We start from the raw sequence: 72,089 nt of genomic DNA, 5'->3' as shown, positions 1-72,089 counted from the left end.
GGGGGGAATCAAAGATAATACTTGAAGAATATACAGGTCAGTGAAACTTCCCAGTCTTTGGGTGATATCAGACATAATACCTGGACAATACACAGGGCAGTGAAACTTCCCAGTGTATAAATATACAGGTCAGAGAAACTTCCCAGTGTATGGGGTGTCAGATAATATACTGGGAGAATATACAGGTGAGTCAAACTTTCCCAGTGTATAAATATACAGGTGAGTGAAACTTCCCAGTGGATGGGGATATCAGACATACTACATTGTGCCAATGAAGGTGAATGAAACTTCCCAGTGTATGTGGGGATCAGACAAAATACTTGGAGAATATACACGTGAGTGAAACTTCCCAGTGTATAGGGGAACCAGACATAATACTTGGAGAATATACAGGACAGTGAAACTACCCGGTGTATGGGAGTATCAGACATAGTACATGGAGAATTCACAGGTCAGTTAAACTTACCAGTATATAAATATAGAGGTCAGTGAAGCTTCCCAGTCTATGGGGGAATCAGACATAATCCTTGGAGAATATACAGGTCAGTGAAACTTCCCAGTGTATGGGGGAATCAGGAATAATACTGGGAGAATATACAGGTCAGTGAAACTTCCCAGTGTATAAATATACAGGACAGTGAACATTCTCAATCTATGGGGATATCAGACATACTAAATCGAGATTATACCGGTCAGTAAAACATCGAATTGTATGGGGGGAATCTAACATATTACATGGACAATATACAGGTCAGTGAAACTTCCCCGTGCATGCGGGGTATCAGACATAATACTTGAAGAATATACAGGTCAGTGAAACTTCCATCTGGATGGGGGTATCAGACATCATACATATAGAATACAGAGGTCAGTGAAACTTTCTAGTGTATAAAGATACAGGTCAGTGAAACATCCCAGTGTAACGCTGAGTATCGGACAAACTACATGGAGAATATACAGTTCAGTGAAACTTCCCAGTGTATGGAGAATATACAGGTCAGAGAAACAACCCAGTTTATCGGGAGATCAAAATGAATCCTTGGAGAATATACAGGTAATTGAAACTTTCCAGTGTATAAACATACATGTCAGCGTACCATCCCAGTGTATGGGGGATCATACATAATATTTGGAGAATATACAGGTCAGTGAAACTTCCAAATGTACAGGGAGATCAGACATAATACTTGGAGAATATACAGGTCAGTGAAACTTCCCAGTGTATAAATATACAGTTCAGCGAAACTTCCCACTGTATGGAGGATATAGCACATGCTACATGCAGAATATAATGATCAGTGAAACTTCCCTGTGTATAAATATACAAGTTAGTGTCAGATCTCAGTGTATGGCGGGATCAAACATAATATTTGGAGAATATACAGGGCAGTAAAACGTTCCTGTGTATGCGGGGTATCAGACATAATACTTGGAGAATATACAGGTCAGTGAAACTTCCCATTGTATAAATATTCAGGTCAGTGAAACATCCCTGTGTATGGGATGTACCAGACATAATACGTAGAAATATACAGTTCAGTGAACCTTCCCATTGTATAATAAACATTTCAGTGAAACGTCCCAGTGTTTGGGGGTATCAGACATAATACCTGGAGTTTATACAGTTAAGTGAAACTTCCCAGTATATAAATATACAGGTCAGTGAAATTTCACATTGTATTGGTGTTATCAGACATACTCCATGGAAAATATACAGGATAGTGAATGTTCCCAGTGTATAAATATACAGGTCAGTGTAACATCCAAGTGTATGGGGGGGATCATCCATAATCTTTGGAGAATATACCGGTCAGAGAAACTTCCCATTGAATGGGGGTATCATACATACATCATGGAGAATATACAGGTCACTGAAATTTCTCAGTGTATAAATATACAGGTCAGTGAAACTTCCCTCTGTATGGGTCGTATCAGACATAATACTTGGAGAATTTCCAGGTCAGTAAAACTTCCCAGTGTATAAATATACAGGTCAGTGAAATTTCCCTGAGTATGGTGGGTATCAGACATAATACTTGGAGAATATACAGGTCAGTGAAATTTCCCAGTGTATAATATGTAGGTCATTGAAACATCCCAATGTATGGGGGTATCAGACATCATGCTTGGAGAATATAGACGTTATTGTAACTTCCCTGTGTAAGTGGGGTATCAGATATAATGCTTGGACAACTTGAAGGTCAGTGAATCTTCCCAGTGTATAAATATACAGGTCAGTGAAATTTCCATTAGTATGGGGGGTATCAGACAAAATACTTGCAGAATACACAGGTATGTGAAACATCCCAGTGTATAATATGCAGGTCAGTGAAACATCCCAGTGTATGGGGAGTATCAGACATAATACTTGGAGAATATACAGGTCAGTGAAACTTTCCAGTGCAATGGGGGTTTATCAAACATAATACTTGGACAATATACAGGTCAATGAAACTTTCCTGTGTATAAATATACAGGTCAATGCAACTTCCCTGTGTATGGGGGGTATCAGACATTATACTTGGAGAATATACAGGTCAGTGAAACTTCCCAGTGTCTGGGGGCTATTGGAAAATGCTTGTAGAATATACAGTTCAGTGCATCTTCCCAGTACGTGGGGGATATCAAACATAATACTTGGAGTATATACAGTTCAATGAAACTTCCCAGTGTATAAACATACATGTCAGTGAATCTTCCCTGTCTATGTGGGTTATCAGACATACTGCATGGACAATATAAATGTCAATAAAACTTCGCAGTGTATGGGGGTATCAGACATAATACTTGGGGAATATACAGGTCTGTGAATCTTCACACTGTATTGGGGGTATCAGACATAACACTTGGTGAATATACAGGTCAGTGAACCTTCCCAGTGTATTGCGGGATCAAACATCATACTTGGAGAATATACAGGTCAGTGAAACTTCCCAGTGTATGTAAGATATAGGACATACTACTTGGAGAATATAAAGGTCAGAGAAACTTCCCTGTCTATAAAAATACAGGTCAGTGTCACATCCCAGTCTATGGCGGGATCAAACATAATACTTATCAGACATACTTCATGGAGAATATTAAGGTCAGTGAATGTTCCCAGTGTATAAATATACAGGTCAGTGAATCTTCCCAGTGTATGGAGGATATAGGACATTCTACATGGAAAATATAAAGGTCAGTGAAACGTCCCTGTGTATAAATATACAGCTCAGTGTCACATACCAGTGTATGGCGGGATGAAACATAATATTTGGAAAATATACAGTTCAGTGTAACATCGCAGTGTATGGGGGACCAGAGAAAATAGTTGGATAATATAAAGGTCAGTGAAACGTCCCAGTGTATGGCGGGTATCAAACATACTACATGGAGAATATACAGGTCAGTGAAACTCCCCATTGTATAAACATACAGGTCAGTAAAACTTCCCTGTGTATAGGGGCTATCGAACATAATCCTTGGAGAATATACGGGTCAGTCAAACTTCCAATTGTGTAAATATACAGGTCAGTGAAACATCCCTGTGTATGGGATGTAAAAGACATAATACTTGTAGAATTTAAAGGTCAGTGCAACTTCTACGGGTATGGGGGGGGTATCAGACATAATACGTGGAGTATGTACAGTTCAGTGAAAGTTCCCAGTTTATAAATATACAGGTCAGTGAAACTTCACATTTTATGGGGGCTATCAGACATACTTCATGGAGAATATACAGGAAAGTGAAAGTTCCCAGTGTATGAACATACAGATCAGTGTAACATCCCAGTGTACGGGGGGATCAGGCATAATCTTTGGAGAATATACCGGTCAGTGAAACTTCCCAGTGTATAATATGCAGGTCAGTGACAAATCGCAATGTATGGGGGTATCAAACATAATAATTGGGGAATATACAGGTCAGTGAAACTTTCCTGTATCTGGGGGGTATCAGACATAGTACTTGGAGAATATGCAGGTCTATGAAACATCCCAGTGTAAAGGGGGATCAGACATAATACTTTGAGAATATGAAGGTCAGTGAAACTTCCCAGTGTATAATATACAGGTCAGTGAAACATCCCAGTTTATTGGGGCTATCAGACATAATACGTGGAGAATATACAGTTCCGTGAAACTTCCCAGTATATAATATGCAGCTCAGTGAAACATCCCAGAGTATGGGGGTATCAGACATAATACTTGTAGAATATACAACTCAGTGAAACTTCCCAGTGTATACTATGCAGGTAAGTGAAACGTCCCAGAGTATGGGGGCAATCAGACATAATACTTGTAGAATGTACATTTCAGTGAAACTTCCCAGGTCGTGGGTGGTATAACACATAATACTTCGAGTATATACAGTTCAGTGAAACTTCCCAGTGTATAAATATACAGGTCAGTGCACCTTCCGTGTGGTTTGGGATATCAGACAAACTACATAGAGAATATACAGGTCAGTGAAACTTCCCAGTGTATAAAGATACCTGTCAGTGAAACTTCCCAGTGTATGGGGGGTATCAGACATAATTCTTGGAGAATATACAGGTCAGTGAAACTTCCACGTGTATGAGGGGTGTTAGACATAATACTTGGAGAATATACAGGTCAGTGAAACTTCCCAGTGTATGGGAGGATCAGACATAATAAGTGGAGAATATACAGGTCATTGAATCTTCCCAGTGTATAAATATACAGGTCAGTGAAATGTCCCAGTGTATGGGTGGTATCAGACATAATACGGGGGTATAACACATAATACTTCGAGAATTTGCAGGCCAGTGAAACTTCCCAGTGTATAACTATGCAGGTCAGTGAATATCCCTGAGTATAGGGGGTATCAGACATAATACTTGGAGAATATACAGCTCTGTGAAACATCCCAGTATACAGGGGCATCGGAAATAATACTTTGAGAATATAAATGTCAGTGAAACTTCCAAGTGTATAATATACAGGTCAGTGAAACATCCCAGTGTATGGGGGTTATAAGACATAATACCTGGACAATATACAGGTCAGTGAAAATTTCCAGGGCATTAATATACAGGTCATTGAAACTTCCCTGTGTATGGGGAGTATCAGACATAATACTTGGAGAATATACAGGTCAGTGAAACCTCTCAGTGTATAATATACAGGTAAGTGAAACGTACCAGTGTATGGGGGATATCAGACATAATACCTGTGGAATATACAGGTGAGTGAAACTTCCCAATGTATGGGGTTCATGAGATACTTTGAGGATGTACAGTTCAGTCAAACTTCCCAGTGTATAAATATACAGGTCAGTGAAACTTCACATTGTATGGGGGTTATCAGACACACTTCATGGAGAATATACAGGTCAGTGAATGTTCCCAGTGTATAAATATACAGGTCAGTCAAACATCCCAGTGAATGGGGGATCAAGCATAATCTCTGGAGAATATACCGGTCAGTGAAACTTCCCATTGAATGGGGGTATCATACATACTTCATGGACAATATACAAGTCAGTGAAACTTTCCTGTGTATGGGGGGAATCAGATATAATACTTTGAGAATATACAGGTCAAAGAAACTTCCCAGTCTATAATATACAGGTCAGTGTAACATCCTCGTGTATTGGGGGTATCAGACATAATACTTGGACAATATACAGATGAGTGAAACTTTCCTGAGTATGGGGGGAATCAGACATAATACTTGGAGAATATAGAGGCCAATGAAACTTCCCGTTGTATAAATATACAGGACAGTGATATTTCCCAGTGTGTGGGTGGTAGCAGACATACTACATGGAGAATATACAGATCAGTGAAACTTACGAGACAATGGGGGTTATCAGACATAATACATGGAGAATATACGGGTCAGTGAAACTTCCCAATGTATAACATACATGTCAGTGAAACATCCCAGTCTATGGGGGTATCAGAAATGATACTTAGAGAATATACATGTAAGTGAAACTTCCCAGTGTTTGGGAGGAATCACACATAATATTTGGAAAATATACATGTCAGTGAAACTTCCCACCGTATAAGGAATATCACACATAATACTTGGAGAATATACAGGTCAGTGAATCATCCCAGTGTATAAATATACAGGTCAGTGAAACTTTCCTGTGTTTGAGGGGTATGAGACAAAATACTTGTAGAATATACAGGTCAGAGAAACTTCCAAGTTTATCGGGGGGATCAGACATACTTCTTGGAACATATACAGGTCAGTGAAACATCCCAGTGTATAAATATACAGGTCAGTGAAACTTCCCAGTGGATGGGGGGTATCAGACATAATACTTGGAGAATATATAGGTCAGTAAATCTTCACTGTTTATAAATATACAAGTCAGTGAAAATTTCATGTGTGTGAGGGGTATCAGACATAATACATGGATAATATACAGGTCAGTGAAACTTCCCAGTCTATTTGGGGTATCAGACATAATACTTGCAGAAAATAAAGGTCACTGAAACTTCCCAGTGTATAAATATACAGGTCAGTGAAACTTCCCTGTTTATGGGGGACTCAGACATAATACGTGGAGAATATACAGGTCAGTGAAACATCCCAGTGTGCAAATATACAGGTCAGTGAAACTTCCCAGCGCGTCGTTGAATCAGACATAATACATGGAGGATATACAGGTCAGTGAAACTTCCCATTGTATAAACATACAGGACAGTGAAATTTCCCAGTGTGCAAATATACAGGTCAGTGAAACTTCCCAGTGTATAAATATACAGGTCAGTGAAACTTCCCTGCGTATGGGGGGTATCACACATCCTACATGAAGAATATAACGGTCAATGAACTTCCCAGTGTATAAATATACAGGTCAGTGAAACTTCCCAGTGTATGAGGAGTATTGGACATACCATTGGAGAATTAACACGTCAGTGAATCTTCCCAGTGTATCAAAATACAGGTCAGCGACACCTCCCTCTGTATGGGGGGTTTCAGACATAACGTTTGGAAAATATACAGGTCAGCAGCAGGGAAGTTTAACAGACCTTCCTGCACAGACAAAATAAACCTTCCCACGCAAACTTTCTCCGTAGAAGCCTCAGATTTCACTTTTGCGGCCTTCTACGGAGATCAAATTTCATGCATTTCAGACCGGATGCATCGGGTGGTCGCGCCGGTGTGTTAGTAAATATAGCATCCGAGACAGGAAAAATAAATCCAAAATTAAGATTTTTTGTTTTAATTTTTTTTGTTGCAACGCATGGGTGCTTTTCCCAATTTTACGTCGCATTAAAATAATATACTTGAAAATAATATGAGTCGGAAAACTAGCATAGTTGGAGAGCCTCATTCTGCTAGATTAGCGCGAGAGCAATTAGCGTCACTAAAGAAACTTATCCCGGCAAAAGAATTATTTAAGAAAAAAGTTCGCGATTACGAAGATACGCAATACGGAATTACCGAGATATCGTCGAAGTGGCTAAAGCCAGTCACCGAAACCGTCGAGAGAGTCGCATATGGTGACAAAAAAGATGATAAGGAACTCAGGAAGCGCGGAATTGTTCCCATGGTGAAAGATATTGAGGAACACACTCGAGTAGTGCCGGGTCAGCTTGAGCAAATTCACCAAGGACAAGAACAAGCACGAGCACGGCAAGCACAAGAACAAGTACGAGCACAAACACAAAAGCTACAAGAACAATTGCAGCAAGCACAAGAACAAGCACAATTGCCACAAGAACAACCACAGCAAGAAGAAGAAGAAGAAGAGAGCGATAGAGAGCCTCGGGAAATAATAAAGGATAAATTTACTGATGATGGTTGGAAGACAATTGAAAAACAATTCGAAATATTTGGTAATAATATTGATGAACTTGGTGCATTTGCTGAAGATTCTTTTAGTGTCAGATCGAAATTTTTAACGAAAGATGGATTAAAAAAAATTAATTCGCGAGATCTTTGGTACAGAAATATATACCGAGCTAAAACTAATTTATCCAGGATAACTAAGGGTGACCCGATTTTTTATCGATTTCGTAAATTTGCAGAAGATAGATTTGTGTATAATATGAGTCAACCTCGGGGGAAAGGAAAACCTAAATCTTCGGTGACGCCACAATCTTTGAAAACAGAGGAAATACCCCAAATAACATCCGCCGATACATCTCAGGTACTTTCCCCAATACAGAAAGGAACCAATATCTCAGGAACTTTTCCTCGCATACATTTCGAAGAAAGTTCCATCAATTATTTCAACGAAAACGAGGATAATTTAATCAACGTTGCCAGAGTTGGCTTCGATGAAAGAGGCAAATACCTGAAATCCGGACGCACTGGTAAATTTACTAAAGAAAATTGGGCTCCCGCGGTATATTTTGCTTCAAAGAAAAAATACGTCAATTTTGATGACCCGGGTTACCAAGATTTTGTGGGAAAAATAATACAAAAAGAAGAAGAAGAAAAAGAAAAAGAAGAAGATATATTTCAGGGGTGGGAAAGTAGTCCAGAACCAAAGACAGGAAGCGGATATACCGTTTGCCCTGACAGCGTTGTCAACGACGTATCTCGCCTCGAAGTATTAATCGGAGGAAAACGAGCCGGAAATAACTCTCGTGAAATAATCAACGAGGCCTCAGATATTTGTCAGCGATTATTCCGCGGTGGTGTCATCGACTCCTACATTTACAAGGAGCTCATTGATGAACTCATCGATTAAAACAACACAATTGAAATAACATGATTGTTCACAAACATCAGCGCAGACCTAGACAGGTCCGCATAGTTAACTCTCGATTGCCTGTATACAAATATATTCACGGCAATGGACTCGGAGATATCGTTAAAAGTTTCGTCACGCGAGTAGTCCCTAAAATAGGACCCGCAGCTAAGCAATTCGCGTCAAAAGCAATAGGAAAAATCGGCGAGACTGTCGTTTCTGGTATTGGTAATTTAGCAACTAAAGGCTTCGATTTTGTCAAAAGCAAAATATCAAACTTAATGCGTAAAAAGCAGCCTGTCAAATTACCTAGTACCAGCGAAATGCCCCCCGAAATCAGCAAAGCCATAAACGACGCAGCAAATAAAAAAATAAATGACCTAGCACAGGAAGTTGCTAACACAAATCTCGCAAAGGAAGTAGCAAGGGAAGTCGCGAACACAAGTTTTGTTTCGGGTAGCGGTCTTCTTTTTAGATGAAATTCTTATTAATAAATGTTCGCACAAGTGTCAAACGAAGTGTTCGACATGGACGAGCCTGTAGGTAGGGACATATCCGTACGAGATTTTCAGTATTTTTCGTATATTGCAGTTGAACCAAATACACCTAATCGCTTGGAAATTCAAGTTCACGATACAACAAGATATTTTCTTCCATCTGAGGCATATATCGAAGTTATCGGGGAAGTTGTTAAAACGGATGGTACCAATTATGGAGCAGATTTTAGAGTCGGATTCGTCAACAACGGTATTATGGCATTATTCAAGAGCGCCACTTACATGATCGACGGAAGAGAAATTGAGTCAATTACCAACGATATTGACTTAGCAACAACGATAATAGGCCTAGCTAGATACTCGGATGATTTTACTAGATCAGCTGGCCCTAGTATGATGTTTGCCAAGGATAATACTAATTATCCGGAAAGTAGGCCGTTCCTTGTCAGACAACCCAACAATCGCGCCAATCCTGCTGTTCCCAATGATGATATCGAAGATATGATCATTAAATCTTATCCTGATTATAATCTCGGATTTTACACGCGAAAGTCTATGCTAGCACCAGGTAACAGAAGATTCTCTTGTGCTATCCCGTTATCCCATATATTCGGATTTTGCAGACATTTCAGGAAAATTATCTACGGAGCAAAACATACCGTTACGTTTGTCAGAAAGGAAAATAGTAACGATGCTATCTGGCGAGAAGGTGCTGTCGATTACGCTACCGGCATTATAGGTCCCAATGATGCCGCGAATAATAACGGCATAGTAAGATTACTAAAATTTACCCTGTGGATGCCAGCGATAACTCCATCAATAATCGAGGAAGAAAAATTATTATCATTCATGAACCAAGGCGGTAAATCTGTCATGTCATGGCTGACAACAACAACAGATTCCACAACTACCAATATTAATGGTGATTTTACCTGGCGTATTGCATCGCAGCAGGGTACCTCTGCACCTAGGCATATCTTTATCGCTTTTTTGCGTACCAGTAGATATCATCAATTATACAGTCACATGATATTTGATCACATTGGAGCAACAAACGTATCGTTGAGGATAAACGGCCAACAAGAGCCATCCGAGGAAATATCGATTGATTTTGCCAACCATTCTACGGCTCGTGCGTATCATCGCTTGTTAAGTTTCATGGGTCGCGATCAAAATATCGATACGGGATTGCAAATATCGCAGCTAGATTTTAATAATTTTTATCCTATCTATTACTTTTCCCTGGAGCATCTTGATCTGGTAAAGCAATCTGTTGTTGATATCCATTTCAAAGCCAGAATTAACACAGGTGGACTTAATCACAAAGCGATCGCGGTTATTCTCAGCGATAGAACAATGATCTTGGAAGGAATTAGTGGCAGAATGAGAATCATCGACGCTCCTGTCGAGAAAATGTAACAAAAACCTAGATTTTCTAAATTTAGATTAAACGATTATTATATGCCATACGAACACGTCAGCGTAACTCTGACCCCGGGTCAGATGAAAAAGCTCCAATCAGCGATATCAAAGCGATGCGGTACGAAATTAACCCTGAAAAATGATCAAATTCAGGGCGGTCCTAACAAACTATCGCTAACTAGGGGTCAACGTGAACGTTTCACCAAAGCCAAATCAGCGAATTCCGGCGTTCATGTGAATCTTAGTATAGGTGCCATCAGAGACATGGTCAAAACGGGCGGAATTTTCCCTTTCCTAGCTGCTATTCCTGGATTATTATCCGGGGCTCTTCCGCAATTGCAAAAGCGATAGGATTAGGTGCGGCCGGAGCTGTAGGCGACAAACTAGTACACAAAGTAATGGGAGGGCGATACGGTAAAAAAAAGGGAAGCGGCCTTTATCTAAGACGCCCCCCGTACGGATCCGGCCTAAGATTAGCACGGCCTATTCAAATTTAGATTTATTCAACGAAGCAAAAAATAAAAAAATAAAATTTTTCAGAGGCGTATTTATGCGGGATCAACTACCAGAAAAACCAAACCCCACCGAGACAGGAATAATAAATCTCGATTCAAATACCGGCCCTGGCACACACTGGGTCGCCTACGCGATTAATCCTCGCGAAGTTGTTTACTTTGATTCTTACGGACTAGCGCCACCAAACGAATTTATCAATTACGTGTCAAAGTTAAATATTCCAATTTGGTATTCGACACTTCCGACGCAGACGTTAATGGATCCACCGATATGCGGCCCAGAATCAATTGATGTCCTCGACGCAATTTCAAAATCATCCGGTCCGTATCATAAAATCGTATTTGAATATGCCATAGATAAATATCATGGTTGATATTTACGGTAGATTTATCTACAGGAAGAAGGAAGCAGAAGTGACTGACGTCGATCTATCAAAATTCGCCACAAGGGATGATATTAATAATCTTCTATCGCTGTCAGAAGTGGATCCTGGCGAAGTTGCTATTTTTCAGAGCCGCGAAGGAAGATTACAAACCAGCAACGTGAAAATAACTGATATAATCAAGCGAGACGAATATAACGATCGCATTAATCAATTTACTCACCTATCAGATTCGGTATCAAAATCCATCGCTGATATCGCCGATATTATAGCGAAGTTACCCCTGAAGGCTAATATCGCGGATGTGGAAAAAAAGGACAACGAGCTATCAGCAACGTTGCTTCTGAAGGCCGATAAAACATTATACGACGATCTTCAGGACAGAGTGACAAAAAGACTTAACAGGCTAAATAACGATCTTAAAAAACTTGACGATGCCTTAGCTAAATTTAGCAAAAAATTTGACGAGGACATAAAAACATCCAGCGATACTTCCTCCGCCGCAAACGAGCTTTTAAAGAAAAAAGTCGATCAAGCATCGCACGACGATCTCAGCGATAAAGTGAGAAAAATCAACGAGGATATTACTAATATTCTCGCCGATATTACCGAAATAAATATCGTAATGAGTCAGAAAAGCGATAAAACATCATACGATGATCTCAGCGAGAAAACAAAAAAAATCAACGATGATATTATCAAAATTAACGATGAAATTAACGTGGTGCGTGAATTGGCGCGTCAAAAGATCGATGTATCGTTGTACGACGGAGAAATTCGAGATTTTAACACGAAACTTCTTGACGCAACTACAAAAATTAGCGATATTAACACAAAAATATCGTCAATGAATCTTGGAATATTGGCGCGTATTTCGATACCAGCGGAGGTAGAAACAAAAAATCTTCCCTGCCATGTATCATTTGTGTTAAAAACACACAAAGGTATATGGACACCCGAGAATAACACATTTAACTTCACCGCGCCAATTACTGGCGTATATCGAATATATTTTCTCTTCGGAATAAAATTCAAAATAATAACCCAATATTATGGTACCCACGACGAATTTTTAAATATTTTGATAATTGCAAATAACACGGAAACATTTACGCTAGAACCACCAGATAGAACCACGACAGAATCAACCGGTTATCTTGCAATTTTCGAATATTTATCCGGAATACACGCAATTGGTTAGATAACCTAACTAATAAATGACAGCATCGGACTACCGATACAATCAGGCGCGTTTATGGCAGGATTCGCTAAAAAAGCTCCTCGACGAGTATCAGGTAAAAATAAAAAAATATCAACGCAGATTAATTGCCATCGATGTTGCTGTGTACGCGGTAAGTGCAATAATCGCCGGTGCGGGAATAATCTTATCCGCGGTAACAACAATCGCGCCGATCGCAGCAACGATAATAATCTCATCGACAACAACAATCGCTGGTGTTCTCAATATTATCGCAAAAAAAATATCATCATGCACGAATGAAAAATTGTCTCTATACACGAGTAAATTATCCCAGGTCAACGAGGCGTATTCGAAATTATCGTCGTTGCTTTCTGAGAGTCTCAACGACGGCGTTATATCCGATCTAGAATTTTCTGTGATGATAAATATCTACTCCGAGATTGAACAAATGAATATCAATAATGTCCGAACTAACTCAAATCGTGACAAACACGACACCGCCGATAACAACGCTGATATCGGCAAGCTCAACCAGGCCAGAATTTAGTATCGATTTTCCAACACCAATTAGCGTCAAGGAAATTGCGCTGTCACAGTTACGCGTCTATAATAGCTGGCCCAATGTTAGGTCGAAATCATTTGGTAGATTATCATCGAATAATTCGCTTGTTTTTGCCAATAAAAACCGTCCCGATGGAACTCCCGATTGGATCGTCGTTGGCATACCAACAGGCAGTTACGAAATTGAGCAACTAGATAAGGAACTTACCAGTAGAATATCAAATATAACCGGCGATGCTACTCCAGGAATAAAAATATCCTCGCATGATCCAACACTGTCATCGATAATCGAGGTAAAATCGCCATATATCGTCGATATTTACCAGTCATCGATTAGGACAGTTCTAGGTTGGCCCGAAATCGCACCTCTGGCAAAACCAGAAAAATCTGATTTTATTATTCCAGGTTGGCACGAAGAAGCTCCTCCAGAGCAACCGGAGCCAAAAAAATCAGATTTTACCACCGACGAAGGATGGTACGGAGATATCAAACATAAGTCTGAAATCAGCGCTGCCATTGGCCTCGTAAATATCCATAAATTTAATCTGTTAATGTTCGCTTTTACTTTTAAGAACGAAAGATTTCTCTCGTGGTTGGTTCTTCCTAAAATTCCCCCCGGTGTGAAAATCTTCGACGCTACCAATATTAGCAGGCCAATATTCCCTATAGAAGGCACCTCGATAGGAAGAACCATCAACGAATTTAATCAAGCACATAAATTACATTTAAATTTACTGCGGGAATCCTTTCATGAATGCATCTTAAATAAATCGGGTTCATGTAGCGAAATTATCGAACGCGTGAAGATTTTAAATCAACTCGCGAATGATGTTGAATATTATCACGGTATGTTCATTCGGGCGATAATCGACGATATATCAATTGCCGATTATGTTCTTCCTATTAGCAAATTCGAGTTGATCAGAAATTCAGGAGAAAAACAAAAATTCATGAGAGTATTCGGATTAACCGAGGAAACGCTACCAAATTTCAAATTTCCCGATTATGATGTTGATGAAATGAGAAAATCCGTCACTGATACCATCGATGATTTATTTCCGAAATTACATGCCGCGTGGACTAAAAAAATACAATCAGAATCGATTCTCAAACATAATAATGATCCTGCCGGGCAAGGGCGGCATATCTCGCCAGGTATCGTTAACATAACGGAAGTTATCGCGATTTATCTTCACGCGGATGTCGTTGAAAACAGCTACAACGTGGATTCGTCTGTGTCAGAGCAGGCACAGCAGGGATTCATCTTATATTCGTTTTCACCTAGCGCATCTCCGGGTTTTTTGATAATAAAAGAGCCAGTAAATCCGTTTTATCTGCGATGTCACAATCGATTATTATCGAAGATAAATTTCAAACTGACGGATCAGAATGGAAATTTACTTGATATACGCGGGGAAACACTGAGTATCAACTTGCTGGTGAGATCGTGAAATTAGAATCTTAAAAATCTTCGATTTTCATTCTCAAGATTTTCAAATCTGTCCACCAGAGAAAAATGACCAAAAAAATAAATAAAAACCGGGAAAAAATAATATTTTTTTACAAAATACGCGATTTTGACTACCAACTACCCCGTCAAAAATAAGAAAAAATTGATATTTATTTTACAAGATACAAGAAAAATATACAAATTACTTGATTTTGACGGGGTAGTTGGTAGTCAAAATCAAGAAAATTCTAACTTTGTCAAATTTTTTTTATTTTTCATAAATAAAATTTATTTATTAAGAATATTATTTTTACTGAAGATTTATTTTTTTTTACTAAAATCAAGAAAAATGTACAAATTACTTGATTTTGACGGGGTAGTTGGTAGTCAAAATCAAAGAAAAATGTACAAATTACTCAATTTCTGACGGGGTAGTTGGTAGTCAAAATCAAGAAAATTGAGCAATTTCGTTGTATTTAGTAAAAAAAAATTAATCTTCAGTAAAAATAATATTCTTAATAAATAAATTTTATTTATGAAAAATAAAAATAATTTGACAAAGTTAGAATTTTCTTGATTTTGATGGGGTAGTTGGTAGTCAAAATGAAGAAAATTGTACATTTTTCTTGTATTTTGTAAAATAAATATTAATTTTTTCTTATTTTTGACGGGGTAGTTGGTAGTCAAAATCAAGAAAATTGAGTAATTTCGTTATATTTAAGAATCTTCGATTTTAATTCTAGAATCAGAAATCGAGGATTCCTTGATTCTACTTTCATCAACCAGCTTTTTTAGCTGCCTGACGCGCGAGCTTGTAATTTTTCTTGACTCGTATTCGTCGGACAAACTCGACCTAACTTTTTCTACCAGCGTCGATAATTTAACGAAATCCTCGATTTGATCATCGCTGACAGTCGCAAGCGATTGGTACATCGCAATCTGGATTTTCTTTATGAATTTATATTCTGACGGTAGCGTGTACCTGTACTCGAGCTTTCCTTGAACAACTGTCTCAAATTCGGACCGGATTTTACCTGCGTCCAAATCTGAAGATAAATTTATGTTTTTCTTTTTTAGATTCTCTATGGCCTCGATGATGTTATTTACGTTTTCTTCGTTCATTATACAAATTTGTAATATTTAATTAATTTTTAGAAAATATTGAGATTTTTAATCAGATATTATCGGAATATAGTAAAATTCGATCCACTCGCCAAATAGATATGAGAATGTCGCGTTGATTATTTTTTCTGTCGCACGTTGCACCGATGCTGGATTAATACTAAAATATTTTGCAGCGGCGTTCATCGATGTAAATGCAAGTTCCTCGCCTGTTTCTCGATTTACCGATTTAACCGCCTTAGATGGTCGCCGTCCGCCACCAGTATTACCAAATCTAGAATTTTCACTTGGAGTGACCGCTCGGAGGTTAGATATCTTGTTGTTAAGTTTATTTCCATCGATGTGGTCAATAACTAGACCGATTTCGATAGTTCCGTGGAAACACTCGAATATAAACCTGTGACATAAATAACTCATGTTTCTTCTTTTCTTGTTTTTATTGATGGTAAATCTGAGATATCCAAATATATCAACTTTACCGACCCGATTCTTCGTTTTGATATTTCTGACAACACCCTCGGATGACGCTTCGTATCCACTGATCGTTGGGTGAGATTTAAACTCGCATGTCATTGTTGTTGGAGGAATTGTTGATTTTGGATTCATATATGATAATCTATTTGTCTAAATCGTTATTTGCCTTGAATCGATTAATATAATCTTCTTCGCATGTTATAACCGACGAGGATCTTTTTTCATAATATCGCCGCAATTCCCTATAATTTTTTCCTCCACAATCCAGGCACAACCGAGTTTTTCCTCGCGTGCCAACTTGACAAACTAAACATCGCTGTGGTCCTTTACTGCCACGTCGAATCGCATGTGTGTGAGCGCCGCAATAATCACCTCTGCAGGATTTGTCACAGAATTTTGTTGAGCCGATTAATATCCATTTGCAATGCATTATTATAATTTAAACATTTGTCTAAAATATAATCATGGACGCATTTGATCTTGATGAGGCAGAATATATTATACCTGAGGTTGACCGAGCCAAGAAAGAATTCTTCGATGATGGAGCGGTTCATACTTGGTCGACTTGGAAAACAAATTCCATTGATGATACGATGAATCTGGAGCGTGCTAAGAAAATAATCCAGCATATAAAAACCGAGCATTCCGAGGAGCGATTTATCTTTGGAATAAAATTTATCGCACAAATGCCCGACGATACTTGGATTATTCGCGATAAACGAGATCCAGTGCGTGGCGGTAAGAAAAACGTCGTCCTCGATAAAAACTCTAAGCACGGATTGTTCCTGGGGATCGATGGCCCCTATTACGCTAGGGCATATCCATCTAGTGCAGTCGTTTATGGAATTTATCGGCTAAATAACAACCCGGACGTGAAAAATCTACCCGTGATGAAAGAATCGCCAATGATAAATTGCGTGGCCGAGCGTGTTATCGAACATATGAAAAACGCTCGACGTGGATCTGGTTTGACCCAGTTGAGGTTGAATAAAATTAACGCATGGGCAAAGACTGTCGCTGATGGTGCATCGGTGGACGATGTAGCTGCGTTGAGTAAAAAACTTAAATTTCCGATCACGGTGAAAACATTATCGGGAGAAATATTATACTCGTCGCCGTATAGATCCAGAGGAGTACCAATCGAGATTGTCGATCACAACTCGCATGCGTGGACGCAGTCGGTGATGATATTTCCGCGAGATCGTACTGTCAAATTTTATCCCACAGATAATAAATCTGAGGAAAATTCAACGGAATTTTTTGCGGAGAATAATAATTCCGATGTCATGTTCAGATTTATCAAAAAATTAAGCGTATCTGATCCAATATCGATATGGTTGTTTTCGAGCGAAGAAAGATACGATCAATTTATTCTGCCATGCGGCGATATTTACCGGGATGAAATATTACACGAGTCGATGAAAAATCTCGCGGTGAAATATTCGTCGAATCCCGATCAATTACTGACAAATTGCTTTACAATTCCGTCTGTGGCCGCTCATGCCGCTAGAGAGAGAAACTCGTGGAAACCTACAAGGAACGAATATCTTGCTGATATTCAACTTAGCTGTATCGAATACGGCCATGGCGGATTGTGGAATACCAAGTATTATTTCGAAGATATGATCTCCGTTGACATGAGCGCGTGTTATCCTGGAAGTTTTCTTGGATATGGCGATTGTGCCGATTATTTTGCTAAATTCGGCCATCCTACCAGCGAGATGACAAGAGTAGCGATTAACGGACCGTTGCCTGATTTTGTCATGACCGGATTCGCTTGTGTTACTTCGTTCGAGTTTGCTGAAAATTTACATAAAATTTGCTATATTTGGTTTGGTCGGCATTTCTCCCAGCGCCGTTGGGTCCCTACGGTGTTATTGAGATATATGCTGGATTCATCGATGTTAGTGTCGTTGACAGTGAGCGAGGCGATTATATCGTATAGGAAACAAACTAAGGTGTGGTTGCCAAGAGATTGTGACAACGCGAAAGATATTGGAAGAAAAATAATCGGTAAATTTACTCAAGGCGGATCTGTTGATCATAAACATCGACACGCTAGGTTGTTTATCAACGACGCCGAGATGGATTTTATAATCGCCGATACGGTATCGCGAGGAATATTCTGCAACAGAGAGAATATTATCATCGATGGAGCGAAGTTAGGTACCGTGATTAGCTACCTTGACGGAGAATCAGCACAGTATACGCATTTACGGTCGTCGATGCTCGCTTATGTAAGTATAAATTTACTCTCGATGATAAATAAATTTTCTGATATCGCGGTAAGAGTCGCGACGGATTCATTTTATATCGATAAAAAATACCAATACAGGCTGGAAAATTTAATCACCGATGGTAGTTCATGGGGAACCTGGAGGATAAAAAACGAGGATATTCTAGATTATTGCGAAGACGCCGATGTCGAAGATTGCGATGAATTTCATCGAGGTAAATTTGAAGATTTTTCCAAGGCCGCATCTGCATTTGACCCAATTTCACGCAGTAAATTCGTCTACCTAAATGGTCCTGGTGGTAGCGGTAAAACAACGCGAGCAATAAATTTATTTGCAAATTCTGACATGATTGTGTTGACTCCGACACATAGATTAGCGCGAGAAATAAAGCAGCGCGGAGTTGGTTCTTGCACATATCACAGTTATTTCAAGTACAGCGGTGGATCATGGGATTCGGCTCGCATGGGAAATAAATATATCAACAAGATTATAATATTTGACGAAATTTGCACGGTGAATCTAGATATGCTAAAATCGATCTTGGCTTGGCTGGAAGGGAAAAATACCGCTGTGATAATGTGCGGGGATCACGGCCAACCTGATCCTATCGATGGTGAATCTCCTCATGAATGGCTCAGAAACTTCGTTGATTATTATGAGGAAATCGACGCCGATTATAAATCGACTGATATTTTACTGACAGAATTTAAGAAATTGATTCGACTACAACCGAATAAGATTCAGTGTGACGTAATGAGAGGAATAATCGACGAGACTCCGATGAGCGATTTTCTAAATTTGTGGCGTCCCGATCATTTGATCGTTGCTAGTAGGAAAATTATTCGTGATATTATTCAGGAAATGTTATTCAAGCTGCATTGCGAGAAATTTCCAACGCTGCAGGTACCATTATGTTACAGGCCCGCTAATACCAGGAAACAAAATATTAATATTATTTTGCCATGCGGAGAGGAAAAGATTTTGGTCTTGAATGATATTATCTTTGTTGATATTAATCTTGTCAATGAAGCGTTAAGTGCAGAAAAATCGCCATGGAAACTAGGATACGCAACAACGATACACTCGTCGCAGGGATTGACCGTAGATGGCCAAGTTTGGATCGTCGATGATAGAATTTCCTGGTCAAATTTAGTGTATTTAGCCGTGTCGAGAGTAAGAAAATTATCTCAACTAGGACGAATTCGAGTAAATCACATAAGTGACGCTGGCGGTAGTTGAGTATCTTCGGGTACTATTTGTAATTCTTCTTTGGTAAATCCGCGTTGTGGCGCTAACGAATCTAGGATATAAATAGCTGGTCTTCCTGACGATCTTGTTACGGCGGATATTTTATGTGTTGTAACGCTCCAGGTTGGGTCGGTTGCTCTTTTTCTGCCTCCTTCGGCCTCGCCTTCCTTATACAAATACCTGACTGTGACACTACCTAGTACAGGCTGAATCGTGGAATCTCGCTTCAAAGGTATATTCGATTTTGTAATTGCAATTGCAGGTTTCATTGCTATTGTTCGAGTTACTTCGTTATTTAACGCGTTAATCACATGAGGCAATCTTGATACCCAATCGTGAGATCGATTATTCTGAATAAATTCACGCGCGTGCTGGTATCCGAATAATCGTTCTGCAAGCGTTTTATTGAATCTTTCGACGATAGCTTGATTGTGATGAACACCTACAATACCGCGACGGATTTTAACATTATTCTTTTTCATCAATGAAGTAACTGCACCAAGAAATTCTCGACCTGGATCAACCTGAAGAAGATTTGGCCATGTTAACGGGGATCGGGAATAAATTTCGCTAAACGCCTTAGCGATCTCCGTTGCTGTTTTATTCGATAATGGCTCGGCTTCTTTATACCTGCTAGCGATATCAACGACTGTTAAAACATATTTGTACGTGACACCGTCAACGGTATCGTGAGGAAGAAACATAAGATCCGCTTGATGGACCTCATTAGGGACACTGACGGTGAAACTCGCATATGGTATTTTCTTAGGCGGAGGAAGATATATTTGCCAAATTGCCTGTTTTGATAGCCACGATTCAGCGACGGATTGTTTTACTTTAGCGGCCTTGGAAAGTTTGGCAATCGCTGATTTTCCTCGCCAAAATCCTCGCGGAGAATAATATATTTGCTCCATATTATTTACCAGCGCCGAATACTAATTTGCCTTTCATCGCGCCTTTTATCAACCAGGATGCCAATTTCTCTTTGAAACTTTTATCAGGAATTGCGTCTAATGCGTGAATTAGCTTGATATCAGCGAGATGTCTCTGTTGTAAATCTCCGCTGCGATATGCGAGATCGTGGTAGTAACAAGCTTTATCAATGGCGTTTACCGGATTTTCGCCTTGATTTGGTTGGTTATTATCGTCGAGTCTGATATCGAGTCTCGTTCCGGGTCCACAATAATTGTACCCCGGTAGATGCTTCTCTCCGGGATATTTCGCCCAGGGCAACCCAGGTAGATTTTTCATGGAGGCGGCAATGTCTCCTCCTGTTCTAATTTTTTTTTTACGAATCTAAACTTACGCGTCTTACAAACTTCGCATTCTCCTGCAATTGCGTTTCTGTTATTTCGTGTAACGATTTCGGTTGGATTTATCGTGGCTGTGTGCTTGCGGCACTTAACACAATATAGATCCATGTATTTTAGTAACATGAATGTAATTGATTTTTCAGCCACGAAGCGACGCGAGCAAATAAAACATAACGCGGTATTACCAAATTCGATTAGGATGATAATCATTGGCCCGTCAGGATCTGGTAAGACGCAATTGTTATTGAATTTGATCATGCGATGGCTAAAATGGGACAAATTGTATTTGGTTGCACCGTCCGTTGACGATCAACGTTGCTATCAAGTGCTAAAAGAATTTAGCGACAATACCGACGAAGGCACAATCGAATTCATCACAGACATCAATGAAGCTCCATCTGTGGAGAATTTGGACGGCGATGTTAATAATCTTGTTGTATTCGATGATGTTATGCTGGACAAGCAAACCAACCCGGCTAGAATATTCTCGCGTGGCAGACACAAGAACACCGATGTTATTTACGTAACACAGAGATATACGCAGATTCCAAAGGTGATCAGGGACACTTGTAATATTTTATCGGTGTTCAATGGCGTGGACACGCACACGTTGAGAAATATTCATCAGACTTGGTGTAACGGCGACATGGACATAAACAAATTTAAAAATTTATTTAGCCGCGCTCAGGCAACACCGCACGGTTTCATCACGATAAATCTTCACGATCCACGCAGTCGGTATCGAATTGGTCTTGATCAAATTTATTCATGAAAAAGCAACCCCCAATGACAACAAAAAAATTAACACAAAAATCTATCCCTAGAGAATTTCTCTTATTTTATTTTTCCTGTCTCGAATGCTATATTTACTAACACACCGGCGCGACCACCCGATGCATCCGGTCTGAAATGCATGAAATTTGATCTCCGTAGAAGGCCGCAAAAGTGAAATCTGAGGCTTCTACGGAGAAAGTTTGCGTGGGAAGGTTTATTTTGTCTGTGCAGGAAGGTCTGTTAAACTTCCCTGCTGCTACAGGTCAGTGAACCTTCCCAGTCGATAAATATACAAGTAAGTGTAACATTCAAGTGTATAGGGCGATCAGACGTAATATTTGGAGAATATACAGATCAGTGAAAGTTAGCTGTGTATATGGGGTATCAGACATAATACCTGGAGAATATACAGGTCAGTGAAACATCCCATTGTACAATGAACAGGTCAGTGAAACATCGAAGTATACTTCGAGAATATACAGGTCAGTGAAACTTAACACTGTATAAATATACAGGTGAGTGAAATGTACCAGTTTTTAAATATACACGTCAGTGATCCTTCCCAGTGCATCGGTGAATCAGACATAATACTTAGAGCATATACAACTCAGTGGAACTTCCCATTGTATAAATATACAGGACAATGAAATTTCCCAGTGTATGGGGGGTATCAGACATACTACATGGAGAATATACAGGTCAGTGAAACTTCCCAGAGTATGGGGGGTATCAGACATAATTCTTGGAGAATATTCAGGTCAGTCAAAACTTCCCAGTGTATAAATATATAGGTCCGTGAAACTTCCCAGTGTATGCGTGTATCTTACATAATACTTGGAGGATATACACGTCAGTGAAACTAACCACTGTATAAATATACCTCACAGTCAAATTTCCCGGTGTATGGGGAGTATCAGACATGATACTTGGAGAAAATACAGGCCTGTGAAACTTCCCAGAGTATAAATATACAGGTCTGTGAAACATCCCAGTGTATGGGGTAATCAGACATAATACTTGGAGAATATAGATGTCACTGAAACTTCCCAGTGTATAAATGCACTAGTCAGTGAATCTTCCCAGTCTTTCGGGGAATCAGACATAATACGTATAGAATATACAGGTGAGTGAAACTTCTCATTGTATAAATATACAGGACAGTGAAATTTCCCAGTGTTTGGGGAGGTATCAGACATAATACTTGGAGAATATACAGGTCAGTGAGACTTCCCAGTGTATGGGGGGTATCAGACAAATATTTGGAGAATATACAGGTCAGGGAAACTTCCCAGTGTATAAAATGTACAGGTCAGTGAAGCTTCCCTGTGTGTGGGGGGGATAGCAGACATAATACCTGCAGAATATACAGGTCAGTGAAACATCCCATTATATGGAGGGTATCAGTGATAATACTTGGAGAATATACAGGTCAGTGAAACTTCCAAGTGTATAAATATACAGGTCAGAGAAACTTCCCAGTGTATCCGGGATTCAAAAATAATACTTCGAAAATATACAGCTCAGTGAAACTTCCGATTGTATAAATATACAGTACGGTGAAATTTCCCAATGTATGGAGTGTATCAGACATACTACATGAAGAATATACAGGTCAGCGAATCTTCCCAGAGTATGGGGGGGGGTATCAGACAAAATACTTGGAGAATAACCATGTCATTCAAACTTCCAAGTGTATGGGGTGATCCGACATAATACTAGGAGAATAACCAAGTCATTGAAACCTCCCAGTGTACAGGGGGATCAGACATAATACTTGTAGAATATACATTTCATTGAAACTTCCCAGTGTATGGGTGGTAGCAGACATACTACATGGAGAATATAAAAGACTGTGAAACTTCCCAGTGTATAAATATACGGGTCAGTGAAACTGCACTGTGTATGGTGCGTATTAGACATACTACATGGAGAATATACAGGTCAGTGAATCTTCCCAGTGTATGGGGAGTATCAGACATACTACATGGAGAATATGCAGGTCGTTGAATCGTCCCAGTGTATAAATATACAGGTCACTGTAACTTCCCTGTGTACGGGGGGTGTCAGACATAATATTTGGAGAATATACAGCACAGTTAACCTTCCCAGTGTATAAATATACAGGGCAGTGTACCATCCCAGCGTATGGGGGATCAGACATTATATTTGGAGAATATACAGATCATTGAATCTTCCCAGAGTATGGAGGGTATCAGAAATAATACTTGGAGAATGTACAGGTCAGTGAAATTTCCCACTGTATAAATACACAGGTCCGTGACACTTCCCAGTGTATGCGGGAATCTTACATAATACTTGGAAAATGTACAGGTCAGTGAAACTTCCCAGTGTATCGGGGAACCAGACATAATACTTGGAGAATATACACGTCAGTGAAACTTCCCATTGTATAAATATACCGCACAGTGAAATTTCCAGTGTATGGGGAGTATCAGACATAATACATGGAGAATAGACAGGCCAGTGAACCTTCCCAGAGTATAAATATACAGGTCTGTGAAACATCCCAGTGTATGGGGGAATCAGACATAATACTTGGAGCATATCCAGGCCAGTGAAACTTCCCAGTCTATAAATATACAGGCCAGGGAAACTTCCCAGTCATTCTGGGAATCAAACATAATACTTGTAGAATATACAGGTCAGTGAAACTTCCCAATGTACAAATTTACAGGACAATGAAGTTTCCTAGTGTAATGGGGGTACCAGACATAATACTTGGAGAATATACAGATCAGGGAATCTTCCCAGTGTATAAATATACAGGTCAATGAAACTTCCCTGTGTGGGGGGCTATCAGACATAATACATGGAGAATATACAGGTCAGTGAAACTTCCCAGTGTATGGGGGGTGTGAGACATAATACCTGCAGAATATACTGGTCAGTAAAACTTTTCCGTGTATAAATAAACAGGTCAGAGAATCTTGCCAGTGTATGGGGGAATCAGATATAATTCTTGGAGAACATGCAGGCCTGTGAAACATCCCAGGGTATAAATACACAGGTCATTGAAAATTCCCCATGTATCTGGGAATCAGACATAATACTTGGAAAATATACAGGTCAATGAAACTTCCGATTGTATAAATATCCAGGACAGTCAATTTTCCCAGTGTATGGGGTTATCAGACATACTACATGGAGAATATACAGGCCAGTTAAACTTCCTAGAGTATGGGGGTGGTATGAGACATAATACTTGGAGAATATACAGGTCAGTGAAACTTCCCAGTGTATGGGGGGATAAAACATAATACTTGGAGAATATACAGCGCAGAGAAACTTCCCTGTGTACAGGGGGATCAGACATAATACTTGCAGAATATACAGTGCACTGAAACTTCCCAGTGTATGGGTGGTAGCAGACATCCTGCATGGAGAATATAAAGGTCAAGGAAACTTGCCAGTCTATAAATATATAGGTCAGTGAAACTTCCCTGTGCATGGTGAATATCAGACATAATATATCGAGGATATACAGGTCAGTGAAACTTCGAAGTGTATGGGGGTATCACACATACTACATGGAGAATATACAGGTCAGTGAAACTTCCCTGTGTATGGGCGGTCTCAGACATACTACATGAAGAATATACAGGTCAGTGAAAGTTCCCAGTGTCTGGGGGGTATCAGACAGAAACCTTGGAGAATATACGGGTCAGTGAAAGTTCCCTGTGTACGTTGGGTATCAGACATACTACATAGAGAATATACAGGTGAGTGAAACTTCCCACTGTATAAATATACAGGTCACTGTAACTTTCCTGTGTATGTAGGTTTTAAGACATAATATTTGGAGAATATACAGGACAGTGAAACTTCCCAGTGTATAAATATACAGGTCAGTGTACCATTGCATCGTATGATGGATCAGACATAACATTTGGAGAATATACAGGTCAGTGAAACTTACCACTGTATAAATATCCAGGTCAGTGTAACATCTCAGTGTATGTGGGGATCAAAGATAATATTTGGAGAATATACAGGTCAGTGAAACTTCCCGGTGTATACATATACCGGTCATTGAAACGTCCCAGTGTATGGGTGGTATCAGACACAATACTTTGAGAGTATACAGTTTAGTTAAACTTCCCAGTGTATAAATATACAGGACAGAGAAAGTACCCAGTGTATGGAGGGGGTTTCAGACATAATACCTGGAGAATATACAGGTCAATGATCCTTCCCGGTGTATGGGGGGTATCAGACATACTACATGGAGAATATATAGGTCAGTGTAACATCCCAGTGTATGGGGGGTATCACACATAATACATGGAGAATATACAGGTCAGTTAAACTTCAAAGTGTATAATACACAGGTCAGTGAAACATCCCAGTGTATGGGGGTATCAGACATAATGCTTAGAGAATATACAGGTCCTTGAAATTTACCAGCGTATGGGGGTTATCAAACATAACACTAAGACAATATTCAGGTCAGTGAAACTTCCCAGTCCATAAATATACAGGTGAGTCAAACTTGCCTGTGTATGGGTGGTATCAGACATAATACTTGGAGAATATACAGGTCGGTGAAACTTCCCAGTCTATGGGGGGAATCAGAGATAATCCTACGAGAATATATATAGGTACCTGAAACTTCCCAGTGTATAATATGCAGGTCAGTGAAACATCCCTGTGTTGGGGGGGGGGGGGGGAATCAGACATAATTTTTGGAGAATATACAGGTCAGTCAAACTTCCCAGCGTATGCGGGGTATCCGACATAATACTTGGAGAATATACAGGTCCGTGAAACTCCCCAGTGTATAAATATACAGTCAGTAAAACTTGCCAGTTTATTGGGGAATCAGACATAATACTTGGAAAATATACAGGTCAGTGAAACTTTCCAGTGTAAAAATATATAGATCAGTGACACTTCCCAGTGTATCCGGGAATCACACGTAATACTTGTAGAAAATACATGTCAATGAAACTTCGGATCGTATAAATGTACAGGACAGTAAAATTTCCAAGTGTTTGGGGGATTTCAGACATACTACATGGGCAATATACAGGTCAGTGAAACTTCCCAGAGTATGGGGAGTATCAGAGATACTACTTGGAGAATACACAGGTCAGTGAAACTTCCCAGAGTAAGGGGAGTATCAGAGATACTACTTATAGAATATACAGGTCAGTGAAACTTCCCAGTGTATGGGGGATCAGACATAATACTTGGAGAATATATAGTTAAGTGAAACTTCCCAGTGTATGGGGGGGGGGGGAAGCAGACATCCTACATGCAGAATATAAAGGTCAGTGAAACTTCCCAGTGTATAAATATACAGGTGGTGGCATCAGACATAATACTTGGCGAATATACAGGGCAGTGATACTTCCCAGTGAATGGGGAGTATCAGACATAATACTTGGAGAATATACAGGTCAGTGAAACCTCCCAGTCTATGGGGGTCATCAGACATAATCCTTGGGGAATATCCAGGTCAGTGAAATTTTCCAGTTTATTGGGGAATCAGACATAATACTTCGAGAATACACAGGTCAGTGAAACGTCCCAGTGTATCAATATACAGGACAGTGAAATTTCCCAGTGTACGGGGGGTATCATGCTACAAGGAGAATATACAGGTCAGTGAAACTTCCCATTGCAATGGGGGTATCAGACATACTACATGGAGAATATACAGGTCTGTGAATCTTCCCTGTGTATAAATATACAGGTCAGTGAAACTTCCCTGTGTATGGGGGGTATCAGACTTAATACTTGGAGAATATACAGGTCAGTGAAAGTTCCCAGTGTCTGGGGGGTATCAGACAGAAACCTTCCCATTGTATAAATATCAAGGTCAGTGAAACTTCCTTCTGTATGGGGGATATGAGACATAATACTTGGAGAATATACAGGTCAGTGAAACTTCCCATTGTATAAATATCAAGGTCAGTGAAACTTCCTTCTGTATGGGGGATATGAGACATAATACTTGGAGAATATACAAGTCTATACCTTCCCAGTCTACACGGCGATCAGACATAATAATTGGATAATATACAAGTCAGTGAAATCTCCCAGGGTTTAATATACAGGTCAGTGAAGCATCCCAGTGAATGGGGGGTATCAGACATAATACTTGGTGAATATACATGTCAGTTAAACTTCCCAGTTTATGGGGTGCATCAGACATAATACTAGGACAATATACAGGTCAGTGAATCCTCCCAGTGTATAAATATACAGATCAGTGATACTTTCTTGTGTATGGGGGTATCCGACATAATACTTGTAGAATATCCAGGTCTGTTAAACTTCCCAGTCTATCTGGGGTATCAGACATAATACTTGGAGAATATACAGGTCAGTGAAACTTTCCAGTGTATAAATATACAGGTCAGTGAAACTTCCCACTGTATAGGGGAATCACACATAAAACTTTGAGAATATACAGGTCATTGAAACTTAATAGTGTATAAATATACAGGTCAGTGAAACTTCCCAGTGTATCGGGGAATCACAAATAATACTTGGAAAATATACAGGTCAGTGAAACTTCCCATTGTATAAATATACAGGACGGTGAAATTTCCCAGTGTATGGGGGGTATCATACAAAATGCTTGGAGAATATACAGGTCAGTGAAACTTCCCAATGTAGTGGGGGTATGAGACATAATGCTTCGAGAATATACAGGTCACTGAAACTTCCCAGTGTATGGGGGAATCAGATATAATACTTGGAGAATATACAGGTTAGTGAAACTTCCCAGTTTTTAAATATACAGGTCAGTGAAACTTGCCAGTATATGGCAGGTATCAGACATAACACTTGGAGAATATACAGGTCAGTGAAACATCCCAGTGTATTAATATACATGTCAGTGAAACTTGCCAGTGTATGGGTGAATCAGACATAATACCAGGAGAATATGCAGGTCAGTAAAACTTCCCAGTGAATAGATATACAGGTCAGTGAAAATTCCCAGTGTATCGGGGAGTCAGACATAATACATGGAGAATATACAGGTCAGTGAAACTTCCCACTGTATGGCTCTATCGGACATAATACTTGGAGAATCTACAGGTGAGTGAATCTTCCCAGTGCATAAATATACAGGTTATTGAAACTTCCCAGAGTATGGGCGGTATTAGACATACTACATGGAGAATATACAGGTCAGTGAAACTTCCCATTCTATAAATATACAGGTCATTGTTACATCCCAGTGTATGGGGGATCAGTCATAATATTTGAAGAATATACAGGTCAACGAAACTTCCCAGTGTATGGGGGGTATCATACATACAACGTGGTTAATATAAAGATCAAACTTTCCTGTGTATAAATATACAGGTCAGTGAAACTCCCCACTCTATAAATATACAGTGTATGGGGGATCAGTCATAATATTTGAAGAATATACAGGTCAACGAAACTTCCCTGTGTATGGGGGGTATCAGACTTAATACTTGGAGAATATACAGGTCAGTGAAACTTCCTTATGTATGGGGGGGATCAGACATTATACTTGGAGAATATACAGGTCAGTATAACTTCCCAGTGTACATGGGGATAAGACATTATAGTTGGAGAATATACAGGTCACTGAAAATTCCCAGTGTATAATATACATGTCAGTGAAACATCCTCGTGAGTAGGGGGTATCAGACATAATACTTGGAGAATATACAGGTCAGTGTAACATCCCAGTGTATAAATATACAGGTCCATGAAACTTCCAAGTGCACGCTGGAATCTTACATAATACTTGGAGAATATACATGTCAGTAAAACTTCCCAGTGTATAAATATACAGGTCACTGAAACTTCCCAGTGTATAAATATACAGGTCACTGAAACTTCCCTGTGTATGGGTGGTATCAGACACAATACCTGGAGAATATACAGTTCAATGAAACTTCCCAGTGTATGGTGGGGGCATCAGACATAATACTTGGCGAATATACAGGGCATTGATACTTCCCAATGAATGGGGAGTATCAGACATACTACATGGAGAATATACAGGTCAATGTAACGTCCAAGTGTATGGGGGGTATCAGACATAAACTTGGAAAATATACAGGTCAGTGAAACTTCCCAGTGTATTATATACAGGTCAGTGAAACATCCCCGTGTATGGGGGAATCAGACATGATACTTGGAGAATATACAGGTCAGTGACACTTCCCAGTCTATGGGGGTTATCAGACATAATCCTTGGGGAATATCCAGGGCAGTGAAACTTTCCAGTTTATGGGGGAATCAGACTTACTACATGGAGAATATACAGGTCAGTGAAACTTCCCATTGTATCAACATACAGGTCAGTGTAACATCCCAGTGTATGGGGGATTAGTCATAATATTTGGAGAATATACAGGTCAATGAAACTTCCCAGTGTATGGGGGGTATCATACATACAACGTGGTTAATATAAAGATCAGTGAAACTTTCCTGTTTAAAAATATACAGGTCAGTAAAACTTCCCTGTGTATGGGGGGTATCAGACTTAATACTTGGAGAATATACAGGTCGGTTAATCTTCCCGGTGTATAAATAGCAGGGTCAGTGAAACTTCCTTATGTATGGGGGGCATCAGACATAATACTTGGAGAATATACAGGTCAGTATAACTTCCCAGTGTACATGGGGATCAGACATTATACTTAGAGAATATACAGGTCACTGAAAATTCCCAGTGTATAATATACAGGTCAGTGAAACATCCTCGTGAGTAGGGGGTATCAGACATAATACTTGGAAAATGTACAGGTCAGTCAAACTTCCCTGTGTATTGGGGCTGTCAGACATAATACTTGGAGAATATACAGGTCAGTGTAACATCCAAGTGTATGGGGGATCAAACATAATACTTGGAGAATATACAATTCAGTGAAACTTCCAATTCTATAATATACAGGTCAGTGAAACATCGAAGTGTATGGGGGAATCAGACATAATACTTGGAGAATATACATGTCAGTGAAATTTTCCAGTGTATGGGGAGTATTAGACATAATACATGGATAATATACAGCTCAGTGAAACTTCCTAGTCTATAATATACAGGTCAGTGAAACATTCCAGTGTATGGGGGGTATCAGACATAATACTTGGAGAATATACATGTCAGTGAAACTTCCCAGTGTATGGGGAGTATTAGACATAATACATGGAGAATATACAGCTCAGTGAACCTTCCCGGTGTATAATATACAGGTCAGCGAAACTTTCCTGTGTATGGGAGGTATCAGACATAATACCTGGAGAATATACAGGTCAGTGAAACTTTCCAGTGTAAAAATATATAGATCAGTGACACTTCCCAGTGTATCCGGGAATCACACGTAATACTTGTAGAAAATACATGTCAATGAAACTTCGGATCGTATAAATGTACAGGACAGTAAACTTTCCAAGTGTTTGGGGGATTTCAGACATACTACATGGGCAATATACAGGTCAGTGAAACTTCCCAGAGTATGGGGAGTATCAGAGATACTACTTGGAGAATACACAGGTCAGTGAAACTTCCCAGAGTAAGGGGAGTATCAGAGATACTACTTATAGAATATACAGGTCAGTGAAACTTCCCAGTGTATGGGGGATCAGACATAATACTTGGAGAATATATAGTTAAGTGAAACTTCCCAGTGTATGGGGGGGAAGCAGACATCCTACATGCAGAATATAAAGGTCAGTGAAACTTCCCAGTGTATAAATATACAGGTGGTGGCATCAGACATAATACTTGGCGAATATACAGGGCAGTGATACTTCCCAGTGAATGGGAAGTATCAGACATAATACTTGGAGAATATACAGGTCAGTGAAACCTCCCAGTCTATGGGGGTCATCAGACATAATCCTTGGGGAATATCCAGGTCAGTGAAATTTTCCAGTTTATTGGGGAATCAGACATAATACTTCGAGAATACACAGGTCAGTGAAACGTCCCAGTGTATCAATATACAGGACAGTGAAATTTCCCAGTGTACGGGGGGTATCATGCTACAAGGAGAATATACAGGTCAGTGAAACTTCCCATTGCAATGGGGGTATCAGACATACTACATGGAGAATATACAGGTCTGTGAATCTTCCCTGTGTATAAATATACAGGTCAGTGAAACTTCCCTGTGTATGGGGGGTATCAGACTTAATACTTGGAGAATATACAGGTCAGTGAAAGTTCCCAGTGTCTGGGGGGTATCAGACAGAAACCTTCCCATTGTATAAATATCAAGGTCAGTGAAACTTCCTTCTGTATGGGGGATATGAGACATAATACTTGGAGAATATACAGGTCAGTGAAACTTCCCATTGTATAAATATCAAGGTCAGTGAAACTTCCTTCTGTATGGGGGATATGAGACATAATACTTGGAGAATATACAAGTCTATACCTTCCCAGTCTACACGGCGATCAGACATAATAATTGGATAATATACAAGTCAGTGAAATCTCCCAGTGCATAAATATACAGGTTATTGAAACTTCCCAGAGTATGGGCGGTATTAGACATACTACATGGAGAATATACAGGTCAGTGAAACTTCCCATTCTATAAATATACAGGTCATTGTTACATCCCAGTGTATGGGGGATCAGTCATAATATTTGAAGAATATACAGGTCAACGAAACTTCCCTGTGTATGGGGGGTATCAGACTTAATACTTGGAGAATATACAGGTCAGTGAAACTTCCTTATGTATGGGGGGGGGGGATCAGACATTATACTTGGAGAATATACAGGTCAGTATAACTTCCCAGTGTACATGGGGATAAGACATTATAGTTGGAGAATATACAGGTCACTGAAAATTCCCAGTGTATAATATACATGTCAGTGAAACATCCTCGTGAGTAGGGGGTATCAGACATAATATCTGGAGAATATACAGGTCAGTGTAACATCCCAGTGTATAAATATACAGGTCCATGAAACTTCCAAGTGCACGCTGGAATCTTACATAATACTTGGAGAATATACATGTCAGTAAAACTTCCCAGTGTATAAATATACAGGTCACTGAAACTTCCCAGTGTATAAATATACAGGTCACTGAAACTTCCCTGTGTATGGGTGGTATCAGACACAATACCTGGAGAATATACAGTTCAGTGAAACTTCCCAGTGTATGGTGGGGGCATCAGACATAATACTTGGCGAATATACAGGGCATTGATACTTCCCAATGAATGGGGAGTATCAGACATACTACATGGAGAATATACAGGTCAATGTAACGTCCAAGTGTATGGGGGGTATCAGACATAAACTTGGAAAATATACAGGTCAGTGAAACTTCCCAGTGTATTATATACAGGTCAATGAAACATCCCCGTGTATGGGGGAATCAGACATGATACTTGGAGAATATACAGGTTAGTGACACTTCCCAGTCTATGGGGGTTATCAGACATAATCCTTGGGGAATATCCAGGGCAGTGAAACTTTCCAGTTTATTGGGGAATCAGACTTACTACATGGAGAATATACAGGTCAGTGAAACTTCCCATTGTATCAATATACAGGTCAGTGTAACATCCCAGTGTATGGGGGATTAGTCATAATATTTGGAGAATCTACAGGTCAATGAAACTTCCCAGTGTATGGGGGGTATCATACATACAACGTGGTTAATATAAAGATCAGTGAAACTTTCCTGTTTAAAAATATACAGGTCAGTAAAACTTCCCTGTGTATGGGGGGTATCAGACTTAATACTTGGAGAATATACAGGTCGGTTAATCATCCCGGTGTATAAATAGCAGGGTCAGTGAAACTTCCTTATGTATGGGGGGCATCAGACATAATACTTGGAGAATATACAGGTCAGTATAACTTCCCAGTGTACATGGGGATCAGACATTATACTTAGAGAATATACAGGTCACTGAAAATTCCCAGTGTATAATATACAGGTCAGTGAAACATCCTCGTGAGTAGGGGGTATCAGACATAATACTTGGAAAATGTACAGGTCAGTCAAACTTCCCTGTGTATTGGGGCTGTCAGACATAATACTTGGAGAATATACAGGTCAGTGTAACATCCAAGTGTATGGGGGATCAGACATAATACTTGGAGAATATACAATTCAGTGAAACTTCCAATTCTATAATATACAGGTCAGTGAAACATCGAAGTGTATGGGGGAATCAGACATAATACTTGGAGAATATACATGTCAGTGAAATTTTCCAGTGTATGGGGAGTATTAGACATAATACATGGAGAATATACAGCTCAGTGAAACTTCCTAGTCTATAATATACAGGTCAGTGAAACATTCCAGTGTATGGGGGGTATCAGACATAATACTTGGAGAATATACATGTCAGTGAAACTTCCCAGTGTATGGGGAGTATTAGACATAATACATGGAGAATATACAGCTCAGTGAACCTTCCCGGTGTATAATATACAGGTCAGCGAAACTTTCCTGTGTATGGGAGGTATCAGACATAATACCTGGAGAATATACAGGTCAGTGAAACTTCCTAGTGTATGGGGGGTATCAGACATATTACTTAGGGTATATGCAGCTCAACGAAACTTCCCAGTGTATAAATATACAGGTCCCTGAAACTTCCAAGTGTACGCGGGAATCTTACATAATACTTGGAGAATATACACGTCAGTGTACCTTCCCAGTGTATAAATATACAGGTCAGTGAAACATCCCAGTGTATGGAGGAATCAGACATAATACTTGGAGAATATACAGGTCAGTGAAACTTCCCAGTGTCTAAATATACAGGTCAGTGTAGCATCTCAGCGTATGGGTGATCAGACATTATATTTGGAGCATATACAGGTCATTGAATCTTCCCAGAGAATGGGGAGTATCAGACATAATTCTTAGAGAACATACACGTCAGTGAATCTTCCCAGTGTATAGGTATACAAGTCAGTGAAACTTTCCTATCTATGTGGGGTTTCAGACATAATACCTGTAGAATATACAGGTCAGTTAAGCTTCCCAGTGTATGGGGGTATCAGACATAATACTTGGAGAATATACTGGTCAGTGAAACTTCCCAGTGTATTGGGGGATCAGACATAATACTTGGAGAATATACAGGTCAATGAAACTTCCCAGTGAATAAATATACAGGTCAGTGAAACTTCCCTGTGTATGGGCGGTCTCAGACATACTACATGAAGAATATACAGGTCAGTGAAAGTTCCCAGTGTCTGGGGGGTATCAGACAGAAACCTTGGAGAATATACGGGTCAGTGAAAGTTCCCTGTGTACGTTGGGTATCAGACATACTACATAGAGAATATACAGGTGAGTGAAACTTCCCATTGTATAAATATGCTGGTCAGTTTAACATCCCTGTGTATGGGGGGATCAGTCATAATATTTGGAGAATATACAGGTCAATGAAACTTCCCAGTGCATTTGGGGTATCATACATACTTCATTTAGAATATAAACGTCAGTGAAACCTCCCAGTGTATAAATATACAGGTCAGTAAAACTTCCCAGTGTTTCGGGGGTATCAGACATAATACTTGGAGTATATACAGGTCAGTCAAACTCCCCAGTGTATAAACATCCAGGTCTGTGAAACATCCCAGTGTATGGGGGAATCAGACAAAATACTTGGAGAATATTTAGATCAGTGAAACTTCTCATTGTATAAATATACAGGTCATGAAACGTCCCTATGTATCAGGGGTATCAGACATAATACGAGGAGAATATACAGGTCAGTAGAACTTCCCGGTGTACAAGGGGATCAGACATAATACTTGGAGAATGTACAGGTCACTGAAACTTCCCACTGGATAATATACAGGTCATTGAAACATACCAGTGTATGGGGGGTATAGGACATAACACTTTCAGAATATGCAGGTCAGTGAAACTTCCCAGTGTATGGAGGTAATCAGACATAATACTTCGAGAATATACAGGTCATTGAAACTTCCCAGTGTCTATTAGGTATCAGACATAATCCTTGGAGAATATACAGGTCAGTGAAACCTTCAAGTTTATGGGGTAATCAGACATCATACTTGGGGAATATACAGGTGAGTGAAACATCCCAGTGTATAAATATACAGGACAGTGAAATTTCCCAGTGTATGGGGGGTATAAGACATACTACATGGAGATTATATAGGTCAGTGAAACATCCCCGTGTATGGGGGGTATCGTACATACTACATGGTTAATATAAAGGTCAGTGAAACTTTCCAGTGTATAAATTTACAGGTCAGTGAAACTTCCCAGTGTATGGAGGGGGTATCAGACATAATACTTGTAGAATTATACAGGTAAGTGATACTTCCCAGTGTATAAATATACAGGTCAGTGAATGTTCCCAGTGTATAGGCGGATGGACAATATACAGGTCAGTAAAACTTCCCGGTGTATGGGGGGTATCAGGCATAATACTTGGAGAATATACACGTCAGTGAAACTTCCCAGTGTATAAATATACAGGTCAGTGAATGTTCCCAGTGTATAGCCGGTATCAGACCTAATACATGGACAATATACAGGTCAGTAAAACTTCCCGGTGTATGGGGGGTATCAGGCATAATAATTGGAGAATATACACGTCAGTGAAACTTCCCAGTGTATAAATATACAGGTCAGTGGTAGCTTCCCTGTGTTTGAGGGGTATCAGACATAATACTTGTAGAATTATACAGGTAAGTGATACTTCCCAGTGTATAAATATACAGGTCAGTGAATGTTCCCAGTGTATAGGCGGATGGACAATATACAGGTCAGTAAAACTTCCCGGTGTATGGGGGGTATCAGGCATAATACTTGGAGAATATACACGTCAGTGAAACTTCCCAGTGTATAAATATACAGGTCAGTGAATGTTCCCAGTGTATAGGCGGTATCAGACCTAATACATGGACAATATACAGGTCAGTAAAACTTCCCGGTGTATGGGGGGTATCAGGCATAATAATTGGAGAATATACACGTCAGTGAAACTTCCCAGTGTATAAATATACAGGTCAGTGGTAGCTTCCCTGTGTTTGGGGGGTATCAGACATAATACTTGTGGAATATACAGGTCAGTGAAACTTCCCACTGCTTGGGGGTTATCAGACATAATGCTTGGAGAATATACAGGTCAGTGAAAGTTCCCAGTGTATAAATCTACAGGTCAGTGAAACTTCCCAGTGTATCGGGGGAATCAAACATAATACTTGGAGAATATACAGGTCAGTGAAACTTCCCAGTGTATCCGGGAATCAGAATTAATACTTGGAGAATATACAGGTCAGTGAAACTTCCCAGGTGTATAAATCTACAGGTCAGTGAAACTTCCCAGTGTATGGGGGGATCAGACTTAATTCAAGGAGAATATACAGGTCAGTGAAACTTCCAAGTGTATAAATATACAGGTCAGTGAAACTTCCCAGTGTAGGGGGGTATCAGACATAATACTTGGAGAATTATACAGGTAAGTGATACTTCCCAGTGTGTGTGTGTGGTGGGGTATCAGACATACTACATAGAGAATATACAACTCAGTGTAACCTCCCAGTGTATGGGGGGTATCAGACATAATACTTGGAGAACATACATCTCTGAGAAACTTCCCAGTGTATAATATACAGGTCAGTGGAACATCCCAGTTTATGGGGGGTATCAGATATACTACATGGAGAATATACAGGTCAGTGAAACTTCCCAGAGTATGGGGGGTATCAGACATAATACTTGGAGAATATACTGGTCAGTCAAACTTACCAGTCTCTTCGGGGATCAGACATAATACTTGGAGAATACACAGATCAGTGAAAGTTCCCTGTGTATGGGGGGTATCAGACATAATACTTGGAGAATACACAGATCAGTGAAAGTTCCCTGTGTATGGGGGCTTTCAGACATAATACTTGGAGAATACACTGATCAGTGAAAGTTCCCTGTGTATGGGGGCTTTCAGACATAATACTTGGAGAATACACAGATCAGTGAAAGTTCCCTGTGTATGGGGGGTATCAGACACAATACTTGGAGAATACACAGATCAGTGAATGTTCCCAGTGTATGGGCGGTATCAGACCTAATACATGGACAATATACAGGTCAGTAAAACTTCCCGGTGTATGGGGGGTATCAGGCATAATAATTGGAGAATATACACGTCAGTGAAACTTCCCAGTGTATGAATATACAGGTCAGTGGTAGCTTCCCTGTGTTTGGGGGGTATCAGACATAATACTTGTGGAATATACAGGTCATTGAAACTTCCCACTGCTTGGGGGTTATCAGACATAATGCTTGGAGAATATACAGGTCAGTGAAACTTCCCAATGTATGGGGGTATCAGACATAATACTTGGAGAATATACAGGTCAGTGAAAGTTCCCAGTGTATAAATCTACAGGTCAGTGAAACTTCCCAGTGTATCGGGGGAATCAAACATAATACTTGGAGAATATACAGGTCAGTGAAACTTCCCAGTGTATCCGGGAATCAGAATTAATACTTGGAGAATATACAGGTCAGTGAAACTTCCCAGTGTATAAATATACAGGTGAGTGAAACTTCCCAATGTATGGGGGGTATGAGGCATAATACTTGGAGAATATAAAGGTCAGTGAAACTTCCCAGTGTATGGGGGGATCTGACTTAATTCAAGGAGAATATACAGGTCAGTGAAACTTCCCAATGTATGGGGGTATCAGACATAATACTTGGAGTATATAAAGGTCAGTGAAACTTCCCAGTGTATGGGGGGATCAGACTTAATTCAAGGAGAATATACAGGTCAGTGAAACTTCCCAGTGTATAAATATACAGGTCAGTGAAACTTCCCAGTGTATGGAGGTTGTATCAGACATAATACTTGGAGAATATACAGGTCAGTGATACTTCCCAGTGTATGGGGGGTATCAGATATGCTACATGGGGAATATACAGGTCACTGTAACGTGCCAATGTATGGGGGTTATCAGACATAATACTTGGAGAATATACAGGTCAGTGAAACTTCCCAGTGTATAAATATACAGGTGAGTGAAACTTCCCAATGTATGGGGGGTATGAGACATAATACTTGGAGAATATAAAGGTCAGTGAAACTTCCCAGTGTATGGGGGGATCCGACTTAATTCAAGGAGAATATACAGGTCAGTGAAACTTCCCAGTGTATAAATATACAGGTCAGTGAAACTTCCCAATGTATGGGAGTATCAGACATAATATTTGGAGAATATAAAGGTCAGTGAAACTTCCCATTGTATTGGGGGATCAGACTTAATTCAAGGAGAATATACAGGTCAGTGAAACTTCCCCATGTAGGGGGAGTGTCAGACATAATACTTGGAGAATATACATGCCAGTGAAACTTCCCAGTGTATTGGGTGATGAGACTTTATTCAAGGAGAATATACAGGTCAATGAAACTTCCCAGTGTATTGGGTGATGAGACTTAATTCAAGGAGAATATACAGGTCAGTGAAACTTCCCCATGTAGGGGGAGTGTCAGACATAATACTTGGAGAATATACATGCCAGTGAAACTTCCCAGTGTATTGGGTGATGAGACTTTATTCAAGGAGAATATACAGGTCAGTGAAACTTCCCAGTGTATTGGGTGATGAGGCTTAATTCCAGGAGAATATACAGGTCAGTGGAACTTCCCAGTGTATTGGGTGATGAGACTTAATTCAAGGAGAATATACAGGTCAGTGAAACTTCCCAGTGTATTGTGTGATGAGACTTAATTCAAGGAGAATATAGGTCAGTGGAACCTAGCAGTCTAGTTATGACACTTGTAGAGCATCTAGTCAGTGAAACTTAGCAAACTCAAGTTATGAGACTTTTACATCATTCAAATTAAAGTTACGAACTCTCAAAGTTAGGGGATTTTTTCGAAATAATACACAAATACTCAAAACTGTTACATTCCTTTTTAATATAATTTGGCACATGAAAATATGAGAATATTGTTAAGTTATAGTCACTGAGTATATATGAGGTACATAAAAGATGTAGAATATTAAACAAACCATACTAAAACAGCATTACTTATATTCTGGTCTACATAAGTACATTCTTACATTCAGAATTTTTAAAATATAAGATCATTATATACAGCATATCAGATACATTGCAATGCTATTTTATAAATTAAATACAAAAAAGTTAAACTGATGGAATGTTCCTTGCAACACTTAGAATATTTGGAAACATTTCTAATATTCAACAAGTAACTGGGAAAAAGAAAATGTATACTTTACATGGAAATAAGTTCTACCATCCACAACCGCTACTTGTGGTGCAAGTATAAGCTTTCACATATTATGTTTACATATTCTTAAGATAAGTAAAATGTGGATAGGTATTAAAAGCAAAAATGGAAAATGTTTAGGAACAAAATGTTTAGAGGCTTTTTTAACGACATGTCATTAATTATTCATAATATCGTTATTGATAGAAACTACTGGAAGATACATGATTGAATACAGACAAGTAATGACCGGAAGGAAAAAGATGTACAGCATCATCCTCACTATGTCAAAATCAATTTAATTAATTGTGACTTTTATTTCAAGACAAATATTCCAAACAACAATGTATTTAGCCTGTCACGGTCAAAATAGACAAATGCCTGCAAAATTTAAGCTGGTCTGACAAAATGATGGGGTGACAAAATGAGGTGACAAATGATGGGGTGACAAAATGCTGGTGCTAAGTAATAAAAGGCTATATTTAACTTTTTGTTTGTCAAATCAAAATGAAACCCATGATTCTCATCTTTTGACAAATCTTATAAAGATAACAATAAATAAAAAATGAACTGTTTTAGTATACTAACATAAAAACTGTCGTACTAATCTGTTGAAGTGAAAAATCATCTGCAGATTGAAATCCAGAGCATTGATAAGTACAGTTTACCAACATTCTAATGAACTCCAGATCAAATTTCCAAAATAATAACAAAATTACAAAGTCCTAAAGTTTCTTATTTTTCTCTGAAAACTATTCAGAAATAATAAACAAACAATTATGCCCCATACACTATTGAATTTACTAATACCAAATTAGTTCTTTTAGTACGTGAACATATTTAAATATGGTTGCCAATTTTTTTATAAAAATAACCAAAGCTTTTTCTTTTAAACATATTGAAGATCACTGAATTATCACTCTATAGTAAACTGAATTCAGGAAAATCTTATTTACCAGTGAGATACCATACATACTTCTGTATAAGCCAAATAATTTAGGGAAAAAAAATGCCCTTGAAGAAGCAGGGTCAGCTTATGCATGGGCCAATGTCTAGAGTGGACAGTTTTTTAAGTCTTTTTGTTGACTACTGTAATGGCTGTAAATCTTGGAGACACAAAAAAAAAAAAATAAATCATTTTCGGTGTCCCCACACTTAAATAACTGTTATAAAGTTATATGATTGATTTTGTTATTATTTTCCATGTGCATATTTTTTTATTTATCCAACATGAAATTAAATAAAGGTAAATACAGACTTCATAATTCACGGGCCAGTTGAGTTTACCAGCGAGACCAGGTTGAACTATAATGTACAGTACTTACACAGTGCAAAGCGTGCATAGCATCACTTAAATCCTTATTTATTCCCAAACATATTAGATACAGATTTTTCTTTATTCATTGTTTCAACCAAATTGCATTCTTCCAGATAACATTTCAGCTAGTCCTTAACAGCCGTTTCATTTACGATGCATCATGCACTCACAAGTTACTCATTTTCAACGATACAGGCGATCCTACAAACTGTGGTAATATTAATGAAATGGTATGCACGTTTAATAGTACAAGGCACATAACCAGCATAACTTACATGTTCACAAAGAGTGGTAATAAAAAAGGCTAAAATTCTCATCATAATCAACTAAAATCATCATCAATCTACTTAAGTTTACTGTTTTGGCTAAACAACATCATAACTTTCCACACAATGGAAAGCTTGATGTTTTGGCATCTCCTTTGTTGATAGTTGGCCTGACTTGTTTTCATTTTCCGACAGCAAAACAGGCCAGTTAATCATTAAAACCCTGAAACTGGCTTGTGTGAAGAGGGAATTTTGACCGGCATCAATATCAGTACATCGATGTGTAATTTTCTCTCATTCCATAATATTACCATAGTTCTGTAAAACTGGATGTAAGGCATACATGTAAACTTTTCAAAATCCATGCATCTTATGATGTCATGAAGTTGTGGGATGGCTTAAACACAGGGTATGCACTTTTTAGTGTTTATACCTATTCAGTTTGGGGGGGTCGGCTAATACGTGAACCGGCTTATATGCAAGTACATACAGTAATCTGCTAACTTATTACCTGGTTTATAAACAAATTACTACTTAGGGTACATTTTGATATTCTTGGCAAATGGAAATAATAAAATTGAAGAAAAGAGTATTTCTAGAATTCCTAATTAGTTCATTTTTTTTAAAGGTTAGCAGTAAGAAAATAAAATAATGGTTCATGAACATATATCTTTCTGAATTGTTTGAACTGAAACTCTTCATTTATATATCTTCTGAGATGAAGCAAATCTATTTTGTTACCTGTTCAGAATGGATGTTTAAGAAGGAATACATTTTATTCTTCTACATTTTGTAAGAATATATAAGCATATTTCAAGTCTTTTAACAAGCTTATCTGACTGACTTAACTTGTGTTACATTTTCTTCCACAGTATCAAAATTAAGCTCATTATTTTCCTGCTGTAAATAGTCGCAAAATCAACCTACACCATTAAATTAATTAATTATATTGTATAAATATATGACTAGGAAGAACATAAAAAATAATAATGGTAACATATAAGTTAAAACAAATATTTCAATGATTACAATATAAAATTCTGATCTAATTTAACATGTAACTGCCAAATAACTTCACAAATAGATCATGCTTTACCATAACGACCAGTGATCTTTGCATCTTTCAACAGATATCACCCCCACTGACCAACTTTTGTATTCCTGGTGCAAATCTCAGTCAAACAGTTTATTCTTGGATTAGCTTAAGATGGTGTGATCTATAAAAAAAATGAAAAACCATTTTGCCTTGATTTACAAAAAGGAATGGTTAAATTATATTTTTCGTGGGTACAGAATGTGAGCATACAATGACTTCCCCAAGCCATCCACAAAGGTAAAGGTCATATTACTGGGTGTTGCTTCTACAAATGCAAAACCACCTAGTTCTGTATATTTGGCCCAAAAAAACTTTGAGGAACCAGCTGGCACATCATTTGCATGCTCATTGCTGGTATCAACAAAATTTGCTGCTCCAATCACAAAATAATCCATGGTGACTCCATCTTCAGTGGCCTGAAGATACTGAAAGATAAAATTATGACATCATTAAAATAACAACAAGATTCCAGTGCTCTGAAAAGCCAACATTTAAAAAAGATAAATTTCTTGTTACAGAAATGTACATTCATCTGTATTTCTTTTGAAACATCCCACAAAACCACCTCTAACCATATTGAGTCTAGGAGTGAAATCTCCTGGTCTCAAGAACACAAATTGATTTAGAATTACCAAGATAATAACTTTCCCAAAATATTTTCCACACTTTTTAAAAATCATTGATGCAGACAGACTATCATAATGAACTAAAATATGAAACAGGAATATTGTTGGTAACTTGATCTTTGATGGCACCTTAAGCACATTACTGGATGTCATGCTGACGAAATGTGAGCTAAATGAATTTCTCAAGGGCAAATAGAAGTAGCCAATCTGAGAAGGCACTGAAAACACAACTATAGGATTACAAGTCCATGCTCTACCACCTGATCTAATGTGGCTGCCTTGAACTGGAAAAGAAAAGTTACAATACTTTATGAAAAAGAAATCTGATGTTCTTGACTGTTTCTCCTCATTGGGATAATTTTATGATAACCAGTGCCTACCTGTAGATTGTGGTCATGTCCACAGAGGTAGGCTGTAACTTGATACTTCTGAAGTAATGGCCTGAGACGGTCAACCAGACACTGTGTTGGACCATGTTCTGCGATAGAATAAACTGGGAAATGTCCGGCCACAAGTAGATAGTCTGCTCTGCAAGACAATATATAACATAAATTAGACTGCTCTGGTGGCCTTGTGGTTAGAGTATCTGCCTCAGAAGCAGGAGGTCGTGGGTTTGATCCCTGGCCGAGTCATACCAAAGACTTACAAAAATGGTACTAACAGCTTCCTCGCTAGGCGCTCAGCATTAAGAGGTTAGTGTTAGGACTGGTCAGCCTGGTGTCAGGATAATGTGACTGGGTGGGACATCATGCTATGTGCCTGTGGCATGATGCCCCAGTGCTAGACATCACTATAAACTGCCACACTGCAGACATCGTAGCGATATGACTCAAAAATTGTTAAAGCTACATTAAAAATCCTAATCACACACACACACATAAATTAAAGTTCATTGCAACACAGTCTAATAGTATACCCTTTAAGTGATAAAAGATACTTCACCAAAATTAAACATTTTAACTTCAAACATTCACAACATAACAGCTAAAAAAAATTATTAAGTGAAAATCAGTTTTAGTTAGAATGACAATTTATAGCAAATGGTGGTAGATGCAGAATTCCAGTACAATCTGGCTACTACTACAAGTCTTTCTTGGTCATTTATGGTATGGTATTGTGCACAAGACTGGTATTAGATTCTTTCTATTGTCCAAATGTACATACATATTTATGTACAGAGTACATCTAAAAACATACTCCTAGATGAATTGTGTATATATAGTACAAAAATAGTGAGACAACAAAGTGAAAGGTTTGAGAAATTATACTTAAGTTTGTAAAGCATTACTGAATTGAACAGGTTCCACTTTTCATTCACTGAATTAGAATATTATATTTGTACTTTCTCTAATTTCCTCTGGGATTCTGTTCCAAATTAGTGTCTTGTATATTTAAAATGTTTCTTAAAGAGCGGAATGGAATGATGCTTAGCTGAAATTTATCTTATATTGGGAATGTTTCCATGTTTTCTAACATGAAATAAGTGAGATATAATTGGGCTATATTGTTTGAAACTTAGTGCATTAGTCTAGCCTTTCTCAACAATATTTGTTCATTTACTGTTAACACTTAATATCTTTCACTGCATTTGGGATGTTTTCAGCAGCATCTAAGATGAGCCAGTTGGCTCCTTTCTCTAAGCAAATATTCTTGTCAGAAATGTTTACCCAGATAATAAACATATATAATAAACATGTCTAGGATGGTTGTTTGTAATATATTAACCGATGTTTAGTCAACAGATATTTGCCCATGGGCACGTTTTCACAGTTGAGTAAATTGCACAAGGGAAGCTGTGTTCAGGTCATCATGATTTATGTCCTGCAAGTTTAATACTAAGTGATCTCACCACAGTACATAGATCAGTATTTTGTAAGGTATTTATATGTACCACATTCTTCTATTGCCTGCAGTTTCTTTGATCTATAATTCCTTTATTTCACACAATATACTGTGAAAGTCTGACATTTCCATGTTGATGTCAATGTCAAGGTCAGTCTTGCAGTCTTCCATGCATGGCCATGATAATGGGAATATTTACTATTTGAATCAAGTTTTGACAAGTAGAGAATCCAATAGGGCTGAAACAGTAAATTCCTTATGTGGTTGTAACACATTAACTGAACTGTTGCCATTTAATCAGTCAGAAACACCTTGTATGGAGTGTGAACTGGCAAGAATTACAGCATAATCAAAGTTTCCAGTTTACTCTCACTGACTCACTGCTCCAGTGGCCTAGTGGTTAGAGTCTCTGCCTTGGATGCAGAAGGTCACAGGTTCGAACCCCTGCCGAGTCATACCAAAGACTTATAAAAATGGTACTAACAGCTGCCTCACTAGGCACTCAGTATTAAGAGGTTAGTGTTAGGACAGGTCTACCTGGTGTAAGGATAATGTGACTGGGTGGGACATCATGCTACATGTCTGCGGCATGATGCCCCAGTGCTAGACGTCACTATAAACTGCCACACTGCAGACATCGTGACGATATGATTGAAAAATGGTTAAAGCTACATTAGAAATCCAATTTCACAAATCACAGTCATATACTCTTACTGACACAAACATATTTCCTGTAAGCATGTTTTTGACAGTTAATAATTAATTTTTAAGAGCAGTGGTGTGGAATAAATATTGGTTGTATAAAATTCATTAGCGTAGTTTTTGAAAGAAAGAATAATACTTAAAAAATAAATAGTTTAAAGAAAACAAATGAACCTCAGAAGGACATTACAAAACTTAATCAGCAGCAAATCCAGAACTGAAAATGACATATTTAATAATTAAGTATATCAATGTTTTCTTTTTCTATTACATCTTTTTACAGATCCTTTCAATGTTTTTTTCCCCTAAATTTCACATTGGCTGCCACATTAATTTTTGGACAAATTTGTCTTGCAAGAGCCATCAGACTTATGGGATCCCTGATCTAATACTTTTAGTGATTGCAAAATGTTAGATATTAATTGTCATGAACATTATTCTCATGTTATATCACCAAGTTTACTTCAGATTACTGCACTCGTACGCATTCCCAGTTGTTCCTCATTTCCACTCTCAGATGCTAACAGTCCGATTTAGTTAGCTAAACATATGAATACTTTACAAATAATCTGTTTTATGACCACTATATAAATTAGTAAATACAAATTTATTCTATAATACACATCCATGACACTAATCAGTGCATACATCAAGCACTCCCATACATATGAATCCCAACAATGCATGGCACGTACTGATAAAGCCTAAAACATGCCATGTCAATAAAAATGACAAAATCCCATTGACATTACAATAAACTAAACTATATTCAGGTGCATTGTGTAGGTGCACATATCTATATTTATGACTAGAACATACATATCACCAATAACCACATTACGTAAACTATACATATTCAGTGAATTACGCTAAAAATATGGTAATTGTTGAGAATAAAACACCAGCCAATCCTACTTTACAAAACTGCTTCATAAACTATCTGACCTTGGTATTTCATAAAATCTGTGGAACTTCTTGTATATCAAGAGTCCTACAAACAAACTCTACTCACGTGCTTTTCATCAACTGCTGCTCAATCCAGTTCCATTGATCCTCAGCAATGACGTTATCTGCAGGTCCCTGGGGTTGGGAAGCAACAAAATCATGGAGTGTGTTCCCACACAACAGGACTGTATCAATCATGACAATGTCCACTTTAGCATTACTGCCTGGGATGGGGAAGCTCAAGAAGTAGTAGTAATTGGGAAAGTTCCTGACAAGGAAACTCTCATTTATTATGTAAGAAGTAATGGTCAATGATATCCAAACTTACCAGTATTGATTAAACATTGACTTATGATACATGATTTTCTTGCCTGATGTGATGGATCTAATATACCATATATATTCACTTATAAGTTGAGTCAAACTCTGAACAACAAAGATCCTGATCCACCATAGCATAATGCACCTGCAGATCAGGGTTATGTTGTTTGTTCTATGGATTATGACTAACAAACTGTATAGACCCAGATCTGCTAGCACATAATGTGCTGGCAAATCTGGGTCTGAGCAGTTTGCAGTTGGACTCAGTGAGTATATATGGTAAGCATTCACTGAATATAAAATGTATTAAGAACATTAGTTGACATGAGCTGCTTGTTGTAACTTAAAATGTTTCATAAATGTTGTAATCAGTAAAAAGAATTTAACAATTTTATTTATTAAATAAATACCTGTTTATCTTATATGATTCCAGTCAGTCAATTCAGGTGTTTCTGTATCACACACCCAGACTAGAACTATATAGGTCTTTTTTTTACTAACATCCATGTATCAATATTCTGATTCAAACTTGTATGTGTAGAAATTCCAATTGCTATTAATTCCATTCATAATTCTATTTGTAAAGCATCTAAATGTGGGGTATGTAATAAACACAAAACTGCATTCACGTTTTCTTCTGAGCTGAAGAAAACCATTTGATATGGCTGTTACAGAATTGTATAAACCTATTGTTTTATTTACATTAAATACATGTAATTGGGTTGTTGTTTTTTTTTGTACAGCATTCAAGGGTGATTTATGTATACCACATATTATTTCGAAACAGTGAGTTCAGTTCATCCTGTGCTGCACGAGCGAAGTGCTTGCGATGGGAAAACTGATACTCAAGTGCACAGACAATGTAGGGCTACATAGTTGGTGTATAAACCACCTCTCCCTAGAGCAAAATGGCACAATATGAGAAGTCTTGTCAGTGAGCAGTCTACTTTAATGACTCATGATCTCCAGATGTAGAGGTAAGTGAATTATATATTAGTTTCCTATTTGCATTATAGGATATAATTACTGTACTATCACATTTATTTTTTATTTTTTGTAACTCCGACTTGATTCATATAGTACAATGTTATAGTCTATTTCCTAATTTACTTGTATGTGATTTAACAGAACGATTTATATTTGCAATAACACTGCATTTATTAAGTGAAGTTAAGTACTACAAGATTCTTATCAGACACATGTTCACATCTGAACCTGCTTATCACTTTATATAGCTGTCCCGATAATACGAGTATAAAAGAATTAACTCAAGTTTACAGTCCATAACATCATTACGTGTTATTATACATGCTCGTGTCATTTGTAGTACACGGATTTGGATATATTTTTTGCTGACTGGTTGATTGACTGGTGGAATATTTGACCACTGATTGACTGGTGGGTTGACTAACCAGTGACTGACTGATGGGTGATAGACTGGTAGCCAAGTGTTGTGCTGGGAGAGTGATATTCTGTATCTACATATATGCATGGGATTGCAGGTGTCCTTTAGCCGTGGGATAATTTGGGTTCTGTTATACCCAGTGTGCTGCTGTCAAAGAGGACATTGGCCATAAGAAGATTAAGGCTGTTTATTGGTGATGAACCAGGGCTTCTGGACCAACGGGTTTGAAGAGGACAAAATATTGTACAGATCTTTAGGCAGACCAGGAGGGGAGGACCATACCTCCCGACATAGCGCTGGGGCTGAGAAGATATTTTGCATTTCATTATTTGAATGAAAAACTCATACATTTCATTATCTGAGTAAAGCATATCATGTTTAACTGAACCATATCATTTATTATTATTTGTGTGAAAATTGTTGATGTCTATATGACTCATTTGATTTCATTATGTGAAATCACTTTGAATCATAAATCTCAGTACTATCTGAAGTTCTTTTCTTACATTAAATTACATTATCAGGGTCATGCATAATATGTTAATCGTCCAACATTTGGATCTTGTATGCCCATGAATTGAACATAACCTTTTCCATTGAATCATTCATAAATAAACATTGTATATTTGTTGCCATCATTAGTGTTCTTTGTTTTAATCTGATCTGTTACAATGGCAAATGAATATGCCAAAGCCTAACAGACTCAACCATATCAAATTTGTTCTATCTGCTGATTTAGAATAAGGCACATCTATAGTTTTGTATATTTAATTTGCATTGTGTGATTGACCTTTGTCCGTAAGTGAGGGTAGGAGTTTGGGCCTACCTGACTAATGTCTGTGGTTTTTTTTACATAGCTAAATTTTGTTATGATTGTAGCTTATATATTAAGATTGTTATTATTATTTGTAGGTATAAATGTTTACTTGAATTTGAGTTCAGGACACTGGTTTTCCCTTTTGGAATTCCTGGTGTACCTGCTGTTTGCCATGTTCTTCACTAAAGTTCCAGTAATAGACCTGATATTGTTGACAACTTAAGACCCACAGCCTGGTCCTCATATTGTGACTTTGGTTTTTATATCAGGGAGAAGTAAACATAAATATTTTATTCTCACCTTGACATCTGAAGTGGAATCAATCTTTCAGTTTTTAATTTGAGAGGACTTATTCGTTTCAATTATTAACTGGAATTACATAGTGCTAATAACACTTTGGGACTAAAAGGCTATTTTAGGATTATTGTGAATTCATTTTGAGACATTCTGAATCACATAATTATAATCCATCAAGAATGTTAGCAGATCAACACCATTCCAGGCTATTGGTATATCAGCACTTTCAAGATTGGAATTCATTTAGAACCCCACTGGAATTCATATGGAATACTCTGTACTTTTGGACTTGTGATAGAACTTTCAAGACTATTTGGGATTTAATTCAACATACTGTATGTTCTTTTTAAATTTTCACTTTGTTTTCTAGGGAAATTACTTATTTGTTGATATTTACAAAACTTGTTGTGTTTCATTCTGTTCTGTTACTTAGTGTATGACCATGGAGTCAGAACATATCACACAGCTGCCACAACAGTTATGCACTGCTGGCTTGGTCATATTATGATGCATGGGTGATGATACAACACATACCAAGACATAAATTACACATTTTGAAGGTGATATATATTGCAAAATGAAATGATACAATATGTATCATGATACAGTCTGTATAATGATACAGGATGTATGACAATACAATCTCCCCCTTTCTCTCTCTTTTCAGGAAATGTCTACTTCAGTGCTTGTACTGTAAGCATGTGACAACATTACTAGAATTACCTGTCACAATACATGTACATGTATATCATAACCATTTTGCTGATTGTTCATAACATTTTGTTATTAACTGTACAATGCCCTAGTAATTATCTGACCCCTGAAACCTGAAATATTTTCCAGATTGGAACATTGAATATAGCTGAAGATTTTATGTTTAAAATCTCATCCACCATTTTCGTCTTAGCAACACATCATTGTATTTAAAGTTACTTTAATGTGTTGACATTAAATTTACAATTTATACTTCATGTCTGAATTTGTAATACATGTACTAAAGACATATAAAGCTTTTTAATTTTCATTTTGTTCTCAACTTCAGTTCATATATATGATATATCACCTTTCAATGCTGGTACATCAATGTATTGTCACACTAGCAGTGCTATATTCAGATCTATTTTCTTAACCTATATTAATATCAGATATATTTCACTGTGTGGTACAACCCAATAGTAATATAAGATATATTTCATTGTGTGGTATAAAACAACATTAATATCAGATATATTTCATCGTGAGGTACAAAACAACATTAATATCAGACATATTTCATTGTGTGGTACAAAACGACATTAATATCAGATATATTTCACTGTGTGGTACAAAACAACATAATACTATAATGAGTGGTAAAGCCAGGTGTTGAACTATTTTGTTTCTTGCATCAGAGAAAAAAATATATATCCAGTATTTACACAAGATAAAATAAATCCAGTATTTACAAAAGAAAAAAAAAACAGTCCTTTTTACAAACCAGATCTGCTTGGATGGTTAAACACTCTTCAGCGTATGCACCCTTATAAGCTAACCTTAGTTTGAATCATATTCAAAGGCTGATCATAAAAATATTGGTGATTTACGAAAATGATAGGTTTGGGATGACCTAATTCATTGCAATAAATTACATTTACAAGTAGGACATTTGTTAACTATTTTATCCTCCCTGACACAAAGCAAGCTGAACTGCATAATGCGACATGCTGGATTTTTAAGACTGGTGACAATGTAGTAATATAACATCATCAAGAAACTCTCAGTCAACAGTCAAATACCACTGGTAAAATGTAATTACCTTGCATGATAAGTAAAAAAAGATTTTAAATTATTGCCTGAGCTTAAATGCTCATTTCCCTTGCAGGAAGAATGACTTCAGTAGGCATACACAATCTTGCATCACATGGCTTGATGGGCAAAATTGCATTTTCACAAGTGAAGAAAAAAAGATACATGTTTCATATGTGAAAATACGCTAATGAATCAAAATATGAAAAATACTTCACCAATAACTTCCTGTATTTCACACTTAAGTAAATACTATATAATAAGTACAGTATAATAAGTACAGTATTATGATTCTGTCATACAAATACAGATTTTGATTCAGTATATTATGACAGAAAATATGATGCCAGTACATATTAAATTGTTACACTCTAGCGGCCAATTTGTAATGAGGAATTGTCAACAGCTGTAACTGTAGCAGTAGCTGTCAATTTGTACTGATGATTCCTATACCTGTAGCTGTCAATTTGTACTGAGGAACTGTTGCAGAGGCAGCTGTCAGTTTGTACTGAGGAACTGTTACAGCTCTAGCCACTAATTTTTACTTATGAATTGTTTTACCTGTACCTGCAAATCTGTACTGATGAATTACCTGCATCTACAGCTGTCAGTATGTACTGATGAATTGTTACAACTGTTGCTATCAATGTGTATTGATGAAATATTACACATGTAGCTGCCAGTTATGAACTGTTACACATGAACTGTCAATATGTGCTGATGAACTGCTACACCTGTATCTGTCTATATGCATTGACAGGTTGCTACACCTGTAGCTGCCAATACATACTGATGAATTTTTACACCTGTTCCTACATATTTGTTCATATTTTTTCATGGGTTAAACTAGGCTAAATAATGTGGAAGAGCAAAATATGAAGAGAAAATTTAGAACAAATAAAAACTAATTTAAAGACAAATTCAATGAAACCCATTCAAAACAAACTTAGATTGTAAAAATTGTTTCAAACACAAAGTGTAATTTAAAGCCTGTTGATTAGGTAATATAAGTTCATGCTATATTTATGTCAATAATAATTCTGGTTCTACAAACAATTTTTTCAAGGCTCTTACACTTTGTTAAAAAGCAGTTCCTTTTTAGATTGTGATTTAAGTACATACCATCGGCTTGATTTCTTGGAATAAGCAATTTGTGCCGACACATTTCCATTATGGTCATGATTTCCAGCCACAACATACCAAGCATTTTGTAGTGACTGGTCTTTAAACACATGCTCAAATGTCTCCTGAAAAAATAAAGAGGTCTTTAACACTAAATTTAAAAAAAAAAAATTAAAAGTATCCTTGTGCTTTCAAATAAAGCACAGGTATTGGTGATATAGTGTTTCCATACATACATACATAAATAACATGTAATGTCTTTGAACTCCTCCTACACTTTTAGCAAAACACATCAAACTTGGATCAATGCTGGTTCTTGGGGTGTACACTGCACAAACTTTGTGGAAGTTTTATCTCATTCCTGGGAGTGGGGCTGTGATGGTAGGAATGATTTTAAACAAATTTTAAATAACTCCAGCATTATTTGTGTCACATGTCTGAGAATCTGCACACGTGATCACTGATCTAAGTGCCAAAAGACTGGCACCACTGGGTCATGCCTTGGGATCATTCCATACATCAACTCTTGGTCTGAATTATGCCCTTGGAACATGACAGAAACTATTAGGATCCCCACACTTTAACCATTTATACACTTCTTGGGCTTGAAAGAACACAAACTGAATACATGCAACTGACACTGACCCTGAGGCCTATATTTTGCCCCTGGTTCATAACTTGGAAACTATTAAGATCCCCACCCTAATAATTTTTATATACCTACTAAGCATAAAAAGACATACTTATACTGACATTGACTTTGGGATACAGCCCATCCCCAGAACTTATCTCCTGGTTCATATCCTGGAAGCTATCAAGATCCCCACCCAATGATAATGTACATGCTTACTGAACAAGAAGAGATAAGTGTACATACACATCCAAAAAGATTAAAACTTCTGGGTAAAAGACAAAAGAGGGAAGTGCAGGAATGTATACTTTACAAACACATAATTCTAGCTTATTCTCTTGTTCCAAATGTTTTAAGATGGTGAGAAACTTAAAACTTAAACCTGTGAAGTAAAGTAAAATCACCCTAATGATTATATAAAAAGATTTTGGGGTGTGTGTGTGTGTGTGTGTGTGAGGCTATAGTACACCCTTATATCATAAGCCCCTGAAATGTTGTGAACATCCTTTATCACACAGTTTAATGAATAAAATCTGATGCTTCACAGTTAATGGTTCATTTAAGCCCAGATAAATGCCCATAATTACCATATTTTATACTCACATATAAGTTAATGGTTCATTTCAGTCCAGATAAATGCCCATAATTACCATATTTTATACTCACATATAAGTTAATGGTTCATTTAAGTCTAGATAAATGCCCGTAATTACCATATTTTATACTCACATATAAGTTGGATCTACCTGTAAACAATACAAACCCAGACCTGTCATTGCATAATGTGTCTGCAAATCAAAGTCCATGTTGTTTGTTCTAATCATTACTCCTAACAAGCTGCATGGACACAAATCTGCCAGTGCATTATGCAACCACAGATCTTGGTCTGTGAAGTTTGCAGTTGGATCTGTCAGTTGGATCTGTCTTATCTTATAAGTGAATGCTTGGTATGACCTAAAAATAATGAACTTTCTGATTCTGTCAAATTTATAAAAAGGACATATTCTAGATATTTTAATCTGACAGTTAAAGTTATTCAAGTTAAAAACTGAGATTAATGACACAGCAACTCTGTAATACTGTAAGTTCAAGAAGAGATGCTTTTGATCTCTTATCTGTATTACTTGGTCCTAATCAATCTGTAGATCAGAGATAGGGAACTCACTTGGAACCTTTTGTCATCATCATTAGTGACACCATCAAAATAAAAATTGTCTCCAAGAGCAAGGTTAAACTTTGAGTCGTATTTCTCTGTTACATATCTCATCTGTTTGGCAACAGAGCTCTCCACAGGAGTGTAGTATGGGATGGTTGGCAAACCTCCCCAATCTCCCAAAACCAAGAAGCGCAGACTGTCAACTGCATTAGCAACTAAAAAACATTAAGAAAAAATTGCCATAATAGTAACATTCAAATAATTTTCAAACTTATATCTTAGAATTTATTTCCTTCATACAAACCTTATTTCTTTAAAAAAACAAAAACAAAAAAAGAAGACCATGACGGCCTGAGATCTCACACCTGACTGGCATCTGCCTGTTAAACTGCCTCAAATTGTATTGACTGGTAATGAAAACTGTTGTCTGAAGGTTTCCCAGTTTTTTTTTGTCTGCATCCATATTGGACTGTAGATCAGTATTAGTTGTACAAGACTGGGTGGCATTTATGAAAGCTAGGGCGCTAACTGCAAAACTGATCAAATTCTGTTGAGCAAATTTTAAGAAGTCTTTTAGTAATTACAGCCACATGGATTGGCATCATGGCAGAAAATTGTTCTATTTTGTCCAGTGGTCATTGAGTGGCATCAGGCTTTCATGGCAGAAAATTGTTCTATTTTGTCCAGTGGTCATTGAGTGGCATCAGGCTTTCATGGCAGAAAATTGTTCTATTTTGTCCAGTGGTCATTGAGTGGCATCAGGCTTTCATGGCAGAAAATTGTTCTATTTTGTCCAGTGGTCACTGAGTGGAAGTCTTTAAAGGCTGATTCAATTCTTTATGACAATAGCAATAATGTTAGATTTGCATTTCTTTTTCAATTTGAAAGTTACAGTTCTTGTAAGGAATGAAATATACTGGTAAATGTTTATAAATGACAAATACAAAAAAACTCAAAAACTTCATCCAAGATGGCGGTGGTGGGAGGGCAACTCCCCTAGTTCAGTGCTATTTTTTATATTTGATTTGAGGGAAAAGGGCTGGGATTGTTGCTGAGAATGAAACACCAACATGAAAGTACATGTTGACCTCAGACTATATAAACAACTTCAGGTGTACCAAAGAGAAGTAATCAACTGTGTACAACAAAGTTTTAAGGTCAACACCTGTCTACTGCAAAAGCCACAAAACAACAACTGTCCATACATCACATTTTGACTTCTATCTGCATCCACAGATTTGATCTCTTCATTCTAATTTCTAGACAAATATGGTATTATGTGATCTGAATCTGGTATAACATCATTGGCCATTATCAGACAACAAACTGGTTTACTGATTTGCTACAGTGATAATCATTTTCAGAAGATATAGATTCTATCTGAAAAATGGGGAACGGCCATTATTTGGAAACATTGATATTCATGGGTGTATTTTTAAAATAGCGTACTTGTCAGCAAGTCTAACAATTTCTCGAAATCAACTGATGATGCAGAACTAGTAACTTATGATCATGTGTATATAAGTACACCACAGGTGGCGCTATGCAGAAAACAAATACAGAAAAATCTGAATACCACAATACCGTAGTACCCACGTTATCAGTGGAAGCTACTATAGATGTAGCAATAACAACATAACTAGGAGGTGCTTCAGTCTGGCCAAGTGCCACCATCTTACTATTTTTTAACAGAGAGGGTACCCTCTTTACGGGGCTCCCATTCTTTTAACTTTAATTGGATAATTTCATGAATAGCGTGAAAATTTTACATCATAAACTGCACAAAGGAAACCATTATCATTTTCTTTTAAACTATACGTTATTGGTAAGAATATGATATGGTTCAGAGAACATTTTTGTGAAAAATCTACAAAATGTATGAATCATGGAGGGTTTCACACAGGAGAAGTTTTATTTATGAATCTAAATATGGAATGAGCCAAAAATATATTTGTACTTATTTTGGTTTCGTGGGAATAGAACTGTGTTATAGGTGGCACTCTAGGGTTTCGTAATTTGCATAGGGTTAGGATTTTAAAGAAAAAGAATATCCCCGGCTTTCCTCACTGGTTATACTGGCTATTTAAAAAAGACCTTGTACATCTTAGGTATAATTCAAAGAACCTTTAATTCCCTTTATTTTGATGTATGATTGATGGGTGTAATATGGGTTATAGAGTATACAGCTTGGCCTTACTCCAGATGTGCACCTTTCAAAAAAGTGCTATCTCTACTTGGTAATTTTCATTTCCTGAACTTCAGAGATAAATTGTATTAAAAAAATCTGATAACTTTTTTTTACATTTTATATATTTGGTAATTCATTCATTGCCCTTTCAGAAGCTGGTATTGTCTAGTCTGACAAAATTCATTTTCCCTATTTTAATTGCTGCTATGGATAGTGTACTTGAGACAAATTCAGGCTGATTTTTTTAGCACAAGGGAGCATTCATTTTAGTTAGCAGTGTGTTCAAATCATGTACAATTTCCAAAAGTACAATATCCAAAGAAATATCATCCACATTACATTAATATAGCATAGAGGTATGCCACCATTCTCTCCCTTGTGCATGTTTTAAATGCAAACAGCTTCACCTTACATATGTCACTCTCTCAAAAGTACATATAAGGTGATTTATTGTAAAATACTTTACTGAAAAATGTCAGACTCCTTTGGTAGCAACTATATACTCAATGAATATAAATATTGTTGCTACCTCTACCAGTAACCCCCAGTTTGTTTTCATTATTACTGCTACAAAATAGTATCGAACCTGCCTGAGACCTCTGGATGTGAAATTAATTTAGTAGTAAAAAAAGTTAATACAAATTTATACTTGTATCTTCTGTTTGAAGAATAAGACCCCCACCCTGTAATAATATTTTTTAACAATTGTTACAGATTTAAAGCTACTCACAGCTCAGGCTGTTGTAGCATCCATACCCCCTGCATAAAACATCTTCATTTGTCTGTGATTTTATCATTATTTACACTTTTAAAAATAAGTTAATATTGTTATGACAAAAAATATGCCTGCACATAAAACTATGCAATAAAAATAAAGCAACTGCAAAATAATAAAAAAATAAATAAAAATAAAAAGTATACACAGTACTGTATATAACTTTTCATAGGAAATATTAGAGAAAAATAAATGTTTTATATAAATCTAAGTCATAAAAACTATTTTTTTTTATGAATGAGTCTTTTAAAAAACCCTTATAAAGGTAGGCATTTATAAGGAATAAATACTCGGCTTGTCTTGTAGCATTGTCCTTATAGATTTTTTTTTAATTAAGGAGGTGGATATTACCAGTCCCTTTTGTTTTTCATTTTCACATGAATAAAACATGAATAAAGACTTGCTTTACACTTAATAAGGCTTTTGGATTGGACATACACTCATAATTGTAAATTCTGAGTAATTAAAGCTGCAAATTCTGGATTGGCCGAGGCACATTTCCCCCAAATTTTCTTTTATACACCATATACATCTGTAAATTATACCTCAAGAATAGTCTGGATATATTATCTAGTGAAATTTGTTATTTCTGATGCTATGACCTTCTCAAGAATACCATATTTATTAACCCGAGATGAAATTTTAAATTTGGCCTGTTATCCCAAATAAATTTAGATTGATGGCATGCATATTGACTTGAAGTCTGTACACGGTGCGCATGTAACTAGTCCTGATCTTTGATTTAGGTGCCTACATGCAAAATGTTCAAAATGTAAATGGTTTGGTTTGCTTTAACGCTTGAATAAAAGCTGAATCCTCGGAAACACATGATACTCATTCGACGACTAGTATCGATTAATGATAAACAACTTTGTCCATGTTTTCGCGGCAAAACAAAAAATTAAAAAGATTTATGCAATCGAAAAACTTCTCACAAATAAGAGTCTTAAATCAATTTTGATTTCATACCTGAAAATGAAAACAAGACCACAGCAAAATGTAGCAAACACTTCTCCATTTTGAACAATTTGTCACAGTCATATGTTCTGTCACATGATTTTAAAAGGTATGACTAAAATGCGAAAAGTTACGAAAAGTGCGAAAAGTTACGAAAAGTTGCGAAAAGTTACGAAAAGTTCATTCAGATACTTATCTGCGAAATGGATCGACTATAGTTTATTATCAGTTGCAAATAGTATTTCTGTTTCACAAATGAAATTATAATGTGTAATAACTGATTTTCAAAATCATTTAACATATAGTTTTAATAACGAGTGTTTCTAGGTTCGTTTAGTAAATCACTACTTCGATTTTATGAAATGTAATAAGAATTATAGAGTTTGAAAAGATATTGACTTTGAAGTCTTTCTGGAAGTAAAAAGCATTCATTGGCCTAAATTGGATTAACAGAAAATTTCGTCAGCACTGGTCAAGATATCATTATGTACATCTGGCATAAGCAAGGTGACCATTAATAAGCCGATTGCGGTTCTTCTATCTGTCAATTTGAATCAAAGCCGATATTGTAATGTCCAAGATGGATAAATTGACTTGATTCTCACGCTTTTGTTTATTATAACTGTTCTTTTGCACAATAATAATTAATCATTTATGTGTAGGTAACATACGGAGAGTTGTGAATGCGGTAATTATCTTACAATTAATTACTGAGTTACAGATTTGTGACCATGTCTGAACAGTGACATCAAAGAAGAATATCTTCACTAATCCATAGTTTGTATTGAAACTAAAAAATAATGATAATTGTTGCGTATACAAATTCTAGATTAAAAATTATATATTGCGGTCTGTATATTCTTGCTTTTGTTTGTACTTTGCGTTCGCTGAGAATATGTCGAAGAAATATACTTGTTCTGTCTGTTTTCTGGATTGTAAGACGGACTGTATTTACTGTGAGGTAAGTGACTTTTTCATCTTACCTAATTTATTAATTTCTGTTGTAAGGCAGTGTTAAGTATATGATGTCTCCTTGAATCAATGAAAACGATTGCATTAAGATAAAGTTTCTTGAGGAATGGCTAAACGTTGTTTGAACTTTAACATATTTCCGTGTTTTACATCTTACCTAATTTAATTATTTCTGTTGTAAGACTGTGTTAATTATATGATGTCTCTTTAAATCAATGAAAACGATTGCATTAAGATAAAGTGTCTTGAGGAATGGCTAAACGTTGTTTGAACTTTAACATATTTCCTTGTTTTACACTACGACACATACGTTCCCATTATACGCTGCAAAAACATTTTGTAAAATACGTTAGTTATTATTTTAATTTTTTTTAATTTCGTGAAATCACTTTAATAAGCATAAAAATGTTAATTATTTTATCTTCCTATAAAATATTAAATAAGTCAAAATACATATTCATGCACATACATACACACATGTAAATGTCAGCTGAAATATATGTTACCCATAATTTAGATAAGTTATAAAAGAAGGGGATACTTGTTTTATTTTCGAATATGTGGTCAAAAATTTCCTTTTGTTTGCCGAATATAATAATCTAATATTCTTGGAAAGCTTTTATAAAAAAAATGTTGACAGTAGGATTACGGCGTATGGTGTAATACAATACTATAAATGGCCATTAAAATTCATTTGACTTTTTCTTTTCGTAAATTTTCTAGACATGCCAGACGTGGGCGCACTACAAATGTCAGGGCATTGATGAACCAGACTGCAAATTATGGCGGAGAATACCCCTGGACTATGTTTGTGTGTCGGGTCTTCTTTAGACTACCTCATGGGTTTAGAACACTTGAAGAAGGTGTGCATCCATCATTTATGATGATGATAATGATTATCATAAAGAAGACGATGATGTTTGTTTGCTGTGTTGTTGTTAATGATGATCATACTGATAATTATATTAAAGATACAATATGTTTTTTGTAGGACATTTTAAATTCTAAACCATATTCTTGCCAATAAAATTATATAAACTGAAGACTGACATGCAGATCTTTGATTATTTCATTTTAGAAAAAGGGAAACATTCTCTGTATTTTCACACAATACTGGCACAGATTTTTATTTATATATATACAAAAAACACTATATACAATTTCAACACGATAATTTCAATTTAGTTTGTTAATATGGATGGGATCTATGTGGATGATGTGAAATTACTGCATTATTTAGATCGAATTGATAGTAGTGAAGTGGGGCACCCTAGCCTCAATGGAAATTAGCATTACAGGACCCCTTGGGCAAACCTAGCCTCAATGGAAATTAGCATTACAGGACCCCTTGGGCAAACCTAGCCTCAGTGGAAATTTAACATGGGGAAAAAATCATGGGCAAACCTAGCCTGAAGGGAAATTTAACATGGGAAAAAATCATGGGCAACTCTAGCCTCAAGGGGAATTGAACATGGGAGAAAGTCATGGGCAACTCTAGCCTCAAGGGGAATTGAACATGGAAAAAAAAAATCTTGGGTCTGTTGAGCGACAAGGGAAAATGGAACAGGGTCGGGACCCTATTTTAATAAGATCCCGACCTGATGGGTCTATGGAAACGGAACATACGAAAATTGAAACAGGGAGGGGTCTCTATTTTTTTAAACAAAAAAAAAAATAAAAAAAATAGGGTAGGCAAATTGAAAGTCTATCTCTTTTCGAGAAATGTGGGTGACCCTGAAAAGGGCCTTTGGGTTTATGTTAATATGCCCTTAACATAAAGGGCATATGCAACATCTTCTTCTTCTTAGGCTTCGTCGAATGGTAGGTCCATAAACTAAAACTCTTTTCAGGCATCCTTGCCTCTCCACGTAAATCCTACGTATCCATAGGCTCGTGTCGGTCCTATGGACAACTGCCCACTTGGATCGGACATACATGGGTATGTCCGTCCTGAACATCATCGTTGACACAAGCGTTGAAGAGTGCACATCGGTCCACATGTTGAGGCGCCGAGAACAGGTGAATCAATGCAGTGAACTGCACTTATTTATAGGGAGAGAAAGGATTGAAACGGATTGAGTTTGTTGACCAATCCAAACACGCGTTACAAAATTCAGTCAGCCCACGTCCAATCCGAAGAGAGCAGTCTGTGACGTCACGTGGTCTATATAGATTCGCTAGCGCCTGTGTGCAGTCAATTCATGCGACAGTGATTCAACATGACGGAAACTCAGAAAACGATCAATTGGGGTGCACCGACGGTGGAGACTTCCAAAGGGAACCCGGACTTACTTTCAGAAGAGGTGAATTGGGATTTTGTGGATTTTCTTACCTCGCAAGAATTTGTTCCGGAACCTTCGTCACCTTCTTCATTACCGCACGTGGAGAATTTTAGACAGAGACAGAAAGAAGAACTGGAGAAATTTATACAACGACAAAACGAAGCGGAACAAGCTTTTCTCCTACAGCAACAGCAGCAAGAAGAAGAGGTAAGAAAAAAAACAAGAAGAAGAAGAAGTAGCAGCAAAGAAACAAGGGTGTGAAAATCAAACGGTCACGGTACTGTTAGACATTTTAGCGGAGTTAAGAAGTCTGAAACAAATGTATCAGACTTCTTTAGCACGACCGAAGAGAATACGACCTTCCCGAGCTAAACACTCCAACCCTGTGACTAAGCCTATCGTGTCACCCTTAGTGATTTCAACCAAATCATCATCATCAACAGTACTCAGTCCAGAAGTAGGTCTCGGCCGTGGCAAAGGCTTAAGACAGTTAAAGTTGATTGCTTAAACTCACCCCTACACCAAAAAAAGGCCCTTTTCAGGGCCACCCACGTCTCTCGAAAAGAGATAGACTTTCAATTGCCAATAACTCAAAAAAAAAACATTTTACCCCTATAGTACGTGTCTGTGTATGAGTGTGTGAGTGTACGTTCTTATGTTAAAATCAAAACTCAAAGACACTTACCTTTTTATACCTAATTTATTCTTTTATAAATATTTACAATCCAATTCACAATTCACAACAAATCACTTTAAAAACTTCATAGACTTCTTCTGTCTCATTGTTCACTCTCTCTGTTTTTTTGAATTTCTTCACCGTCACAGTCTTTTCCTCCTCTTCCTCCTCACTTTCTCCCCTTCTTCTTTTCTTCTCCTGTTTCTTTTTCTTTGCCTCTTGTAAATAGAATTGTCTTCTTTCTTCCTCTTCTTCCTCTGAAGAATCCCTCTCTTCTTCCTCTGAAGAATCCCTCTCTTCTTCTGACTCCTTTTGTTTTTGTTTTTTTTTGGGCAATCTGGAGACCAATGTCCTTTTTCTTGACAATAATAACAGGTATCTTGACTTATGTCTTTTCTATCCCCACTTTTTCTTTTTTGACGGTCTAGACACTCTGAAGACCAATGCCTCTTCTTCTGACAGATATAGCAAGTATCTTGACTTTATCTCGAAAGGAAGGAGAGTAGTCCGTCGGCTGGTCTGAAGAGAATTTTCTAATGACCCCTCGCAAAGCTCTGATAAAATGTTCGATCTGTCTAGTCTCTTCCATCGTTGTGCTCGGTTTGAGAGTGAAATGAATAGTGAAAGGACAAGACACACACCCTTTTATACACGCTGGTCTGCTAGGACTATAAATTAGTCCATGGTGTTTAAACTTTAGTCATTTGACGTTTTTCTATCAAGATGAAACGAGCCAATTCAGTTGAGAAGAAAGAAGAAGAAAGTAAGAGGCAGAAACGTGATCTATCGCCTCGTACCAGAGCTGAAGTCTTGGCACAAATTCATGCCAGTGATTTTGAAGAGGAGATGAGTGAACCAGAATCCAAACCCTCTAAACAAAGTTCACCACCCTTAGTTAACCCTGAAAAGTACTATGACATTCGAGAGACAGAAAAGCGCTCCTCTAGAAAATTTAGAACCACGGCTTACAAATACACGGTGAAGTTTAAAGATTTCAAGGTCGACGTACCCTTAGAGAAAGCAGAAGGGTTCATCACTGGGGTGTGGGATTCTTTACTCACCACATTCAAGCGACAATGTCAACCCAAAGAAGACGATCGCTTGAGACTTTCCATACAACACGACGGCTTGAAATCCCCTGTTTGGATCGAGTTTAGCAGCCCTGCAGAATTGACCGCTTCCAAAGTCATGGACAAGATTCAACACGTACAACAATCCAATGACCAGTTTGACATCACCGATGGAAAAGCCACACTGGAATGACCCACGTCTCTCCTCCTCAAGGGACTGGACGCAAAAAGATGTTATTGGTGGACGACCTTCGCAGCACCAAAACAAGTCTCGTCCGAATTCACAATTCTCAAGACCAGATGTGTTTAGCCAGGGCCATCGTGGTGGGACGAACCTATGTCTACAAGAACGACACAGCAGAATGCAAAACAGCCTGGAAAACTATTCGACAATCGGACCGAGCCAAACAAATAAAAACGAAGCAGAACTCCTGTTACAACAAGCTGGCTTGCCCAAAGACAACCCTGTGGCATTCCTGAGATGCAAAAATTGCAAGATGCCCTAGCTCCACGCTACACCTTGAAAGTGCATCCTCAAGAAATGCGTGGGTCTCTGTTGTTTCGAGGGAAAGACTTTAAGGATGGAAAATACATTCACGTCTATCATCACGATGACCATTTCGATACCTTTACCACTATTACTGGATTCCTGGGATACAGTTATTACTGTGAGAAATATGACTATGGCTATAACAATAAAAAGCAACACAAGCATTGTGGATCGAAATGCTCAGGATGTTTGGCCTCTCCACCCTGTCAGAGCGAAGGACAAGAACCAGTGCATTGTTTCACTTGTCTGCGCACGTTTGTCAGCCCTGCCTGTTACCAACAGCATTTGAAGACGCAAGGTTCACAGAAGAAATACGCTTGTCAACTCCTGAGATTGTGCCTCACGTGTGGACAAGGCATATGTACCAATAATACCAAGGCACACGTATGTCGAGGAAAGAAAAAATGTCACATTTGTCATCACATCGTGGACTTGGAACACCAATGCTACGTGCATAAATACCAACCCCAACCAGAGAAAGACGATGGACACAAGAAGAAATGCAATTTCATCTTTTTCGATTTTGAATGCATGCAAAAGACCGGCATTCACATTCCTAATTTCTGCGTGGCTCATCGAGCGTGCGAAAAGTGCATTCAAGAACCTATCGTGACTCATTGCCCTTACTGCAGTAAGATTCCTGGAAGGCGTGAAAAAATCTTTCGGGGACCGAACACGCTAGCCGATTTCGCACAATGGGTCTTAGACCTCATCGACAAGACGTGGAGCCAAGAGGACATCGAACGTTACGGAGATTGTCATCGTCATGCCACGGTGATGGCTTACAATTTCTCCGGATACGATGGACAGTTTCTTCTCAGATACTATACGGAACATGGCACCGAGCGTCCTAAAGTGACTTTGAACGGAGCCAAATGATTTTCATGCAAGTGGGACAAGTACAGTTTAAAGATTCGATGAGATACTTGGCCATGCCTTTGAGTCGAATGCCTAAAACGTTTGGAATGACAGAAATGGCTAAAGGGTATTTTCCTCATTTTTTCAATACGGAAGCCAATCAACATGCCGTTCTATCCCATTTGCCTTAGGCTCACTATTACGACCCTGACAACATGCGTACCGAACAACGAGACGCTTTCTACGCTTGGTACCAGGCTCACGCCTCAGACCCTTTCGACTTTCAGGAAGAAATGCTAAAGTATTGTCGTTCCGACGTGGACATTTTACGGCGTTGCTGTGGAAAATTTCAAGAACTGTTCATGGAACACGGAGAGGTCGATCCTTTGAAAGAAGCTTGCACCATTGCCAAAGCGTGTTCCTTAGTGTATCGACTACGATTCATGCCTGAAAACACCGTGGCTGTCATCAGTCCTCAATCGACCAGCTATGTCAAACATCAATACTCGGTCAAAGCCCTACGCTGGTTACATTACTTGTGCGACAAGGAAGACAAGTGGATTCAACATGCCCGCACCGGAGGAGGCGAAAAGACCATCGGAACGCATTCGGTCGATGGCTGGGACTTAGAAAACCCCAAGATCGTGTACGAGTTTAACGGTTGCTTATTTCACGGATGTCCCGTCTGTTACCCTGATCGTAGCACTAAAAATCAGTTTTTACAACGAACCATGGCAGACTTGTACCAGGACACTTGTCAGCGGTGTCTAAAGTTAGAACAGGAAGGATACCAAGTGGTGGAACTGTGGGAACACGAGTACGATCACCGTTTGAAAACCGATCCCGAGTTTAAACGCCTCGTGGAAAGTTACCAGTTCATGGACCCCCTGAACCCGAGGGATAGTTTGTACGGAGGAAGGACCAATGCCACCTTTTTGCTGTACCAAGCTGACGAAGAGAAAGGAGAAGAAATCAAATACTTGGACGTGTGTTCGCTGTATCCCTACATGTGCAAATATTGTCGCTTTCCTGCAGGGCACCCACAATTGTTGACGGAACACATCGACCTGAAAAACATTCGACAATACGAAGGCTTGATCAAGTGCAAAGTTTTGCCTCCCACGGACTTGTACCATCCCGCCTTACCTCACCATTGCCAAGGCAAACTGATGTTTCCCTTGTGCCGTACTTGTGCCGAAACGTGCAACCAAGATCAACCTTGTCATCACACCCAGAAAGAACGGGCCTTGACGGGGACGTGGGTCAGCGTAGAATTGTTCAAAGCTTTGGACATGGGATACCAACTGTTAGAAGTGTACGAAATTTGCCACTTTCCCAAGACACAACAATACCACAAGGGTGACCCCACGCAGAAAGGCATTTTTGCAGACTACGTGGATGCCTTTTTGAAACTGAAGCAAGAAGCCAGTGGCTATCCGTCCTGGTGTCACACCCCCCAAGACCAAAAGATATTCAAAGAGAAATACTGGGCACAAGAAGGCATCTCTTTAGATCACATCGAGAAAAACGAAGGCAGGCGATCGTTTGCCAAAGTGATGTTAAATTGCTTGTGGGGAAAAATGGCACAAGGGCAAACCGTGTTTACCCAAGACGGAATATTTGACCCAACCTTCCCGCTATTTCCAGATGATTCACGACAGAACCAAATTCATGAAACACGTGGACGTCGTTCGCGAGAATTTGATCTTGGTCAATTACGAAGAAGATCTGGACTTTGTACAAGACGACCCCTTTGGAAATGTCATCATTGCGGCTTACGTGACAGCTCATGCTCGCTTAAAATTGTACGAAGCTTTAGAACTGTTAGGGGAACGTGTCCTGTACTTTGACACGGACAGTTGCATTTACATCCATCACCCGAGTCAACAGCACCCTGACATCGAAGGAGACCGTTTAGGAACCTGGACAGACGAGCATCCCGACGACAAGATTCTAAATTTCGTCAGTGGTGGTCCCAAAAATTACGGCTACGAATACCGGGACAAACAAGGAGAAGTGCACACGACGTGCAAAGTGAAAGGATTGACTCTGAATTATCGTACCAGTCGTGTGGTCAACGTTGGGGTATTGAAAGAAGCCTTGCAGTCTAGAGAAGATGAACACTTTAAAGTGATCACCTATCAACCGAACAAGATTGTACGTTTACCCGCTCACCACATCGTCAGTCGGCCCTTGGAAAAAGTCTATCAAATCGTGTACCAGAAGCGAGTGCGACTTCCCAATCATTTTACCTTACCGTATGGACATGTCGGTATAAAACATTGGCTGTAAGAGGATAGCCACCAGAAGGATGACTTCACCACAACAAGAATCCAGTGAGAACTCCAAACCCTACCATTTTCCGGTCTTCTTACCTGACTATTGTGATTGTGCCCGTCGATTGGACACGTTTCAAGCATGGCCTACGGATACGGAAGGATTACCTTCTTCGCATGTTTTAGCTAGAACAGGATTTGTCTACTTGGGACCTGAGACTGGATTTGGATACGAAGTACAGTGTTTCGCTTGTGGCCTGAAGTTACGAATGGATCTATGTATCTATAAAGATTCAGCTATTCTGGAACATACTCGATGGTCTCCGCACTGTCCTTACCTTTCTATGGCCTTTTCACCCATCACACTACGGTACAATTATGATGGTACCTTAGAGACGGTACCTTTCAAAACTAGACACAAAAATGGAACGATGTACAAGATTGAGACTGCATTGCGACTAGTATAAAAAGGGACTATGGTCAAGATCGATAGTTCATTGTGACTACCAAGACCAAGCGAACAAGATGAATACTTTCAGAGAAACACAAAACAAGTTCAGAAAGGCACAATTCAAGTTTGGGGCTTCTGAAGTGGAATGTGATTGTGAGCCTTGCGATGGGAACGATGCTGTACGTTGTGACCTTAGCGATGCCGTAAAGCATCATGGGAACTTTGTTCTCACTACCCCTATCATGGAAAGTGATGCTGTGCGTGTCAAACCTGAGGGATGCGAAAGCGATGCCACTCGTCCTCTTGGACACTTTACTGGGTTTCGTTTTAAAGGTGATTGTCTACCTTCACGTCTACCTCCCTACAGATGTCATCCAGCCCTGAGCAAACTCCTGTCCATGTCACCCAACCCTCATCGAAACGAACCTGTGAAAGACGAATATTCGTTTCCTGTGCGTTTGTCGGAATTCTGCGACTTTGAAAATCGTCTTCAATCGTTCAAAGGAAAATGGCCTAAGTATCTGGGAGGACCGACCCCCGAAGAATTAGCCAGAGCCGGATTTTTCTACTTGGGCGAAGGGGATAAAGTCAAGTTTTTCAGTTGCGGTGTGTCACTTCACCACTGGGAACCGCAAGATTCGGCCTACGTAGAACATGCTCGTTGGTCACCGAATTGTCATTACTTACCCTTAGTGGGACCGAGACATTGAAGGAACTTACCATGTCGTTGAAGAAGAAACCAGATTGGTAAGGAATCAAATGTTGGACATCACCGAGACCAGTATTTAAACTTCATTTCAAAAACGATATTGAATCATTACCTAAAGAACTGCAAGAGAAGATTTACAAGGAAGTTTGGCAGGGACTTGCCAGAGTGAAATCTCAATGGGTCACTGTAGAACTTTTGTGTCGAGAAATTCATAAGAGGAAAGTGAAAAAAGTCAACCAGTGTGTTAGATTTCTTTGGGTCAAGTGTGCATTCGTCCTATTATATTACTCTAGACCGTTTACATCAAAAGAGTTCAGTGAGATTCTTGGACGTTACCCTGAATGCAGTGGTCAGAAATTACTTACTATGTGGATTACTTTTGCTCTAGGAGAAGATTGTGAATTGTACAGACTGACCTATTCATGGATACTTTACAAGAGAACATTCGTGCTTTGCCTGTGGAGTTGAGAGAACGCATTTACCGAGAACTGATCAAAATACAAGTGAAACGCAAACGCAAAGTTATTCATCCGTTTTTAAATTATGCTCTGTTCCAAAGTATAAGAAGACTGATTATTAGTGGATATTACATCAGGCACAAAGGTAAACGAGGCTATTGGCCACAACCCAAGGATTCCAAAAACAGTGTATATACTTATGGATACTTTACAAGAGAACATTTTGGGCTTGCCTGTGGAGTTGAGAGAACACATTTACCGAGAGCTGGTCAAAATACAAGTCAAACGTAAAGAAGTTGCATCCGTTACGTCACCGGTGTTTGAACCACTGGTACCTGAATGGTATAAAAAAATTAATTCGTCAGAACTTGTTTCAGTGGTCAGACCTTGTTCAACACTTTCAGTTAGTGAATTTCAGACAGGACGCAACCTTACACTCGTACACCACGACCTGCCACGGCGGTGACCGCGTCTCCGGCAGCCTCAAGTTCATCCACTTCTCCGTTGATGACACCAAGAACTGAAGAGTACTTGGAGACGTTGATCACACCAAGAACTTCTCCGTTGATGACCCCAAGAACTTCCCCAGTGGCAGGACCCTCCAATTTAGTGGCAGTGGCTGCTGCTCACAAAGTACATGCTCCCAAAATCAATGTTTAAGAAAAATCGGGCATGTTACAAAGTTTACTGGATTTGTCCAAGCAAGAACTGGCTCGATTTAGTCCGTTGCGTACCCCTGCACGACGTGTCATGCCTGTCCTGAAGTTGATACGACGTAAAGACAATCAGTGGCGACGCGTTCCAGTATAAAAAAGGTGTGTGACCAAGTAGGGTATCAGTGTTTTGGTGCTCCTGAAGATGTCACCCTCCAGAAAACATCCCTCTTCTAAACAACCCCGAGGAAAGAAAAGGAAAGGACAGCCACCACGTTTAGTCAAACATGGGGACACGTTATCTGTCCTGTCCAAAGCTTCTCCACCCCTACGAAAAAAACTCATTCAAACAGCCTCCAAAGAGGTCATCGATACCGTGTGCGAATGTTGTTTGAACGTCTTGAAAGGCACGATCCCTTTGTCCAAACACCAGAAGCAATGCTTAGGCAAACATCGTCACGTTCTTCGCCAAATGGTTCAAAAGAAAATTCCCCTTCGTCAAAAGAAGAAGATGTTGGTCCAACGTGGAGGAATTTTACCCCTCTTGTTAGGCCCCTTACTGAAAGGAGTCTTATGAACCATCTTGGGAGGAACGATGGGAGCAAGATAAAAAGACCCTCTGAGGTCCCAAGATCTCAAAATCGACCCCTGACAACCCCATGGAAGGACGAAAACTAGCTTTAGTGCCTTACAAACGATGGATAGAATACCATCGTTGGTAAGAACAACGCACCCCGCATTTACCTCCCAATCCCCATTTGAGCGAGATGCCCCAGTTACAACACGAATATCAGTCCTTGATGGATCGCCAAGATTTGTCCGAAACAGAAAAATTGCAAAAGTACGGTCAACTCTTGCAACGACTGCAACTCTTTCACCAGAAAGCTTTAGACGAAACAGCTCTTCCCACTCTGAAATATTTTAACACCTTTATGAAAAGACCATCACCAGTACCACTACCATCACTACCAGTGACCAAGACAGAAAAAGGAGAAGAAGAAGAAGGGTTTCAAACTCCACCAGAAAAAGTACGCAAGTTAACAACACCACCTACCTCCAGAATTGGATGATTAAAAAGATGATGACCACCCCTTCTTCATCAGATGAGAAAAAGAAGGTGAAGACAGAAGTGAAACAAGAAAAAATATCCCCTATTCAGGCATCCTCCTCCTCCTCCTCCACACCTATTGCCGGTCGCACACGCAAAGCATTACAATCCAAGAAAATACCCCAAGAGAAAAAGAGTAGCATCTTCCAAGAGTGGGTGCCTTATTAAGAAACCAAAAAAATGGAGAAGGTGTTAACCAGCATTTACTACGATCCCTCCCATCCTGCAGGTTACGCAGGAGTTCAAAAATTGTATCGTGCTGCCAAAACGCGACTGAAAAGTCTCAGTTTACCTCAGGTTCAACGATGGTCACAAGAACAAGCTACCTATACTTTACACAAACCCATTCGACGCAAGTTTTCAAGATGTCGCACCCGAGTGGAAGGCATCGATCATCAATGGCAAGCCGATTTAGCCGATGTCTCTCATTTGGCCAGCTACAATCGCCTCTACAAATATTTGTTTTGTGTCATTGACGTCTTTTCCAAATTTGCCTGGGTCGTACCCTTGACTTCCAAATCGAGCAGTGAGTTAGTGCGAGCCCTGCAACGAATGTTGAAACAAAGCGGCCGTCACCCTCTTCGATGGCAAACGGACAAAGGCACCGAATTTCTGAACCAAGCTTTCCAAAAAGAATTAAAGAAACGTGACATTCATTTTTTGCCACCGAGAATCCCGAAACCAAAGCCAGCATCGTGGAACGTTTTCAACGCACTTTGAAATAACGTATGTGGAAATATTTTACGCATCACCACACTCTGAAGTACATCGACATCTTACCGCACCTGGTGCAAGCGTACAACCAATCTTACCATCGAAGCATCGGACGTGCCCCGCAAGAAGTGACTCCCGAGAACGAAGTGCTGGTGTTTGAGCGCCTGTTTGGTACGTCCCCGACGAGGGCTGTCCCCAAGAAAAGTGGAGTGTTGACGGTAGGAGATTGGGTACGCATTGGCAAAACCAAATACACTTTCGACAAAGGTTACTTACCTAACTGGACGTCCGAATTGTTTCATGTCACTGGACGAGTGCATGGCCGTCATCCTGCCGTCTATAAATTGGAAGACATGAACGGAGAAGTGCTCAAAGGAACGTTTTACTTACCCGAGTTACAACGTGTCACCAAAAAAGAAGACGACGTGTACGACATCGAAAGCATTCTCGAACGCAGAACCCGTAAAGTGGGTAAACGACGTGTCAAAGAAGTCAAAGTACGTTGGAAAGAATATCCACCCAGTTTTGATTCTTGGATCGACGCTTCGCAAGTCATCGACTACAAAAAGAAGTGACCATCATGCCCTTTCACACAGACACAGCTACGTCGACCACTCCTTCACCTAGTTCTTCTCTGCAAGATTTACAAAAACAACCTTTGTGGGTGTGGTGCGGAGAACGTGTGCCTAAAATGCAAATCGTCTTTTTCTGTATTGTGTCATCGGGGCAGCCATCGCCAATTTAAGTTTGCAACAAGGAGACAAACAATTGTGGACCATTTTATTGAGCAGCTGCATCGGTTACCTGCTTCCCAATCCCTCCCTGAAATTCTCCTCGAACGGTAACAACGGGAACGTTGTGTCCAGTACCAGTGTCAGTCACTACTCCAATAACAACAACAACAATCCCAGTTTGGGCGGAGACACTCCTCTGACGTCCAGTAACCCCTCGGACAGCCACAGAACTCTGGAATTATGAGTCACCA

The 72,089-nt window shown here is 38.5% G+C and overlaps 1 protein-coding gene across 1 annotated transcript; it reads right to left on the bottom strand.

The window, feature by feature from the left end:
* Positions 1–39,744: 39,744 nt before the first annotated feature.
* LOC149806417 (tartrate-resistant acid phosphatase type 5-like) lies at positions 39,745–58,441 on the bottom strand. Its single transcript, XM_089953066.1, has 6 exons — positions 58,340–58,441; positions 54,417–54,622; positions 52,621–52,745; positions 46,941–47,141; positions 43,765–43,912; positions 39,745–43,183 (listed from the first exon to the last, which is right to left on the bottom strand). The coding sequence occupies exons 1-6, from the start codon at positions 58,386–58,388 to the stop codon at positions 42,935–42,937; spliced, it is 978 nt and encodes a 325-aa protein (XP_089809192.1). The 5' UTR covers positions 58,389–58,441; the 3' UTR covers positions 39,745–42,934.
* Between the last annotated feature and the right edge of the window lie 13,648 nt (positions 58,442–72,089).

Source organism: Sinohyriopsis cumingii, chromosome 1 (genome assembly GCF_028554795.1).
Source record: "Sinohyriopsis cumingii isolate HCF-2022 chromosome 1, ASM2855479v2, whole genome shotgun sequence".
In the NCBI taxonomy this organism is placed as follows: Eukaryota; Metazoa; Mollusca; class Bivalvia; order Unionida; family Unionidae; genus Sinohyriopsis; species Sinohyriopsis cumingii.
The sequence above is the reverse complement of the archived record's forward strand: the minus strand, read 5'-3'. Positions and strand labels throughout refer to the sequence as shown.

Bases quoted from the DNA above. Each gene is read 5' to 3' on its own strand.
- LOC149806417 (XM_089953066.1), bottom strand. From the start codon at position 58,388: ATGGAGAAGTGTTTGCTACATTTTGCTGTGGTCTTGTTTTCATTTTCA. The intron at 54,623-58,339 runs GTATGAAATCAA...AATGTTTTTTAG, and splicing joins GGTCTTGTTTTCATTTTCAG to TTGCTAATGCAGTTGACAGT. The intron at 43,913-46,940 runs GTGAGTAGAGTT...ATTGTCTTGCAG, and splicing joins CAGCAGTTGATGAAAAGCAC to AGCAGACTATCTACTTGTGG.